This window comes from Malania oleifera, chromosome 10, assembly GCF_029873635.1.
Source record: "Malania oleifera isolate guangnan ecotype guangnan chromosome 10, ASM2987363v1, whole genome shotgun sequence".
NCBI classification, from domain to species: Eukaryota; Viridiplantae; Streptophyta; class Magnoliopsida; order Santalales; family Ximeniaceae; genus Malania; species Malania oleifera.
The window spans coordinates 42,401,037-42,473,125 of NC_080426.1; the positions used below are offsets into that span (position 1 = coordinate 42,401,037).

A 72,089-nucleotide genomic window follows, 5' to 3' on the forward strand; every position below is an offset into this window, starting at 1 on the left:
TTCCATATCAAGACTAGATAATGATGGTTATGGTTTGTATTTTAAACATAAAGGTTTCCATTTTTTGAAAAATGGCTTATGTGTTGGTTCTGGTGTTTTATCTGAGGGGTTATATAAATTTTATCTTAATTAAAAAAAATTTAACACTCCTTACCTTGCATCATAATGTTGGAACTAAACGTAGCAGAGTTAATGAAAACTTCTCTTTCTTGTGGCATAAAAGACTGGGTCATATAACCTGAGAGAGAATGAAGAGATTAGTAAAAGATGGGATTCTTACAAACATTGGTTTTACTGATTTTGATGTATGTGTTGATTGCATTAAAGGAAAGCAAATCAAACATACAAAGAAAGAGACCATGTGTAATGACCCGAAATTTAAATAATTAGAAAATATAATGAATAAAATGGATTAAAGGAAAATAAAGAGAAGAAAGGAAGAATTTTTAAGAAAATAACAGGCCTCGTCGACAAATGTCCTGTATTCGTCGACGAGTGTCCTTCTAAGCTTGTCGACGAAGTCTACTTCTCGTCAATAAAGAAATCCCGAAAGAGAATTTTGAAAACCATGAATTTCATCGACGAAGGTATCTTCTCGTCCACGACGACTCTACAGTGCCTCGTCAACGAACCCACGTGTCTCATCGATGAAGCCCTGCTTATAAATTGAAATTCTTTCATTTTTCAGCGTGAAACTCGAGAAAATTTATGTGTTGAGAATTGAGATCATGCTATCTGGTATATTATGTAAATTTCATTATATGTTTTAAGAACCTTGATGGACCAGTGGATGTTCGGTACCGTAACTACAGACGAGAATTAGTGTAAACACACTATTATGAGAGTGTTGGTGGATGAAAAGTTGATTTGGCCAGAGAAGGGTCGTGTACCCTCCTAGAGTCCGGACCAGGAAGCCGTAGGCAAATCGGACTTATAGATGAGTTATTTTGATTTAGTCTTAGTAGACCAACCAAGACTAAATCCAGTCTTCGGACCGCACAACCCGTCATAGGGGTTAAACATGTCGTTAGTCCAAAATGAGAGGTTCTTTTATACATATTTGTAAATTTATGTAATTTGGCTATTATTGAGCTAGAGTTATTTACTAAAGGAAAATAAGTATTTTTTTTTTACTATATAGGTGTGAGTTACATTTTACAAATGCCATTTTTATTTAAAGTTAAATTAATGGATGTATTTTACTTACATAAAAACTCATTTTAACCACACACTAATAATAATCTATTCCGTCTTACTAAGAAGTGTCTTACCCCAACAAATATTTTCACATTTCAAGACATACAGGAAATCAAGCCTAGCGAGCTTTAGGACGGGGTGTTAGTTATTATAGTTTAGTGTAAGTACTGTGTGATACTAAGTTATTTATATATGTTTTCTTTTCCTGGAGATGTAATAAGATTATCTGGATGTACCCATGCAAACGATGTAATTGTGATGGACCCCACTGGGTTTGGGTCGTTACAATTATGGTATCAGAGACAGTTTTATATTTTTGGGGTGTGACATTATCTCTCTCTCTCTCTCTCTCTTGCATTTTAATACTTGTTTAAGTTATTGTTATTGCTAATTTTAGTTTTGTTTTATTTAAAGTCTTTGTTGGAATTTAAATATTTGTTGGGTCATTTTTATTATTAAAGTTAGTTTGTTTTTCTTTGTTGGAATTTAAATATTTGTTGAGTTACTTTTATTATTAAAGTCATTTTTTTTAATTTTTTTTATTTTTTATTTAAAGCCATTAAATCTAACTTGAGTTATATTTATTGAGGAGCTTAACTTGTTTTTATTTAAAGTTAGTGTTGGAATTAAATGTTGGTTTAAGTTAATTAGTTTGTTTAGTCTATTTCATTGTTGAAGAATTCCTTATTATTTATTTACATTTTGTTCCTCATTTTAATATTTAGATGAGTTGATTATTGAATTGGATACTTTTGTTTACGTTAGTGTTAAGTTTATTTATGCTTAAGACATTGCTAGATTAAGTTTATTTTTAGTTGAGTCAGTGTTAAGTTTAGTGTATTTTCGTTTGCTTCATTTTAATTCCATCACAAATTCACCAAAAACCCCAGAAATTGAATCTAAAATGTGTTTAGTAAACATGTTTTCTCATTTTCTTCTTTCTATTTTACGCAAGTTTGAAACTGATCTGCATTCTCTGAGGAGACGATCTGGCCTTTTGGGCTAATTATTACACGATAGAACTCCTACACTTGGGATAGCCTTTGCGCTGTTCATTTTTAGAGTGAGTCAAGTGAGGCAACTTGCATGATAGGAATTGAAATATTTCGTAATAGATCACATGGAGTGTTAAGGTTGTCTTAGAAGGGATATATCAATAAAGTTCTAGAAAGATTTCATATGACTGAATGTGCAACCACTCCTGCGCTTATTTGTAAGGGGACAAGTTCAGTGAAAAGGATTGTTCACATAATGCATTAGAAAAGAAAATAATGGAAAATATTTCTTATGCATCTGTTGTTGGAAGCTTGATGTATGCTCAAACCTGTACAAAACCGGACATTAGTTTTGCAGTTGGAATGCTCGAGAGATACCAAAGTAATCCTGGGATGGAGCATTGGAAAGCTACAAAGAAGGTTTTAAGATACTTGAAAGGAACATGACACTATAGGCTCACGTATTGAAAATCTGATCAGTTGGAGGTGATTGGTTACTCCGACTCAAATTTTGCTGGTTGTGTTGATAGTCGAAAGTCACCTTTACGTTACTTGTTCCTATTAGCTGGAGGAGCAATATCGTGGAAAAGCGTCAAACAGACTATAATAGCAGCTTCTACCAAGGAAGCTGAATTTGTGGCATGCTTTGAGGCCACAGATCGTGGTTTATGGTTGGGTAATTTTATCTTGGGATTTGGAATTGTCAACAGTATTACCAGGCCGTTGTGATCGTTAGGGATTTATACTAAAAGACATGCTTTATGTAATTGGTTTTAGTATTTATTAATAGCTTCAATTATTCCCATTTTAATGAGAATTTTTGTGAGCAATGTTTGCCTGACATTATTTATTTAATGATTTTACATGTGTGTCTTTTATTCTATATAATAGGCGATCTAGTGTGTAGAGTACGACTTATACACAGAATATTATATCATCATTTCTTATAGAATATAAGTTTATTGTTCACAGTCTTAAATGAAATTGGACACACCATTGGTAGGACTGTAGCACAAGGTTTTAATAGGTATGTCTTGACTATTATGAATAGTACAGTTCCAACTCCTTGTACTAATACACTTTGTGTGTATTGAACGTGACCGTCTTGGGGTAATTGTTTTTATACAGACTATATAAAACAACTAATACCTTATGGTTATTATGAATGCTTATGCTTTTAATCCTGTTATGATTATTGGACAATTGCATATAGTGTTTATTACTTTGATTCATAGAAGAGTGAGATTCTTTATGGGTCACTAAACTCAGTGAGTTGGGTGATGACATTATGTGTATGTTGAACATTAATTATTGATGGAATCCATGTCCCGGTATTAGGATTGATGATACCCCTTGAGGAAGCTTAAAAGTTTTGATTATGTCAAACCCTGCAGGTGGATTTTGAATCTAGGACATTAAGTTAAGTGGAAGGTCTCAGAGAATTAATATGTCAATTAATTAAATTGTCAGTAATTTAATTTAATAGATGGGTATCTGTAATCTTTATGTGGGGAGATAAATAAACATTTAATAATAGGAACTTGAAATTTAATTTCGAATATGACAGAAATGCAATTATAATTCTTTAGTTGTATGAATTATAATTAACGTAATTAAGGATGAATTTGGGTCGAATTAGGAATTCTTATATACGTGGGAAGCCCTAGTCATATTTGTCCAAAGGTCCTTGCTGTAGCCTATATACACGCACTCCATTCAGCAGCTAGGGTTAGACGAGCAAACTTTCACAGAGGTAGATGTTTTCGTGAGAGAAGAAAACCCTAACAGCTGCTTACGAGCCCACTCTCTCAGGAGCAAGGCATGTTCAAGGAATACAATAGAAGATTCCTAGTCGTCTTCAAGAGCTCGTTTTCGTACTTGCAAATTTAGGATCAAACCAGACAGATCTCGCAGGTATAATCCTAATCACGTAATTAGGGTTTGCATGATCCGATTAATTTTTTTTTGTTATCCGTATGCACTACAGTAGGATCATAGGGCTATTCCAAAAGTCCCTTCAATGATAACTCTGCAACAGTTTTTTTCTCCAAAAAAGACAAATATTCTAATGGTGTTAAGCATATGGAGCTCAAATATTTGGTCGTTAAGGAGGAAGTTCGGAAACAAACAGTGGTTAAAGAACATATTAGGACTGAGCTCATGATAGCAAATCCTTTAACTAAGAAATTGGCACCAAAGGCATTTAAGGAACATGCTGATCACATGGGTCTTTGCTGTAATGCCTGATATATGATAGTGAATCTTTATGTTTTGTTCTATAGCATGTATAATGATATCACTAATGGTGTTCTTGAACATTATTCTTGTTTACCATCAATTACGTAATTATGGAGATGAATTATTGTTAACAGGAATGGTCTTTGACAAAGACATTACAAGGACATTATGGTTACTTCCTATTATGGGTTATAATTAAGTAATTTGCTAACATTGTAGTACATGGAAGGGAAGATATCGCCTTATTGATATTTACCGCCATGACTCATGTTGGTAAGTTATTTAATTGTGATATTATTGTAATCTCACTAAAGTATGAATAAGCTAATGTTATGCGCATAATATGGTTATCTTGTTAATCTAAATAAATGTCATTCATATGGACAAAGTGGGAAAATGTAGAATTATGACCCACATGAAATGGAAGGCCAATGGACATTTTGGATTAGTGGATTAAGGTGGCTTTTGACTTTCAAAATGCTGTGAGAGTTAATAGGGAAGTGGAAGAGTTTTTTCCGATTAATGCCTACTTTTATGGGAAGTGAGATATATATAGGATTGGATATTGTCCTCTTGCCACCAATCTTTCTCTTGTCAATTTACCCATATGATCTGGTGAAGAATAGAGATAGAAAGAAGACTAGGCGAGAGAAACGATTCTTCCAAGTCTTCTTCAAAGATTAGTTTACATCATGGCTGATTTAAGTATGTTTGCTTTTGGATTCTTTAGTTTTTAGTATAAAGGAAATATATGTGAAGATCATGATAATCAAACATCCTATAATTTCAGCAAAATAATAGAACAAATTCTTACATCAACTAGGCTTGTAACCATACGATATTTTGAAGAGCAAAAAGTATAATTGACCAACATGTCATGAAATGGTCTATTTGGATGAGGAATTTTGTTTGTACAAAGAAAAGAAAAGAAAAGAAAAATAAAAAGGAAACTCATTATATACTGTATTTTCATTTTATATTAAATACTATTAAAAATGAAAGTTGGTTTTAAAAATGATTAAAAATCAAATATTAATAATATAAAGAATCAATTTTTTGTTCATGAATATAATGTACATTTTATTTCTTTGCTCACTTTTGAAAAATACGGATACAATAATATCTATTTTTAAATATTTTTTGAGCTATGAACCAATATAATTTGGAAAATGAAAAGCTGCTAGCTTGGTAGTTAGCTAGGAATAAAGATAGAAAATGACAACAAATCTAGATTAGGTTAGATCCATTGAGTATCTTATCTTTTCCTCAATCTTATCTTCACACTGTAAAGAACATAATTACGAACAAGAATGACATCCCCCTATACACTTCTAATTAAAAGCCCAGCGTGGATTCTTGCACTTTTGTGCGTGTCAATATATATATATATATATATATATATATATATATATACACTTGTCCCCAAGCAGCTGCCAATATCCCATCATGCAGCAATTGCAATTGCCATTAAGTCATCTCAATTTTAACTTGAGCCATGACAAGTTCATCTCCATTCAAAGATGGAGAAGGTAAGCTATCTTAGTTTCAGCCCGCTCATGCCTTTCTGCTTGAATTCCCACTGGCAAAGCACTAGATCATTTTTTTGAAACTTAAGTTATGTTCAGTTCTTGAAATACTTATCCAATGGAATAGGATTAAATATAATGAAAATGCTTGTGAAAAAGATTATATGGGAATGTAATAATTTGTAAAAAAGTCACTCATGTAAAAGTATATGTTCTTCCATATAATATGAAACAAGAAGGGAAAAGACAATTTCTTGATAGAAAAAAAGATTATATTGCCACTTTCTTCTTTGATACTAACACAATCTTTTGTATGGAAACATTTAGATTTTTCTAATGCAACTACTCTCTATTTAGGGTTAAAGATTTGACAAGCTGAATTAAGCATACACTTCTGTCCGTTTGGATCAAGGATATTGTTAGGAAAAAAAAAAGTAAAATAAGGAGAAAACTCATTTTCCCTTATATTTTCCTTCTCTATTAAATATTATCACATATGAAAGTTTGTTTTACTATAATTAAAAATGAATAAAAACTAAATATTAATGATATGTAAAATCAAAATTTTGTTTATAGATTTGATATAATTTTTATTTTTTTCACACTTTCTTAAACATGAAAATATAGTTTCCTTGATATTATCATTTCCTTTCCCCAATATTTTTTTAGATCCAAATGTAGCCTTAATCTCCAGTCTTTTAGTTCTATTTCACAAGCATTGTTCTAAAATTACTTTAGCCTCACCACTTGAACCAGAGCATGTATGGTTCAAAGCTTCACTGCCAGCATCCACCAAGAAATGAAAAAGTTTTAAGCAAACAGCCCCCAATGATGTTCTTTTTTATCATGATTCAGCATTTAACAGTCTCCTCCAAATATGGGTACAAGTGAGTCGAGTCGAGTTCAAGCTACTTGAATATTTTAATGAGTCGAATTTGAGTTTAGTAATAGTGCTCGAGTCGAGTTTCAAGCTTAATGTAGCTCTTTAATTTTATTATTTTTATATTATATGTATATTATATATATATACATATATATATATATATATATATAATTTTAATTTATAATTGAGTCGAGCTTAATCAAGTCAAGGTTAAGTTTTATGAACTTATAGCCAAGTCAAGTTTGAATTTTATAGTTATGAGATCGATTAAATTCGAGTCGAGTTTCAAGCTTAACATTTCCGATCCAAATCAAATTCAAGTATTTTATTATGTCAACTCGACTCGACTTGACTTAAATACACCCCTACCTCCAAAACCAAGTGGCATGTTATAACAGGCAAAACCTACATTCAAGCCAAAATTAATTAATGTAAGAACACTTTCCACTGGAGATTTGTAAAGAAGTTTAAAAACTTAAATCCAATTGAAGCTGAACACAATCTGAAGTTGTTTGTAAAACAGCAAAATCAGACCGACGCAAATTGTTTCATCAGCACTGTTGATGAAAGAAATAAGTACGCCGCAAGAGTGTGAAATTCGAAATCCAGCTTCAGGGTACTCAAAATACATCATCTGAAGATATCAGAGGAGAGACTAGTGGCAAGCATTGAAGCATGTAATCTGTACGTACTGGAATATATCAAATGGTGAAATGACCATGGAAAATACATCCTGAAACATTTCATGAGCAACTAGTACATTATTACACGAATAAGTTTTAGTATTAGATGAAAAAAGATAACAATCCTTCAATCCTGGCATTTTCCAACAAAATAGTTGGGAAGTTATAGAAAATTATTACATGGAAAAAAATGTCCGGTCCCGCAAATGGGATATGAGAAATGAGAATTGAAACAAACAAATGTAACAGTGGTACTTGCAGCATTGCAGGATGTCTACCGAGTAAAGGCAAATTATGTAAGTTGCACAAGAACTGGAATTCAATCATGGAGGCAACACAATTTGCTGATTCAATATCAGGTCTGAAATTGTCTTTCCATGTCTGTCAATCCTCCGAGAACAGTTGACACCACCATCTAAAATGTTCCGCACCACAACATTTAAAGAATGGATTCCCTTAACTTCATAAATCTCCACCTTAACATGTTCACAGACCCATCTATCTCTCTTGTCAATGGCATCTGAGTTCGGAAATGAAGAGGGGATCAAAAGACTGGAGACTACTTGCTTTACCCAATGGGGCGTTATGACCTTCTTCAGCCTCATAATATCAGGAGGGAAATGTGGGATTATGGAAAAATTCAAATCATTTCCTTTGTCTCCAGCCCTGCTATGTGCTACATTGTAGAGAGGAATCTTCTGTCCAACTGGGGCAGGACATGGATCGATTTCTGGAGATAAATCAGTAGAAATATTGTGACCACAATCTTGGGTGAGAGGGGAGAATGATCCATGCGAAAAATGGGTGTTCTTTAGATTTTCTTCAGGGACACTTTCTACATTATTTTTGTTCATGGCCTGAGTATTCTTTGCTCCAGACTGCCAGAAAACAAGTTCCCGTCTGACCTGAATGACCGAACAAGAATATTTGCTTAGTATTTCTTCCCTTGCATAAAAATGCAGGAACTATTGATCGAAAGACTATAAAAATTGGCAAAGAACTTGTCAAGTTTAAGCAATTAATTAGGAGAGGCAGAAGCTTGTGCTGGTTTAAATATCCCCAGTGCAAAAAATAAAATTAACCCAAGTAGGGACTTGAGATTAAAGAGCTACTATCTGGAACAGAAAATGAGTTCATATGAAAAACCTAGTTTCATGCATCCTGTTACCCCTACATGAACCTATTGAATTGTGTTAGCGTAATACATATTTTTGGTCCATTCTCTGAAAACCTAAGCCCATGGGCCAAGTGGTGGCTTAAAAGTGTATCAGAACTCTATTTATAAGGACAGGTATTCCAATCCGGGGAGGGGTGAGCTACCTTATGTTGTGTAGCCTAGTCCCAGTGTAGGCTGTTAAGGCTTGACATACATTGTTGGCCCACAACCTAAAAGTTTAAGCTTTTAGGTAAAAGTGATAATCTGACATGGTACCAGGGCCGGGTTACTAGGAGGTCCCAGGTTCTAGTCTCATTGCCCACGTATTTCGTTTGGTGTTTAAAAATTTACTCCCAATAATGAGTGTTATTTATCGTGTTTTTATCTTCCCAAGTGCTGTCGGACTGCATGTGCGGGGAGAGTGTTACGACTTGATATACAATGTCGGACCACAATGTAATAGTAATCTAACATAGGCCTCCAATGAAGAAGAAAAAAAAAAAAGGGTATTCAAACCTCATTGCCCCCATATGTTTGTGTTATCAACTGCTACCTGTCAATGGGGCTGCATGCTTTTGTTTTTGCATCTTGTTTTGGTTTTCATTTATTTTTTATTTTTGCCTTCTTGTTGTTGCTGGGGCTGAGGGGGAATAGGGAGGGTTAGATATAAATTGGTGGTCTGTTCCCTTGGCTAAACTAACTAGAAGCAACTGGAAAACAAGTTTTTTTCTTTGCCAAGCAGGGTGAATCTGGTATATCTTGATCATATAATTGCCAGGATGATCTTCCACAGCAAGTCAGGGGAATGATTCGATTGGATTTGTTGGGATTTCCTTCCTTGTGCTCGTGATGCTTTGTCTTGGTGTTTGTGAAGGTTGTAGTGGTTGGTTTATTTCTCGAGATCTTCCGGAGTTTTGTTTGTTTTACACTTATAGTTGTTTAGCTCTTATTTATTCGTTTGGTTGTTGGTCATTGGTTTATTGGTTTTGAATAAGTTGGTTAAGTCAGTTTTAGATTCTTAGGGTTTGATTTTGTTGTCCCCAAGTCTCAAGGTTGGAACCATGGTTTTTCTCCACCATAAGTGAGGGGTTTTCTAATAAAGATAGGAGGTGCCGCCCTCTTTTTCCAGAAAAAAAAAAAAAAACTGGAAAACAAGTTTATAAAAGATCAATTCCAGGAGCATCCATTACTTGATTTAAAAAATGTCAAGTGTGGAGAGAGAGAGAGAGAGCCTTACCATTTGCTTTTCAAGTATAATCTCTCTCTTGTGTCCAGTGCTGCATTTCAACAACAAACAGAAGTATAAATATAACAACAAAAAAGGGGGGGGGGGGGGGAGGGGGGAATCAGCTTTCAGGCAACTTGGTTCACAAATGGAATATGTAATTGAAGGCAGAAGAAAAATATCAAAACAAAAGGTTACACAACTAGGATTTGACAAGGGGAAATGCCAAGTTTAAAATGCTCAAGCCAGATCAGCGACTTAAATTTATTTATTCATGACAACAATTACAGCACAAAAGTGACTGCAGATGACAATATTGCAAAATACTCATCCATTCGACATATATCTGTGGGATTTAATCACAATTAGTTGCTGTTATCATCCCATAATTTCCCCCTCCCCCACCCCTCTGATTAAAATAAGGAAATTTAGTAGAAAAAAGGAAGAAAAAATTCATATTACACATGATAATGTGAAAATAAAATAAATAACAACAAATAGAGGAACGTCAACAACACCCAGAGTGCGAGCTTCAGTTGCAACATGACAAGCTCAATCCTCAATAGTGTTGTCTAGTTAAAGAGGCCTCAGATGCACAAGAGTATCACATGTTTAAAGCTATTCTCAATTGATTGCCATGTTAATGCATAATGTTAACGTTATCCATAGGACCATAGCCAAATATGTCATATTTATGACTAGAAAATTATTTAATAAATTGAGATGTTTAACAATTTATTTTATGGTATTTTGGTAAAGTGAAATTTTAGACAGAGAAAAGCAATTCTGGTTTTTTTTAGATGGAATCAAAATTTTACCTTTTGAAACAACTAAGATAGCATTTGGAATTAAATACATTAATTTTAAAAACAAAACATCAGAATAAAATTTATGGCTAACATTAACATGTTGGAAACCACATTGTCAACCTCACAAATCTATACTCGTCAATAGTTCTTGTGAATCAACTTTATGTCTAGATTCTTAAGGGAAAAGATAACATCCAAGGAGAAGATGGGTTCAGCCTAAGCCCCACAAAACCAATCCAAGTTAAACCTGAACCAAAATAATCATCACAAATTCACTGTGAACAGACAAAATTAAGATTGTCCAACTTACTGGTATGATTTTATAATCATTCCTGTTAGGCAAGCTCTGAATGAGAATCAATCATTCAAAAGCACATAGCAGCCCTAAAAAAGATTAAAACAAATGTAAGAGTTGATAGAAAAAATTAACCTAATACCACCACCACCAGCTGGTCCATTTGTGTATAAAGCTGTAAATTCTTTAACAAATTGAATAGCATGTTCCTTTTGCTCAAATAGTCCATCCATGCGTAACCTAATGTCTTCACCAGCCTTCCCCAATAGAATGCTGTCATCATTCCTGGCTGCCTTCAGGCTATCGAGTCCGATAGTATAAGAAATTATATTATTATTAACACCCGGAAACACTTCTTCCATCCATGATCTAACCTAGCAAATGTCAAGAAGATGTTACCTCTTAGACTATGAACTTAACTAATGGAAACATTCAAGTAATCTACTCAGGCAAAAAAATCAATAGAATGACTACCATTTTAGAGTTGGAATTGATATGAATTTAAATCATAAACAGACGCAAATTTTACCCAAAATAGCAGTACAACATGAAAGCATCAAGTACATTTACCAGAAATTCAGCAGCTTTAGCACGTTTTACACTACCATATCCTCCATAGGATATTTCTCCCCAACCTTTCCATCCACAATCCTGAAAACTAGAAGAAGAAGACCATCAGCAAAAATGGAGCCTGGTTAATGACAAACTCAAATGCATCATTGTTCAACCTAACCCTTAATTGGAATGATTCCAAAATCTGTACTGATAGTAGCTTGTGACTCCTACCCGTATGAGAATTTCTTTAAAATGAGGTTTTGCATGAATTTTTCACTTGCAAAAGTAACTTTGCATAATACTTAGAGCTTTCAGATAGAAATTCGAATAAAAGTCTTCTTACTTAAATTTATTGACTTTATTGTATGTTGGCAAAAAAGCTATTGACAAACAGATTATCTTCTTGATTCGTGCCCATATGACTCTTGTAGTAACTTTTATGCGTCAACAATGTGATTTTAGCAATTAACTTTGGTTAACCCCATCTATCTTGATTAGGCCTTAAAAAAGAAGTCATATACGTTTGTTTCTGGCTCCTCAAATGGCCAACTGCTCCCATTGGTTGAATTTTTATTTAATTACTGACAAGTTGAATTAAGTTTGACCTTGTAAACTCCTTGACCAAGCATATTCCACAAATTGCTTTAGTTAGTTTCCATAATATACTCTTTGATTATCTTCATGTTAATTTGAGTAATATTCTTGACCAATCACAAGAGATGCTACAATTCATAAAATTTGGAATTTAAATTCATTCGCTTAATTTGAAATCCCATCTGTTTCCGAAGATACTCTAAATCAAACTTGCAAACCCAATGCTTACAATATTTAAGTGCTTCTATATTTTAAAGGGATATTGATTAGACTGAAGCAAGACAAGTTGAAGATTAGACTTGGCAAAATTGTGGAGCCTTGTCTGTTCAACAGAAGAAGTATCTGTTGGAGTTTCAATGGCTAAATTGGAGAGTTATTTTAAAAGATAGACATACGAAAAGGAAGAAGGCTGTGCACCATAACTTCAGTCTCTTCAGTTTTGAGCTTGCTCAGTTATAGATGTAAGAAAAGGAAGGAGGCTGTGCACCATAACTTCCATCTCTCCAGTTTTGAGCTCGCTATTACTTACCCAGTTCAGCTGTTATTGAATTTTGCTCAAACACCTTCTTGAAGTCTCTACTGGAGGATAAAATATGCAATATAATATATATTAGATTTTATTTTGGATTATATTTTTGGAATATTTAGAGAATATTTCTAGAATATTTAGAATTTCGCTTTTGGAAGCAGTATTCTTGCAAATCTTTATGTGATTTTTTGACTAGATCTAATTCATCTTTTCCTCTCTATATATCCATTTGGAAGGCCAAAGTCCCCTTTAAAATCAAGGCTTTTATCTGGTTGGCTGCTCTTAATAGGGTTAATAACTTAATACCAATAACTTGTTACAGATCAGGAGACCTTTGAAGGCTCTACCTCCAGACGTCTGTGTTCTCTGTGTTAATTGTTCAGAATCTGCATTGCATCTTTTTATACATTGTGATTATGCTTGGGGGATATGGAATAAGTTCTTTGGTTTTTAAGGTGAATGGTAGGTGAGTTCAGAGGCAGTGGAAGACATTTTGGCCGTTCCTTTTGATGGTTTTGTCAGAAAAAAGGAAAAGACAGTGCTCTGGAAATGTGCCTTTTTGCAGTATCTTGGGGGTTGAGGATGGAGCGTAATGCGCCTAACTTTTAGGGAAGAAGTCATTGCATTTGCTGGTTTGGAAAAGATACATTATTTGGCTTCTCTTTGGTGTGTGTGGCAGGGGAATTTTAAAGGGGTGAGCTTTTTTTATATTCAGTGCAATTAGCGCTATGTGCTGAATTGTTAGCTTGTGCTGGTTTTACTTGCTTTTTTTAGCTTTCCGGTTTTCTTCCATGTTTTTTTATCTGGAGTTTTCCAGACTTCACTAAAGAAATGTCTTATTCTCCTGACTATATATTCTTAATCTATTAACAAATTCTTCTTTTACTATCAACAAATCAATGATCTTAGCTGGAGCCACAAGTCATAAAATTCCAAGACATACCTACTTGTAATGAATTTTAAGTTGAGTGAAATTATAAATTGATTATGTGTGCCTGGAAGCAAGGTGATCCCTTGGCAAGGTAGTTCATATTGTGTTCTTGTATCATCTCTCCCTAATATTTCTTCTGTCTCATTCTCCCCCCTTCCCCCCGGGGGTCCTTCACATATTCCTCTCACATATCCTGAATCTGTCATAGTTCCGCTTTCTCTCATTCTACATCAATATTTCTGTTATAATTAAAAAATTCCTTCTCAATTCCTGGGTGAAAGAACATGTGCGGACTGATAGTCCTTATATGGCCCTAGGTTGAAGTACTTTGTGTTGGGAAATGTTTCCACATTAGTTCATAAAGAACTTGTTTTGTAAAAGTGGGTTGATCTTCACTGTGAAGAAGGATGGGGTTAGTGAAAATATCAAGGGGATCTTGAGGACTGGATGTAGGCACTAGGTCTGGGCCAAATGACTATGATTGTGTCTCTGACTCTCTCTTTCCCTTATTCCTTAATTTCTAGAATTGTCTACTTTGTGCATGATTGATTTTTTGAGTTGGTGTAAATTAGTTGGTCTTAACTTCCGAATTAACATAGGACATCAATCCAAACCCCCCCCCCCCCCCCCCAATGCTCACGCTTAGAACTCTAGCTTCGAATAAACAAGCACCAAAATGATAATTGCTGACGAGAAACTCCAACAAAAAATATAAATATATTAATTTTGAGAATTAATCTCCATACAGTGGAGAGAGACAGCTGAAATTAAAAAACTTCTCTGTAAAATAAATTATCATAAGGAGCACAAATCCATCATGAATATTGGCATCATAAATGTTTTGGACACAAGAATGAAGGACAACCACTTCAACAAAAAATGAGTTACTGGACCCAAGTAATATTCCCCTAAATTTTGCATCAGTCACCACTTTAATGTCCCAAAGACTGGCGACATCTCAGGTAACAACAAACCTGATGGGTATCAGAGACACTGTTGTCCAGGGAAAAGTGGTCACTTTAAACAAACAGTGGGAGGAAGTTCTGCTTCCACTGCATCCCAAAAAGGACAAATAAAAACATATTAGTCAGTTATGTTCATAGGCATCTCCCCAAGCATTCACTCATGAGCTAATTTTATCTGCAATTGAGATCAGAATTGAGTAGGCATTGCATACTAGAACAAGATACCATTTATGGACACAAGTATTCTCATTGAATAAATCATTCAAATTATTCAGTAACAACTCATGTATCATTGGGAAGACTTTAATCCCCCAAAAAGTAGACACTTCAATGAAATTGTAAATAGCAGGAAAATGAAAGTTCCCTTGTGAGGGAGAATTCATAAACAATCATCTATACTAAACTTCACCAATTACATCCTTCGCTTTGAGAAATAAATAATAATCAAGACTAGCAAGTAGCTTACAAGAATCAATCACATTTACCAGAATGAATCTAATCTAAAATTCTAATATGGCAAACTAAAACATCATTAAGCCTATATACTTCTTTCAAATAAAGGGGAAAAAACAAACTTTTCTCCCATTTAGCTGTTAGAACATCATGCATCCTAGACAACTGAACAGAATTTTAATTTTGCCACTCAAAATTCCTCCCTATTGATCATAAGTTACAACTTCTATTATCTTCATGTTCATAACAAAACTATCTGGTAGTCCTGTCAATGAATGGTGTGATATCCTCATCAGATTTAGCAGCGTACACCTAGAAGCCCATTATTTGATTTTAACACCTTGAAAATTGTCATAATAAAATTATTTGCAGCAGAGGAAACATTAAAAATCCTAAGGGATGACATGTGAGCATTGTTCTATAAATACCTACTCATGTATGCGTACACACACATACACACGCACAAACTAGAAACCAAAAAAAATAAATCACTTAACATAAACTTCTGAGGATCATAAGCACCGGATCTGCCAACTTGAAATCACGTGCGAAAAAAAAAAAATGATGTATGCAGACATAAATTCTTCACCTCTGACTCATGTTGTATATTTGTATATCAACATTGTGCATACAAGAAGTCACCTTAGGTATCAACTGCAGAAGTTTGTCAGGTGCTGCAACTGCTAATGTTTTTGCTCCAGTGCAAAGAACTTTACAACTTGATAATGACTGAAATGAAACATCCCGAACATCTATCACCTGCTCTTAAGAAAGATTGTCCCAACTAAGTTTCTCAATTTCTTTTTCTTTTTAAATCCTTTTTCACGTATATTTCATTCATTCTATCATAAATATTAGTTTATGAATATGCAGGAATTACCACATCGGGGGTGACATAAGCACCTGGATCCCCAATCTCATATAGAAGTTGTTCTGCACAAGTTCTGAAATTTAGAATCCCACCACTACCATCTGCCTTTGCCACACATACTTTTCCATCAAAACTTACTTCAGCATAAGGGAGGGACAAGTCAAGGAGCTGAAACAAAGACATGTCTCTGTATTTATCTCCTACAGCAGTGAATATATATCACATTATCAACATATTCATAGGTAAAATATTGTATATTATATCAAGCTAAATCTGGAACTGCAGTTATATCCCTGTGGCCAGCAGCTGTTCTACTTTAAATTCTAGCTAAACTGTAAGATAGAACAAGCACCTGGATGCATGAAATACCCCCCTGTGAGTTGACAACCACACTCTAGAAGGTGACCAGCCAGAGAGCCTTGAGCTAGTTGATTTGATTCATCCCAATTCCAACCTAGTTCATAAACCTAATCACACAATTTGATCATTAACATGCATTAGGAAGTTAAGACTGCAATGGGGTTAGCGAACAGGGTGAACAGAATCTATTTTATGGTGCAACATATGGTCTGCAATATTATCTCATTCAAGAAGCATTCAGTCATTCAACCAGTACTGAAGTACATGCTTATCCAAGAATTATCAAAGTCACAAATCACACTTGAGTTGCAAAGTTATTCTAACCAGAAAATGAATAAAATGTGCCTGCTTAATTGTGAAGTATAGTGTATTCACCATAGCTTTTTACTTATGTCTAACATCGATCAAAATCAAACATTCTCTGCCAATTCTTAACGAATAAATGACTACCATATCTCATTGAGAAATAAAGTAGATAACCTGTGTATCTTTAAAAATAAAATTTGCAGCACAGTACATGTAGTAAAACAACACAGCAGGTCTAACAAGGAAAATTTACATATTAGACATAAAATTAAAGAGAAGCGTCAATGTATTTTAGAAACATAGGTAAGATGCATTGATCTGACAGATGGGAACAGAAGTCCCTACCATTGGAGCTAAAAATAAGGCAGCATCTGCAACTCGTGATGTTATTATGACATTTGGCTTATACTTCTCCAGAGAGTCAACGATAGGAGCTGCTCCCAGGTATGTGCTAATACCCTATACAGGTAAGACAGAAAAATAAGGTCCTGCTCTTTGAGCGAAACAGAGAGGGTGAAAAGAAACAGCAAGCAACTGCTCTTGATAAAATTCTGCACAAGCAGATGCCCAAACATAAATAAATAAACAGTACGTAAAAGAAGGGGAAAGAAGGGGAGAAAAAAAAAAAAAACAATTACAACCCTTAGTGTAGGTTCCTGAATAAGCCTGAGCATATATAAATTATTAATTTTCAATGTTCAAACAATAAAACATGCAATGGCCAACAACAACAACAACCAAGCCCCTTAAGTCGCAGTTGGCGGGGTCAGCTAAATGAATGCTTTTCCGCCAGTGCGCACAATCTTGGGCAACATCCTCCAACAAATGGAGGGCGGTTTAAAAATTTTTACTTTCTCATTCCAAGTTATTTTAGGTCTATCCCTCCACCTTGCACTCACACTATCTAGCTCACTCCTCATCATGCATTATCTGACCTACACTGCACATGCCATCTGAATCCTCCTTCCCCTATCTTATATTCTACGAATTTCATGCCCAACTTATCAAAAATGTGTTCATACCTTATTTTATATTCTTAGAATCATGCCACTAATCTACCTTAGCAATCTCATTTCAGCAATTTTTTACTTTTTGGATATTTTTTTTCTTAGTTCCCAACATTTTTGTTCATATAGCATAGCTGATCCTATAGCCGTCCTATAGAACTTTCCTTTTAACAAGGGGTTTCTACAATCACACAGCATACCCAAAGTTCTTCCCCATTTTACTCAACATGCTTTAACCCTATTGTATTACATTTTCTCAAATTTCTCCTTCAGCTTACATAATACATCCAAGGTGTCAAAATCTAGTATTGCCATTAATTTCTTGACCATCAATTTTAATCACTTCTCCAATATTCCTATCATGACTAAAATTTCATTTCATACATTCTATCTTACTTCTACTTGTCTTAAAACCTCCAGATTCTAAGGCTTCTATATATAATTCCAATTTAGATTCTACTCTATCTCCAGTCTTATCGATCAAGACAATAGCAGTATCATCCGCAAACTCATACAGCATGGGAACCTCATTTGGATGCTCCTAGTATGCTCATCCAGCACTAATGCAAAAGAATAAAGGGCATGTAATGGCCAAAAAAAAAAACAATTAAAAAAAATAATAAAGAACGAAACAAACAAAGCATGAAAGTATATACATTACAGGAGGAACTTTGATACTAATAAAATGAACATCAAGAGCACCAGACTCTTACACCTTCCATGACAGATGATTTCTCAGGCAAGGATTCTGACCCTGAATGTGTTACCAAAACTAATGTTATGGTGCTGTAAGCTTTTAAAAAATTCTAAGAACAAAACGCATTGGATGTTATTATCCCTGTAAATATACAACAAATTCAAGTATCCTACAACCTCACTTGAAACAATGACTATATCTAAGAATACCTGACATTCTGAAAGCAACCTCGTGGGCCACGGCAACAGTTATATTAAGCCCCAAGCTGTTACCTATTTCCAGAACTTTATCCTGAGCACCATGTGGATCCACTTCCCAGAAAAAGCAGAAGGCATTAACAAAAGTATTGATAAGCATAAACCATCAATTAAAGAATATAAATTAGTTCAAAGTGGTAAAGCACAAGCAAAGCTTAGCAGAATGCACAATGCTTCATTATAGCTTCTTACTTGCACCCATATTGGTAATTATGCAAGTTCCTCTCTTCACAGCAAGAGGCAGGAGCACAAGCATCCAATCTGAAACTGCATAATCATTGAGAAACAGCTGAGAACAATAACAAAAAAGAATTTCATTAAATTAAATCACATTATTGGTTATCTCAAGCAAATAACAAAACTGGTCGGAAAAAATGTAGAGAAGAAAGAAAAGGATCCTGGACAGATATATTAAAATGCCCAACTAGAAATTCAATAGAAGATGGAAGCAATTAGCCACTTGCTTGATCTAATTGAAATATCATCTTGGATGATGAAAAAATTCAATGCATGTGGCCAGTGGATGAGCTTAACTAGAACTTTGTCTTCAGTAGTTGCATTCCAATCACACCTTTAAAATTTGCTTTAGTAGGATCATCATGCCAAAAAGAAGGGGTTTACTTCCAAGTTCCAAGTTTTGTAGTTCACAAGAAGAATATGAAGAGTGATTTGGACATGATTCAATTGGGTCACCTTCAAACATATGTCGACAGAAACTAATTTTGGATGATCCTAAACTTAGAGTCCATTCAGTATATCTACTACCAGAACAGAAGATGTGGAAGAAAGGCCATCCAAAATCAGCATTCTGAAAACAATTACAGAAGGAAAAAAAGAAAAGGAAAAAAAAAAAAATACAGGAAACCAAAAACTTGAAATAAAAATAGAATTATAGAGACACACTTCGAGAATCATAACCATCACCACCGGCCAGCATTTCTTGGTAACGATCGGCAAGAGTGCGTTCTGCTAAGCATTCAAGTACAAGATAATTAATCTCTTTGAGCCGTTGCAACAGCTTGAGAGCAGCCAATGGTCTGTCACCTCCAAAGCCTGCTCCACAACCAATGTAAACCTTTTCTCTTCTCCTTTGCGGATTTTCCCTCTGTGGTATAACATAGGTATATTGAGCTATCACATTGGTGTTCTTTAACATTACAATAAAGAGATGCAAATGAAAACTAAGCTAACCAGCTTAATCACGCAATTCTGAAACTCAGTTCTACCCTGGTTCTCCATTGACAATTGACATACAAAAAGCAAGGGGACCCTGTAGGCAGCTCAAAAATCGATAATAAGTATTGAAAGTAATGATATTAATGAGTGTTTATTGATAGCATCCAATTCTACTATTAGAGAGAGAGAGAGAGAAAGAGAGAGAGATGCAAGCTATGAGTTAATTCATTAGAACAAGAAAAGCATAAAAAATTTAGGCCCCATTTACTTCTCTGAAACCATGCTCTCACATAAGAGTATTGTAGTCAAGATCGTAATGTTGGTACGCTATATTATTGAAGTATTGACATAACTACGAATGGTATTTTATCGAAGATTTTCATCGGTGACGTGAGTAAAAATGGTAAGCACAGCCAACTACTATCATAGGCATCTGAGACCCAAAAAAAAAAAGACACTTTTGAATCCAAAAGGGGGAAAAATAAAAAGAAAGAAACAGGAGGAGACACTTCCCAACATTCTGCAGAAGCATTGAATATCATCAACAAAAACCTGTTTGGTCTGTTTAGGAACTTGAATTCAGAGTTGTATTTGTATTTGGAGTCCTAATATGAACATATAGTATGCTTTAACTTTTAGATTTTGAATTTGAATCTCAATCAAATACACTATGTATTTCAAAACTCTAAACACATGGATGTGAAATCCCCCGCGAAGCCATGAATCCGAAACCAAATCCTTTGTAACCTACCCCCCCAAAAATACAATCCTACCCCAAAAGCATAGTTGGGCTATATACGTGTTGATTCAAGTGGAGCCAACACAATGGGAAACTCGAACTCAACTTGACGCAGACTTTAAGCTCAAAACTTGACTTGAACACAATCAATCTCAAAATTATTGAATTTGAACATGACTTTGAACTCAAGCTCAACTTGTTTAAACTCAATTTGAATATCAAATAATATTAATTACATGTATAAAATGTATACAATTATCTAATATTAAATATATGCATAAAATATGTACAAAAAATCTTTTAGGCTTGACTAGGCTTGTAAATAGTATTACAAAACTCAAACTCGACTTTTTAAGCTACTCAAGTAGCTCGAGCTCAAGCTTGAACTCAAGTAAGATCGAGTAAGTCAAATTACTGAAGCAAATCAAGCTTGAGTAGCTTGCAAACCACAGTTACTCACTTATAACCCTAAGCTGGATCAGTCAATTGACCATAGCTCAAGCTCCATTCTTCTTCTTCAAAGGCTAGTTATCTTACTAGCTCACTCCTGATCCTCTTTGACCCAAAGGTTTGTCATCTCACCCGTTTGAACAAATCCATGATCTTTGATTCTCCTTGTCCAAGTGTCCGATGGCATGATGTAGTACATCAAGGCTTCTATCGAAGGCATGAACTGCACTATTCTACTAATAAAATGATTATTTTATCAATATTTGGTCTTATCAATGGATTGCATTTGTGTCTTTGCCCACATTTAGCAACTATTTGTTGCTATGAAACTATTTGTGAATTTTTTTTATTAAGAATAAACCAATCACATTTGAACAATTTGGTAATATTCACAATGTTCTAAGTAGGACTAAATATGTTCATCAAGCTTATTTAAGAGCATTGAATTGTTTCCTCAAAAGATAATTTTTTTAAGGAGATGTAAATACACGAATTACAGTTTGTCCAGGAATATGAAATTAACAACATCAAACTTATATGTGCGCAATTATGAATTTATTATTAATTATCATATATCTGTACTAGGAGGTCAAAATTGGTCCCACACACCTAAGATTGGCCACAAAGACACATGGTGAGGTCTCCACCAATATCGATCCTCAAATGTTCGAGAGAGTTGGCTTAGTGAGCTCGAATTAGGGTTCCCTAAGGGGAATCCTAATTCCTCATCCACTTCATAGGTTGCTCAAACATCTGCCACATGTCATTTGTGAGATGCGTTCCCTTTTCTTTTCTCTCACCCAAACTCTGTATCATGACTGGCCAAAAAATTTACCACCCTCTCATTGGTTAAGATGTGACATGGCGTTCTCTTATTGAAGGATGACATCTCACACCTATTCACCTTTCCTTTATAAATTCCCCGTCAGTACATTCTTAATCTATCAATGAATTTCTTTTGTTATCAAAAATAAAAGAATCAATTATAAATAACCCCAATCATTCTTCTATGAGCATCTTTTTGGACACCTCTCCCCCCAACCCCACCCCTGCACTCAACCTTTGGATTCCCACTAGCTCAAGGAATCCCTCTAGCCATCAAAATCCCATCACCTGCCACTTTTCACACTTGAGCTTAGTGGAGAATTGCCTAACTCTCCTTGCTGGCCCTCTCTAGAACATCCATTACTTGTGTATAACACAAACTCTTCTAATCTTATATAATCCAAAAGATAAAGTAATATTATTGAACAAACATTTGCACGTAAATCCAAAAACAAAATCATTAAAACAACACTGGCAGTCTGCTCTCTCTGTATAAACTTTTGTCAATGACAGTCTGATTCTACCTACAATTAAACACAATGCAAAATCTGTGAAATTCTATTATGGCTAGGCTCATTTTTAATATTTCTGGAATTCAATCAAAAAATGTAAATTTAGGCAGTATGCAAGTCATTCTACTATGACTACTTATCAATTTCTCCATATGGTAAACCATGGCCTACATCCAGCAGGTGAATCCACAAAACATGCACTTCCTATGAACATCAAACTATTCGTTTTCTCTTCTTATATATTTTTACAATGCTCAGCCTGTAAATGTAATGAGCTGAAGTATCAGTTTTATTGCATATAATTTTACTTAAAACAGTACTTTACCAGTCATTATCTAATGCAGAAAAATCATGTTCTACACCAATGAATTGAGTTTTAATTAGTGTATAAACTGTAAGCTATTTGAAGTATGAACAGATAATTAATTGAAAATATGGTGCATTATGGTCATGGTTGAAAAATAAAAGAGAACTTCCTCCTGCATTGTAAGAAGAAAAGTGTGTAGACCCTAAATATCAGTCATCACTTAGTATGATGAATACACTGCCATTTCTACTAATTTGTTAAATAGCATGTCTATACGAACTGCTTTGAAGGTAATCTGGTAGTTCAGGTTCAGCTGACTTTGGGCCTAGAGGTCACTTTAGAGAATCTGGTAATTTTCTGTTGTGGCTTTTTTTATTTTTTCATGTTAGGGCATTGCTGTTCCTGTTTGTTTTGTGTTTGGCGGTGGTCTCTATTGAATTCTCAAAGCCTTGTTGGGAAAGGCCACTCATATACTCTTGGCTGTAGTTGCTGGAGGTTTGGGTTCACTGGGCAACATTTGGAGAGTATCCTCCCATAGAGTGCTGCTCTGGTGGGTTTTATTAGTTGCCTTCATTTGATTTTTGTAGTTAATCCCTTTCTTGTTGTGGTCTTCCGATACATATAATGGGTTTTGGGACTCTTCTAGTCTTCTTGGTGTGACTTTTTCAGCTGTTTATCTTTGGTTTTACTTTATTAATCCAAGCTTATTAGAGGTTCCCATAATATGCATAACATGGGATTAGATATTGTATACAGGTTACAAACTTAATTATCCCAAAGTAAATCCAATAGTGTCATTACAAGCAGAACGCCAGCCAAGCACTTGTTTGTACACTTCATGGCCTTAACTATGTGCTTCACTGCTTGTAGTTCTGTCAAATAATTTAATTTTTCCTATTTTTGTTGGATAATTTAATTTTTCCTATATTTGTTCTTCTAGTCTGAATTGATAATACAGTTTAGCAGCAGAGCTAACTTCAAATAGCATAGTTTAGTTTTTTATTTTTTTTATTTTTAAAAAAAGATGTATTAGATAGAGAGAAGAGAAGGTACAAGTACAGGGACAAGGAACAGAGAAAACAAAAAACACACCAAGGAAAAAAAAATAAAAAAGAAAGAAAACAAAAACAAAAGACCACAAAATAAAACTAGACAATATTAACCAAGGAAACCCCCTTTTCAAACTTTTTCCATTGTAATTTACCGAGCTCTTCAATTTCACTAATTCCCTTGGACTCTTCATCTTTTGACGTTTACCGCCATCCATCCACACTTCATTTCCTGCAAAATCACTCATCTATAAATTAATTTTAACCAAAAAATCTTGAACTTCTAACTCCTTAGGAATCTCCTACAGGTGTATGCAGAATCCATCCTTACATTGTAAATTATTAACCAACCCATCAGTATCAAAAATAGAGACTCCCTCCTACCCTTCGGAAGGGTGTGGATGAACATAAGATAAAACCCCTAGTTCATCACCAGAATTAGAAACGTACCTATATTGTTCTTGAATCTCATCCAACAACAACCCACCATTTCAGTCAAGCTCACTAATATCATCACTATCTATATCCGAAAGGTTCACCCCCCCCCCCCCCCCAAAAAAAAATTTCTTTACTTCCTTTTCCTTTACTAGCCCCATCACTAGATACAACCTTCTTCTTAGCATGTAGGTCTTCCACAATACTTAACTCTCCTTTTGAATCTCTCCTTAATAACTTTGGCAGACACAGAATTTTGTCTCATCTCAGCACCCATACGAGCCACCTTCCGACGAGCTTAAACCTTATACCTTAAATCTATCAGAATTATTTTTTCATATCAAATAGCATAGTTTACTGCTTGTAGTTCGGTGACTTCTGTCAGATAATTTAATTTACTATTTCTTCAGGTCTGAATCAGTTATACGGGTTTAGCAGCAGGGTTAAAACAATTGTTACTTGACATGTAATGATATTTTTCAAATTTTTTGGTACAAACATGTGGTGTTTTTTTATTTTCTTTTTTCTCCCTTGATTGGTAAAAATTAAGTATAGATTTTCTTCTAATAAGCATGCCCACATCTTACAATTATTGGACATGAATCTGTCTCTAAGCTAACAGGAATTGTATATGGTATATATTGGTATTTCTGATTATAGGCTTTCAAGAGATCTTTATGAATATCAGTTGGTGATTAGGAGGAACATAATAGATCATGGCTGATCAAATATACACGAAAATGCAAGAGATATTTGCCGTGTTTATTCCAATAATTACAGCAGTGGTACTAATTAATAACGCTAATAATAATTTTTTTTAATAAACAAAGAATTGTATTAAAAGATAGAAGAATGTACATCATAAAATCAGAAAGAGAAAGGAAAAAAAAAAAGACAGGGGAGTAAGAAATCCTCCCTTTACATCAATAGAAACTAGTTGTTAGGATTGCTGGTGTGGAACCGTCGGCAGCCGCACCAGCCCAGCAGCCAACTTGGACGTTGAAGACCGGCGGCCACCTACTCTGCAGACATTGCTGAAACAGCAGCCACCTTCTTTGATTTTTTACTCCCCCCTTCTGTATATATATAGGTGCAGTATGTGGTGTTAAGTGTGGAAGTGTGTGAGTGTAGTGGAGTTGTGCAGCAGTGTAGCTGTGAGAGGCAGAGGTAAGCTGTGAGCTGCGTGAGTATTGTGTGTATTGCAGTGTGCTGAGAGTGCAGAGAGACGTGCAGAGAGATGCTGTGAGTTGTGTTGTGTGCAGAGTGCAGAGAGCAGAGAGCAGAGAGTTGTGGTGAGAGAGAGTTGAGCAGTGGCTCCTCCTTGTATTATTTCTCCCAATATAGTGCAGTGGTGTGTGCTCCCGTGGACGTAGGTCAGATTCGACCGAACCACGTAAATCCGGTGTTCCGGTGTGGATGTGCTTTAAATTTTTCTTCGTGTGTGATTGTTGCTCCAAGGATTATTCCCCAACAATTGGTATCAGAGCTTTGGTTGGAGTAGAATCGCCAGATCGGAGAAAATTCCCGGATTTTGAGCCTCTGTCCAGTAGCTCAAAATTTCATTTTGAGGCTACCATCGAACTCCTCTCGCCGAGACGAAGCCAACGGCTGTAATCGGAACTGAAACGGAGCTCGGACACCGTTGCACGCGCTAGCACGCTCCAACCATGTAAAGGATGCGTTGCCACGCGCCCTCACGCGCCGGCGGAGGAACGGCAGGTTCCCGCACCCGCCCCCACGCGTCTTCCTCGCTCGGACAGACTCAACCTGACCCGATCTGAATACAAACTCACAACAGGCTGACTCGTGACCCGGTCCGCTAGAACCGGATCCCACCCGCAGCAGAGACCCGCCACATCAGCCGCGCTGTGCGAGTCAGTGCCACGTCAGTAGGACCAGACGACACGTTAGCATCCGAGAAGACCGCCACATCAGCCGGGTCCCACGCCACGTTAGCGCCACGTCAGCAATGGGCCCTACATGCCACGTCAGTAGACGGCGTCGCTAACGCCGTCAGGTAATATTCCGTCCGTGAGAGGAATATTCCGTTAAGTTGACCATATTTGACCAAAAGTTTAACCAAAAGTTTGACCAGGCTTTTCGAAGCCATTTCGAGTCCATTTTTCAAGCGACTTAAGCCATTTCTAGGGTGTTCGGCCGTTCCGGATCCAACCGTGCTGTCCGATTAAGCCAATTCCATCTCTAGATCAGCGAATCGAGATGTCGAACGAAAAAAGCTCTCACATCGAGATGTTTGACGCCATGAACTTCGGTTTCTGGAAAATGCAGATCGAGAACTTCTTGTTTGGTAAGGAGTTGCACTTACCACTAATGGAGAAACCAGAATCCATAAAGGAGAGCGAGTGGGAGTTGCTTGACTGAAAAGCCCTCGGAGCCGTGAGGATGACGTTGGCAAAGTCTGTTGCCTTCAACATCAAGCACTTGACAACCACCAAGTCCCTTATGGATGCGCTATCTAACATGTATGAGCAGCCATCAGCCGCAAATAAGGTACATCTAATGAAGAGATTGTTTACAATGAGCATGTCTGCAGGTGAGAGTTTCAGCAGGCATTTGAATAATTTCAACGAGTTGTTGGATCAACTCGCCTCGGTCAGGATTACCTTTGACAGTGAGATCCGTGCCCTATTAATTCTCAGTCAGCTGCCTGAGAGTTGGAAAGGTATTGTCACTGCGATCAGTAGCTCTGTAGGAAAATCGAAGCTGAAATACGACGAGGTTATCAGCATGATTTTGACAGAGGAGATCAGAATGCAGTCGAACAATAACTCCACTTCAAGTTCAGCTTTGAATGTGAAAAGCCGAGGAAAGGGAAGTGGGCATGGACGATCTAACAACCGTGGCAGATCCAGGACCAGGCGGTCCAAATCTGAGGGCAAAGATAGAAGCAAATATTGCTTCCGAGAATGATGAGATGTTGATCTGCTCTTTGGAGAGCAATCAGGAGTCTTGGGTCTTAGACTCCGGAGCCTCATATCATGCCACATGCTGCAAAGATTGCCTAGAGGAGTACACACCAGGTGATTTCGATAAGGTGTACCTTGGCAACGATCAACCTTACGACGTAATCGGCAAGAGAGTTGTGAAGATCAAAATGAACGGGTCAGTATGGAAGCTGAAGGATGTCAGATATATTCCAGACCTGAGAAAGAATTTGATCTTAGTTGGTCAGCTGGCAGATGAGGGATACACAACGAAATTCATTGGCAATGAATGGAAAGTCTCAAAGGGTGTACTAACGACTGCGCGAGGTAAGAAAAGCGGGACACTTTTTCTAACCTCCAATGCCTCCATGTCTATTTCAGTTGCTGCAGGAAATGTCAACAGCAACATCTAGCACCAACGACTTGGTCACATGAGCGAAAAGGAACTCAGAGTGATGCATTTAAAGGGAAAATTGAGTGGTCTACAGTCAGTGCAGATTGACATGTGTGAGGATTGTATAGTTAGGAAACAGAAGAGGGTCAATTTCCAGATAAACACCCGTGCCCCAAAGAAGTGTGTCGGGACACAACAACAGAACGCCGAGAATCCTCAAGCGGAGGAACCAGTGGAGCAGATCGTCGCACCACCATCTCCTACTCCAGCACCGGAGCTTAGGAGATCTACTCGGCCTCATATACCAGACGGAAGGTATATAGATTGCTTACTTCCTACAGATGGAGGAGAGCCCGAATGCGGTGATGAAGCATGTCAGGCAGGAGATGCGAGCAAGAGGGAGCTTGCAATGAAGGACGAGATGAAGTCCCTCACCTCCAACAGAACGTGGAAGTTACCCAAAGGCCTTCACAACAAGTGGGTGTACAGAATTGAAGAGGAGCATGACGGCTCCAGAAGGAACAAGCCTCAGTTGGTAGTCAAAGGCTTTGAGCAGAAGAAAGGGATTGACTACACCGGCATTTTTCCACCAGTTGTGAAGATGACAGCCATCAGATTAGTCCGCAGAAATCTAGCAGACAGGAAGGTGGTGACTAGAGAGAAATTGAAGTTGTGCTCAACTTCAGTTGGTCTTCATGCTTGAAGACAGACATGAGCACATCATTTGTCTATACACTGGTTGAGATGCTGCCTCCGTCTCCAAGTGGGAGATTGTTAGGATTGCTGGTGTGGAACCGTCGGTAGCCGCACCAGCCCAACCGCCAACTTGGACGTTGAAGACTGGCGGCCACCTACTTTGCAGACATTGCTGAAACAGCAGCCACCTTCTTTGATTTTTTACTCCCCCCTTCTGTATATATATAGGTGTAGTGGGGTTGTGCAGCAGTGTAGCTGTGAGAGGCAGAGGTAAGCTATGAGCTGCGTGAGTACTGTATGTATTGCAGTGTGCTGAGAGTGCAAAGAGAAGTGCAGAGAGATGCTGTGAGTTGTGTTGTGTGCAGAGAGCAGAGAGTTGTGGTGAGAGAGAGTTGAGCAGTGGCTCCTCGTTGTATTATTTCTCCCAGTATAGTGCAGTGGTGTGTGTTCCCGTGGACGTAGATCAAATTCGACCGAACCACGTAAATCCAGTGTTCCAGTGTGGATGTGCTTTGAATTTTTCTTCGTGTGTGATTGTTGCTCCAAGGATTATTCCCCAACACTAGTTACAAAGAATACAATCTAAACAGAGAACCAAATTCAATGCAACAGGACCAAACCAATCCCGCTGCAAGTATTCCAGAGAAACATGACGAAAAAAAACCATCCGTTGACACCCAAAGCGATGCAAGATATAGCACTCTACTCCAAAGCAAATTGTCAGTAGTAGCCACACCTTTGAATATTCTAGCGTTCCTTTCCAACCAAACATACCAAATAATAGCCATAATGGTGCAACGCCATAGAGAGTTTTCCTATCCTTTCTTTGCCAAAACCCCTAAAAGTTATGGTATAAAAAGCCTTAAAAGTGTATGGACAAACCCAATTTTCACCAAATATATCCACCCAATAACTTATTCCAAATAGCCAACGTGAAAGGACAATGAAGAAAGAGATGTGCACAAGTCTCTTTAGAAGGACACAAATCTCAGGGGATAGTGCCTTATTAGGTCTTCTCTTCTGAAGCAAATCATAGGTATTAATTCTTTCAAGTATCGCAGTCCAAATGAAAGCTTTTATTTTTGAAGGAGCTTTAGCTTTCCAAATCAAAGGACACAAAGCAAAAGGATACACGGCAGAATCACAAGTCAAGTAGGTCCAAAAAGATTTACAAGAGAACTCCCTAGAAGGATATGAACTCCAAACCCTATTATTACCCCCCAAAGGATCATGAATAGAATCAAGCAACCCAGTCAAAAGAACCATCCCATTAATCTCTCTCTCATTTAAATCTCTCCCCGAATGGAAGTTCCAAGAAGCCCATCTTCTTGCATAAGAAGAAAAGCAAAAATCAGGGTGTCATGAAGATTTGATAAATAAAAAAGACAAGGGAAAGAACTAGCCAAAGGCATCTCCCCCAATGATCCTCCCAAAAGTGAATACACTCCTCATTACCCACTGTATAGTACACTTTAGGAAGGAAATAATCATAAATCTGAGAAAAAAAATTCCAAGGACTCGAATTAGTAGTGTAAATTCCCACTTTAGCATCCCTCCCATTTTGTAACATTCCAAATTTACTGCAAATTACCTCATGCCAAAGAGAATTAGCTTCTAAAGGAAAACGCCACAACCATTTCCCAACCAAAGAGATGTTTTTGGACACTAAGTTATCAAGACCCAAGCCTCCCTCCCTTTTAGGCCAGCAAATAGTCTTCCAAACTACAACATGATCTCTACTACCCTCTCCCCCACTAGACCATAAGAAATCCCTCATTAATTTCTCAAGCCTCCTTGTCAGTCTCACAGGGATTCTGAAAAGAGAAAGGAAATACAAAGGGGTAGAAGATAGACAAGCATGGATAATGGTAATATGAATAGAATTAATAATAATGTTACCATACTGCACAATAGAAAGATAAATTCATTAACACTTCCGGCTGGTCCACTAAATAAAGTACACCTCAACCTCAAGGCATAGAAAAAGAAGCCAGCAACCAGCAGATTTTTCTGCTGGCAGCATTGCAGCCACATTGAGTCCAAGTTGTCCAGTTTTAGTACATGTCATCCTGCACTGCAGTACATGCCACCCTGCATTGAATACATATATATGCTGCAGATGCAATACATGTCATATATATGCTGCAGTTGTAATACATGCAAGCCTGCATTGAATTCAGCCTACTTTTTCTGCGCTAAGCAAACATTGCTGCTGCAGAGTCATGGCTGCTGGCATCTTTTCTCTCAGTCCAGTTTGACCTAGGAAAAAAAAAAAAAAACAACCTCAGTAGATATGAACAGTATGCAACAATGGAGTTCAAAAGGTGCATTTGCTTTGCCCCACTACTCCTACCCCTTTAGCGGACATGGTTCCTTTACCACAAGGTTTTAGGGCCCATTAATTGCATTGTTGATGGCCTGTTTCTGTACCACACTGGATTGGAACTTGAAAGTGGGGACTGAAGATATTTAGAAATGGCTGCCTGTTGCCAACATGTTAACACCCAGAAACTGCACTGCATTCCATGGATCAACTAATGTGCTAATGTTGCCCAGGCATGTCTCTTGTACGGTTGTGCCCAGGGTGCCTGTATCAACATGACAATACCCATATATTTATAGGTAGATGATTATTGATAAATTATAAATATAAGTCGCTTTCAGCCTTAGCCATAGCCATGTTACCCCATACCCTAAATTTAGGGGCATCAACAAAGTTATACACCTAGAGGTATACATCCACATCTAAGCCCTGTACCTATAACCTAACTCGATAGATCATACATGAATAAAAATTTTGCGATCTTTTCATCGAACAATATTGCACTCTCTGTTCTATTCTTTGGATTTGGAATATCAAAGATTGACAAAGGGTTACAGGTAGTTCCAGTCCATATGTATGCGCAGTCGATTGTTGTTAGATTACCGCTTTACCTAAAAGCTTAAGTTATTAGGTTGTGGCAATGTATTTCAAGCCTTAACACTTCCCTGCACGTGCAGCCCAACAGCACGTGGGAAGATAAACACACAATAAATAACACCCATTACACAATAAATGCAGGCAACAAGTCTAGAATCCAGGACCTCACGGTAACCTGGCTCTGATACCATGTTAGATTACCAATTTACCTAAAAGCTTAAGATATTAGGTTGTGAGCCAACAATGTACATCAAGCCTTTAAAATTGTAATCAACCTCATTTTGGGAAATGCTACAGCCTATGAAATCTGAGCTTAGGCTAGCTAAAATTATGGCATTTAATTCATATACTTGTAATTGATTATTTTAATGTTTGCCTGCTAAGCAAGTATCAGAATATAAATTGCGTAGGGTTATTCCCTTTGCCTTTGACTAATCCTTTTGAGTTTCAAAATTTTAGAATTTTGTAAAGTTATTACCTAATTTTGGGTACCTAAAAAGTGTCACCTCATTTTAGAATGCTAGTCTTATTAGTGGCCCGATTGTGCTTTTCCCTGTCATAACCGAACTTATAGCAATGACTGCAGTGTTATTAGAAATCCTCTTTCTTGAACCAATGTTAATAAAAACCCTTTTTTTGAACTATGTAAGACAGCTGTAAGATGTCTTTTGGCAAAATAAAGTGTTAACTCCTCAAGGCTGAATCAGGATCTAAATTAATGAACTGGATAAGACAAGACTCAAGTTTGGAGTTGAGCATTATGCACAAAAATCAAAATCCTCTTACAGGTCGCAGACACGCACCAAAAAAAAAAAAAAGGAAAGTCACAATAATAATTGTTAAAACATAATTGCATAAAAAAATCACAAAACTTGCATCAAACAGCAGAGAATCGTGGGGGAGGATGGATCAAAAAAATTGCAGGCAAGAAGGTACTTGAATCCATGATGTTGAGGAACAAAACCCCAATGCTCAACGAGAACCAAGTCATGAGGACTGACGAGGCAGAATGTGAAGAGTCAAACACCAAAGTTGGACTTGTGCACCAGCACAAGTGCAAGTGATGCAATCATCTAGGCTTAGTGGATACCCCACTAAGCTTGGATCCTAACAAAATTAATGGTGGCTTTGATCTGTTTATTTCTGCTGATTCAAACATCCAAGAAGAGGAATGACTTGGACGTGGGCAACCTTCTGCATCTTGACGTCTCAAAGAGACAAACTGAAGGATGCCGTCAAGCTTGAACTCAAAGATAAGACTTCAAAATGATGGCAAATGAGACAAAGCATGGAGATGACACTGCTGGAACAAGAAAATAAGGAAGGAATATGAAGCAGAGTGATCAACAGAGATGAGGCTGAGGGCTGAGGATACATCAATTCATGTTTAAGGTCTTAATGAAATCAATGAATTAAGTTAGGGAAAGATATCAAACAGAATAAGAGACATTCAGACCTCGTATAGATCTATTCCCAAATAATCTAGAATCTGACTCGTTAACTTAACAGTTCATTAATTCAGATTTAACCTCTGTTTAGCGGTGAATAAGTGCAAACAAAGGCACTCTAAATCTATTAACCTTATTTACAGCTTTCTAATAAAAAAGCTGTAAATCTGTCTATCTCATGGATTGACCCCTTGAATTGGCATGTAGTTGTCAGCAACTGAATCTTTCTTTTTATTATTTTCTAGTGATTCAGAATTTGTCATTTTGCCTCACTTGTTACTGCCATCATATTCTCTTTGTTCAATTATGGGTCAACACCCTGATAAAATCCTGGTCATTTGATGCTTGGCTGCTGGCTTCCTTTCTTTTACTAGCTGCTGCTTCTTGCTTGGACAATAAGGATCATATGCATTTCTTTCTAGAACATGCAATAATGTTTGCGTTAAACCATGAGTTTTTTTGTTGTACTTTGTTTGATTGGATGAAGGATACGGATCCTTTCTATTATTTTTTTAAGAAAGAAAAAGTAGAGATTTCATTAATAGGAGAAGAATTTACAAAGAGGAGAACAAGACATCTCTTGTCAAAATTTTAGAACAAACCAGAAGGAAAAAACTAAAACAACAAAGAAAGAAAAGGAAAAATCAATTAAAAAGATTCTTCCAACCTCACTGAACGCCATAAAGCTAACCACTCCCTTATAAAATCCAAACCCGACGCACAGCAAAGAGGCCAAGTAGTAAATCTTTTCCCAAACCAGCTGCCAATTCAACTTTTTCCCCCAAAAGATCCATGCATTACACTCCGACCATATCCCCAACAACACTACAAAAATACCAAATTTCCATAGTACAGCCCTATCCTTCCTTCTTCCAAAACCCTCAAATGAAGCAGCCAATAGATCACCAATGCCGGACACACCCAACTGTCTCCCAAAACACCAAATAACTTCAGATCCCTCCAAGAAAAATCACAGTGGGAAAAAAATTAGATGCTGTTTCAATATTCAAATAGCAAAGAGCACAAACATTTGAGATAGTCTTAAAAGGTATCCTGATCTGCATGGATGCTTTCTATTAAACTATGAGTATCTTTGTTTCATGATTTTATTCTCTCACCATTTGTTTTTTATCCCTTTCCTCGGACCCCGCATACACAGGAGCTTTGTGCACCGAGCTGCCCTTTACTTTTTTTAGGTAAATGCAAAAGCAACTTCATATGCAGATAAAGAAATACAAAATTGGACGATATTGTGGTTTTTCTTGGGAAAGATAAGGCTACTAGCAAGAGAGATGGAACTTTAGAAGAAGCAACCAAAACAATGACAAAATAGGGAGAAAATGACTTGGAATCAATTCAAAGTGTTCTACCAACAGCATAACCTGCAACATCTTTTACTCACCAACCGTAGTAAAAGAAGTGAAAGAAAGAGTCACGAGTTGAGGGAGCATTTGGTATCATGTCAAAAATTATGAAAATGAAAACCAAAAGCAAGAAATAAAAACTAAAAACCTAAATACTAGCAAGCTGGTTAATATTTCTAAAACTAAAACAAATCAATAACTTGATTGAACAGCAACTCATTTTTGTCTTTGAATCAAATAACGATTAAAAAATATAATTAATATAATAAAATACAAAAAACAAATTTAAAAAATATAATAATAAAAATAGAAATTATTATAATTATTATATTTAGTTATTATATTTTAAACACATTGTTTAGTGCTAGAAGAACAATCTCACTGTACATAACAATTTAAAAATTGTAAAAATATTTTCATGGTTTATATTTTTCACGTTTTTAAAAATTGTATAGAATATATATATTTTAAATTGTTCACGTGGTCATTTTATTTTTATTTTTATAAAAATAAAATAATGGTCTTCAATTTTCCGAGAACAACTAAAAACAATAACAACAACAAACCAAGCCTTAAGTCCCACTAAGTGAGGTCGGCTATATGAATTCTTTTCGGTCAATTTATGTGATCATGGGAAATTTCCTTTGACAAATTCAGGACCATTAAATTCTTACTATCTCATTGTTATTTTATGACTACCCATACCACTTCTACTACCCTCACAATAACTAATTTATTCTTCTTCACCGACACACTATTTGGCTTACGTTAAAAGTGTCCAAACAACTCGAGTCATCCCTTCCTTATCTTATCTTCTACAGAAGTTATGCCTAACTTACCGCAAATATGTTCATTCCTTAATTTATCTTTTAATATTATACCACTCATCCATCTTAGCATTCTCATCTCAGCAACTTTCGCTTTTTGATATGTTGTTTCCTATTCGCCCAATATTCTAATCCATATAGTATAGCTGGTCTTACGGTCGTCCTATACAACTTCCCTTTTAATTTTAGGGGTATTCTACAATTGCACAACACACACGAAATACTTCTCCATTTTACCCAACCTTCTTTAACTCTATGCAATACATTTTTTCAATTTCTCCTTCAGCTTGCATAATAAATCCAAGGTTTCGAAACCTACTAGTGCTATTAATTTCTTCATGATCGATTTTAACTTTGTCTCCAATATTCCTCCTACTATGACTGAAATTACATTTAGTATATTTTGCCTAATTTCTACTTATCCTAAAATCTCTAGATTCTAAAACTTCTCTCCATAATCCTAGCTTAGATTCTACTTCATCGCTACTTCCATCAATCAAGACAATATCATTTGCAAACAACATACATCATGAAACCACATTTTAGATACTCCTAGTAAGTTCATCTATCACTAAAGCAAAAAAATAAGAGATCAAAGAAAATCTTTGATGTACACCTATTGTGATTGGAAATTCCCCAGTCTCTCCACCTATAGTCCTAACACTAGCCGATACTTCATCGTACATATCCTTAATGACATCAATATACTTACTAAAAATTCTTTTCTTTTTTTTTCTAAACCCACCATATAAGTATAGAACTTCCCTAGGTACCCTATCATTTGCTTTCTCTAAGTCAATAAATACCCTATGCAAGTCCTTCTTCATTTCCCTAAAATTTTTCATTAATCTTCTTAAAAGATATATAACTTCTGTAGTAGATCTCTTAAGCATAAAACCAAATTGTTTTTCTAAGACCTTCATTTCTAAACTTAATTTTTGTTCAACAACCTTCTCCCACAATTTCATTATATGGCTCACAAGTTTAATTCCACAATAATTTTGAATATCTCCTTTATTTTTGTATATAAGTATTAAAGTGTCTTGCCTCCATTGATCTGGAATTTTCTTAGTTTTTATAATTGTGTTAAACAAATTAATTAATATTTTTCTTCATTTTATAGATAAGAAAACCAAAAAAAAAGAAGACACCAAACAGACCCTGAAGTTGCTAGTGATTTGGCTACTTACTCAAGGTGTTTATCAATGTGAAGAAGAAAATGGAGAGATGTACACTGTCGTTTCAAAGGTGGATGATCTCACTCTCAGAAATTTTAAATCGATTCAAATATAAATGAATGGTGATCCTGGAGAATTCAATCTATCAATCAGTCCCCCAAGTGACAAGAAGGTTGATTGATTATCTCTTCTTATTGTCAAAGTCGTGATGAGAAATAATTATTGTTACTTGCATTGATTTCTTTGTTTAATTTAGTAAAACCATTTTATATTTAATTTTCTAATGAGTTACGCTATAAGCCTATACCTGTTATGTTGTTTAAATGAATATGCATAAATCTCTCTCTTTCTCAATTTAATTTGATATCTTGATTCTTAATAGTTTTATTCTTTATAATTTGAGGCAAATTTTTAAGATTCCAAATTTAAATTCAAATTCAAATGCCAAGGTTCTCAAGGTATCCAAGCAATGCACTTTTAAATGCATGCATATCAAACTCTTAGCCTTTAAATATTACCCAAACAAAAAATTTGTAAATTCAAGTACTTCAAATTCAAGAATTTGAATACATGTAGTTGAAAAACACATCTTAAAAACAAATTCACGCCCCCAATCTGTATGCTTCCTACAAGGTTAGCAGCAATGGAAGTTCCCAAGTGCCAGTTTCAGGAATCACTTCTCTCGAACACCAAACAAGCTTTACAGTACACTTCTTTCTGAATAGAAAAAAAAAATGCAGAACAAAAAGAAACTACATGCTTCCGTAGATGACTGAACAATTAAAGCAGCATAAAATTAATCAAATCATTCAATTTCGAGATTGATGAAATGGAAGATAAGTCCTCAAAAATGGAAACAAGAAGATTCGAACTTACCTGGAAGAGAGACCTTGTTTTCAGGAAGTTCGTGTATTGAAGTCTCTGACCCGCAATGAAGCAGTGGCGCAAATGGGCGAGCTACTGCTAGGCAACGGGCACGGTGGTGGGACCGTGTGAGCATGTTATGAAATGACCATATTAGCCTTCCCCGAAGTGTCGTGCTCCTTGAACGGCATATCACGCCCTTTAAGGGCTACTTGAGGGGTAGATAGGACTTTGCAATTGAGAGTGTTCAAAGAAATTTTATTACTTTTATTTTTTAAAACAAATGTTTATTTTATAAATGTTATAAAATATGCAAAAAAAATAAAATAGAAATGATACAAAAATTTTATGTGGTTCAACTATATCTACTTCATAGGCGGATGTGATCAAAAATTTCACTATCTCAGATGGAATTACAAGATAATTTTAAATCGATCTTGTACAAAATATCTCTCTCCTCTTTATTCCTTGTACAAAATATCTCTCTTTTTTTATTTCTCTTTTACTCTTATCTTATGTATATACTTCTTTTAAGCATGCAATGTATCTGCAAGCATACAATGTGTGTCTTCAAATAAGAAGGGGAAGGTGCCCTTTTATAGGACAACAAGAATAACTAAGTATTTATTGGGTTGAAAAACGAAGGGGTGGAAGATGGGGTGAGGTTCATATTTTTCATAATAATAAAAAAAATCAACATAACAATTCAATAAGTAAAAATAATAGGTAATATAAGATCTCCAAATTTCAATATGTTATACTAGCTACAGATATGTAGGATGTAACGTCCTCCAAATTCTCATCATTTTTTTTTTTAAATATATAATAACAAATTACTCAAATATTTGAATATAATGAGCACTCCTACGCAGCGGAAAACATAAATCATATAGCCCCATATATATATATAAAATACCAGAATTTAGTATTCTCAATCATATCTACATAATACATCACTCTCTCCGGTGTCAACTACCCCAAAATACAAAACCCTATACAAAAACTTACCCTATAACCAGAGTGATCAAGTAAATCCCCTATCCGTGAACCTGATCTGCTCGCCTAGGTGGCTCACTTGTAAAATGTTAAAGTAATAGGGTGAGTCAACGCTCAATAAGTGGAATTATGCTATTACTAGTGTGTGGCGACCGAGTCATAAAATTATAACATTAGAATATATAAAACTACATGATTTGGAAAATCTGCAAAACACATGTATAGTAGCTTAAAACATTTGCATCATCTGAACATTTATTATTCATATTGTTATATCATACTACATACAACAAAAACGGTAAAACTGTATGCATATAAATAACTGTGCTCTTTCCCTGGGACTGTGTATGTCATGATTTAACCCCTCATGACAGGATTGTGCGGCCCGTAGGCGGGACTTAACCTGGTCGGCCCTCCAGGTAAGTCACTATACTCTACACTACTCCAACCCAGCCAAACTGCATACACTCCTAAGTTCAGAACTGGCTGCTACCTCGTCAAACCGCCCCCCTGCACCTAGCGAACTGGGGAGCTGCATACTCTCCAAGCACGGTCGATGGTACCCACATACTATCTGAGATATGTGGTTGCACTCTATCTGTATCTAGCAACGTTACCGTGCTCTGTATTTTATATCTGTACTGTATCTGTCTGTAATCTTTCCACAGGCATCTGATACTATATATATACATACTATACTCTTTATACTGTTTTCATTATATTTCCAAAATAACCATAACACTATATTGTTGTACTCTAAATACTGTCATATCTGTAGCATCTTGATGCTATAACTATGTAATCTGTCTGTACTTTCTTTCTATATAACCTGTCTGTACTTCCTTTCTGTATAATATCTGGTATACATGCATACGTATATAAAATTTTTGATAACGTAAGTAAATCTCCTAGCATAGCATATTTCTCTTAGCTTATCTCTAAAAAGCCCCTACTGTACTCTAGCCCGATACCCACAGGATTCTCCACTCAACACCCTGAAAACTACATCCCTCAGAACAAACCATCAGTATTTCTTCGTGTATTGTATTTCTTATAATCGAGGGAAAGACAAATATAGAATAAAATGTCTTACCCTGAGATTGGGACGAAATCCAAACCAATTTCTCCAATGATCAGCTCCGGCAGACTTGCAGAGAACTTCGCCAGGAGCGTCATGGTAGACTCAGATCGTCGATCCGATGTAAAACGGACCCGAAATCGATGAGAGAAGGAGAGAGGGACGTAGAGAGAGAGAGAGGAGAGGGTTTCTGCGCGAGTTTTGCGTGAAAAATCCAGGTTTTCACTATTTATAGAGTCGGATTCGCCAACGAACTTCCTCCCTTGTTGACGAATTTCAAACTCCCAAAAACCCTTCTCGGTATCTTCTCGTCGACGAGACCTACTTATGAGCTCGTTGATGAACTCCTTGTGTTCGTCGATGAGGCCTTGTGTAAAACTTCTAGATTATTACGTCCAAAGTGTAATGTCGTCGACGAAACCTACTGCCTCCTTCTGTTTCTGTTTCCATTTCCCCCTCTCATTATTATTTAAATATCATTATTTTTCGGGTCGTTACATAGGATGTTTGTGATGTTGCTTTTATTTGGCAACGACATTTTACACCACAATCTCTCTCTATAATCAGATCACCTCCACATTCATTGCTCACCTTATTAAGTCTCATGACAGCTTTGGTGGAAAGTGGGACGTGTGCTCCAGTGGTGACAATACCTTCATATGTACAAAAGTCTTACGATAAATGCTATGTTTATCTTTCTTTTTTTTATCAGTTAATGGTAAATAGTATTGATCAAAATGGATATATACAATATACCCTAGATGCAGGTAAGGGAAAACCAAGCTTCCAATTAGAAGATCAAATCAAAATAAGATAATGGTTAGATACAGATCAACATGGGTATACCTAGGGGTCAAGAGGTCAAATGAAACAGAACAATCAAAAGCAAAAACAAGCAATTCAAAACTTAATCAAATAAGTACAGTCCAAATTTATCATAAACGACTTTATAAGTGTGACTCTGAATCACCTTAAATAGCCTCTCTAGTTCAATTGATTTGCCTTCAAACCTCATTTTGTTCCTGAAATGCCAGAGGAAGTGCATACTAACAGTCAAGCAAATCTTCTTTCTAATAGATTTAATTCATGTGCCCTTTGCCTCCTTATGCACCACTTTAGAGCAGTTTTTAGGGATGACAAAACTCTAGTGAACCCCATCCAGAGTCACTCTAGTGAACCCCATCTTGGTCCACACAAGATTAGCATCACATAGATTACACGATCCACACAGGATTAACATCTACAAAGAAATTTATCGTGGCCCACATAGGCACCACCAACCACCAGTACCAATCCTCATGACCTACCCGTAGTATATCAGTAGAACAACCTCCTCAAGCCTGCCAATGCTCTACCCCAATATATAATGACAATATACGAACTCCTCAGGCCTGAGAACGTATATCGTGATTACATCTAAGCAATATAATGAACTCCTCAGGCCTGTCAACGTTATATTGTGATACACACGAATAACCACACAAAATGACCCATATATACACATCGCATTATTTGTCACGCAACAATCTCAAGCAACTAGTATTCACAAACAATCATTATTCACCAATAAATTGTACTCATAGCTAACCAATATTCACAATCCAACAGTATATTTCATCCTTTGGTACTCACAACAGCCAATTAAAATTATGAAAGTTGTATTCCTACCACACAATTTCTTTTTCCATATATATATATATATAGCCAAAGTCAATATTTTTCCAATTGCCTAACTGTTTAGATAAATCATACCTAAATATATATATATATATATATATATATATATATATTGTATACTCAAATTAACCTGTTTAAAATTTAATAAAAACCTACTATAATTAATTCCCCATACCTGATTTCCTAAATCACACCCACGGAAACCCCAAAACGACGCCTGCGACACTCACCCGAACCCTAATTTCAAAACCCGAGTTTATCAACTCAAATCTCAATAAAATGCTATTTTATCATTCCCTAGGCCCTATATACTCCATATTAATAATAAAACTTAAAAAACCCTACTTACCCTAATTTTGGGATGGTGCCCCGGAACCTCAAACTGAAAATCTGCTCCGCATAGATTGTAGAGAATCTTCTCAGGAACCCCATGGTGATTCCTGATTGTTGAAATGAGGCTTAGTGGAGCTGGAATCGAAGGTGGAAGATAAGGGGGCCGTAGGGTTTGAGAGAGGAGGGAGGGAGAACTTTAATTTTTGATTTAACACAAATGCTCTCGGAATCCTTTTATACTTTCAACATTGCAACCAAAACCGTCAACATTTTTCTTGAACTCTCAGAAAATCGTCGCCGATTTTCCCTTTAACTGACCAGAATTTACCATTTACCTTTTACCCGACCGTGGTTAAAACCCAAAATCATCGCCGATTTTTTGCCTCCTTCAGAAAACCGTCGACGATTTTCTCCCTACTTTGTCAAAAATCTATTTTTTCCCATTTTATTTTATTATTTTATTTTTCGAGTCTCTACAATTATCGGTGCAGTGGGATAGGACATTAGATGCGGGACTGCCCAGCGACATTGAATTATGCACCTCCACAACATCAGTATAGGAGAGGTACTTAGGCACCCTGAGGTGGTCACCAGAGGGGCACTGCCCAAGCGGGGGTGTATTCGATGACTCCGGGTGACGCCAAGCACATAGGAGATGTAGTTATAGGTAATATTTATGTGCTTTCAAATAAAGCTATTGTGCTCTTTGATTTAGCTGCAACACACTCTTTCGTGTCTTATGGGTTTACTAAATTATGAGGTAGAAAAGCAACCATTAGATGTCGTGATTGGCGTGGCCACGCCGATAGGGTTAGTGGTAGTGTGTAATAAGATGATTAGAGACTACCTAGTAGAGATTCAGGGGAGAAAGCTGCCTTCTAGTCTAATCGTCTTTGATATGTAAGGGTTCGACATTATTTTGGGGATGGATTGACTAGCATCCAACTACGAAAGCATTGAATGTCGTAGAAGGGAGGTAGTGTTCAAACCTCCAGGGTGTTGACTTTTTGAGTCCTATATCGTTTTTGATAATGACAAATACAAGGTAGTTAATGTTTGCCGAATTTGTGTGCAGGATCACATTGGCGAAATCGTATGGCGGCACACAATGGCTTAAAGAAAAAGAAGACCCAAAGTGTCAAATTTCTTTGTAATTCATATTCAATTGATTGGTTTTGTAATAATTAATTATCGATCTGTAATAATCTGTATATCATGTATGTAGGAACTTATAAGCTCAAGACCATAGAGTGACCTTAGGTCGACCGATGCCATGTTTTTAGGCGTACTTTCAAAGACCTTAAAATGACCCTAGGTCCTTGCACTTACACGTAAGATTATCCCCAAAATCACATATAATATCAAGGGTATCAATTAAATTAAAATAGGACTTAAAGGGCAAAAAGAGTAGGGTTTCGGGCGACCGAACCTTGGTGTTCAAAACACCTCAGTCGACCGAACCATTGAATAGTCAAATAGTTGACCTGACTTCGGGTGACCGAACCAAAAAGGACTTCACCGTCCTTAGTCAACTGAACGTATACCCTAACCTTTTCCACCAACTTGGGCGCTCGAATTTTACGTTCAAAATAACCCTGAGCGACCGAATGTTCAAGTTCGGCATACAAAACTTGAGACCAGGCGACCAAACCTCGGATAGAATGGAAAATCGCCTTAGTCAGCAAACCGAACCCTTATTCATGCACCTGAAGTTCAAATTTGACTTTTTCTGTTGTGTCTATTCGGGCGATTGAACCTTGGCTCGGTCGACCGAAATTCTCGGATTGGCTTAAATTTTATCGCAATTAATTGAGGTTAAACAAGGTTAATTTTCTTAAACCCATTTAAAACAATTTTAATAATTCTCTATGTATCCCCAACGGTTATAATTTAGGTCTCCTCTATATACTGGGGTTCATTTGATCAGATTAGTAAGGGATTAGCATTTTTATTAAGTGAAAATCCTCTAAAAATTTTCAAAGCCTATTTTTCATACAAAGCCTATACTCTCTCACACACTCATTCTTTTACTAAACCAAACCTTGTGAGAGTTATTTGAGTGGTTATACATTATCCTCATTTGCTAGGAAACTCTCATTGTATTGTGTTTTTTATTTTCGAATTGAGAGTTGAGCATAAGATTTTTCCCTCGACTTTATTTGATAAATCAGTGTGTGGGAAAATCTAGTGGCTAGTGAGTCTTTGCATTATCATTGTAAGACTCATTGAGCTTGTATTTTTGAGTGTGCAAAAATATTTTGTAATGACCCGAAAATTTTTAACTATTTAAAATAATAAGAAAGATAATAAAAGGAAAAGGGGGAAAAGAAGAAAGGGAAAAGAAATTTTAAAAGGGTAACAAGCAGGCACTCGTCGACGAACTGGATTTTCTAGTCAACGAGCAATCTTCTGAGCCTCGTCACCGAGTATGCATGTCTCATCGATGAGGGTTTACCGAGAGAGGTTCTCATATAACTGAATTTTGTCAACGAGCTCCCGATTTCGTCTACGAGCGGTGTTCTTGGGCTCGTCAACAAGTCCAAATGCCTCATCGACGAGGCCACGTAGAAAGTTGCTTATAAATAGGAAAAAATCAGAATTTTAGCAGAGGATTTCATTTTTTTTCTTCAGTTTCTCTCTCTAAAAATGGCCCCTTTGCCTTCTCTCTTCGAATCCGGCCCGGATTTAGCCCGGCTCAACGATTGGAAGCTACCACGAGACTCGTGGGAAGATTCCTTACAACATAGCGAAGCAGAATTTCGATTTGAGAAGTTTGGGAAATATCCCAAAATCGGGATAAGTGAGTCATTTTAAAATTTTTTTAATAAATATAGTTATTTGGAGCCTAGGAAGTATTAAATGGGTATTTTTCTTATATTTGAAAAAGTTGGGATTTTTTTGAATACAGGGTCTTGTTTTATTCATTTTAGGCAGAAATCCTAAGGAATGGGTAAGGGGAAATATTTTATAACAGCATTTTTATTAATTTTAAATCGGCTAATTTTTGGGTATAAATTCTACATATTTAGGTATAATTTTCTGAACCGTGCAAGTATTGAAAATACTGCTTTTGAATATATAATATGTTGGGAAAAATTGTGTGGCATGAAAATAGCTTTGAGAATTAAATGGTTGCGAGTACTGTGGGATGATGAATTAATGTGATTGTGAATACTATTTGGGCTGCGATTTATGTTTGGTTGGAAATACTGGTTGGTGGAGGATACTGTTTGATTATGTATACTGTGGTAGATGTGTGGATGTGTTGAGTGGTTGGATTTGCTTTTGATTTGTGTAGTGGTTCATGTAAATTGTGATATAGCGTTGGTAGTGGTATGAGGAGGTCGTTATATCATACTTGATATAATCGTCATATAACATTAGCAGTGGTATAAAGAGGTCGGTATATAAGCGTTTATATTGGAGGGTAAACATTAGCAGTGGTATGAGGAGTTTGTTTACCTATTTACCATGAACAGGGTGGTTTGTGTTGTGATTTATGTGGTCGATTAGTTCTGTGGGACCAGTCCTGTGTGGACATGTATGTTATATATTGTATGTATGATAGTCCTGTGTGAACGTTGCATTTGGTGTGGATATGGACCCTGTGTGGGTGAGAATCGATTGATTGTGATATGTGTATATGCGTGGAACTCTACGAAATAATTGACATTAGTTGCTTCTAACTTTAATTATTTAAGTATTTTTGGTAAAGTAGAATACTCCACCCGAGGGCTTGCTGAGGAAGGCGAGCACTCTGGTAATTATTTGTGGATACTAGGGTAGAGGGAAGCCACTTCAATGGGCGGGTGACCTTCCCTATTCTTAGAGACTTTACCTAGATACATAACCCGAAGGCTTACTGAGAAAGGTGAGTGCCCTGGTGTTAGCACTAGAGCAAAGGGAATCAACTTGTATAGGTGGGTAGACTTCCTCATTCTCAGGATTTATTAGTAAAAATAATTATGTACGTGTGTATGTGATTGGATGACGGAGAAGTTGAAAATGGTGTGATTATGAATGCGTTTTCTTGGTTGTTATAGATAGTGGAATATACAATTGTATATATATTTTGTAATTATATATTAAACACTTCAATCACATACTGTTGTAACTTATTTCTTCCTTAGTAAGAGGTGTCTCACCCCAATGATTTATCCATCTTTTCAGGTCTTCCAGTTGATCGAGCTTAGATAGCTCCAGGGCAGGATTATTTTTTGTGAGTAGATATCAAAATGGATATGTATTTAGTTTTATGTTTAATATATTTTTATTACTGGTTGTGTAATATGAAGAATGAGATTGAATTTTATGGGTCTGCATATGTAATTATAGAACTCTGGTATTTTGTTTGAGGTTATTTAATTAATTCTATTGTGTGATTGGTATCAGAGACGCATTTTGGTCTCATAACACTCCGGGCCCCGCGTGGCGGGTTCAGGGCGCTACATATTTTCACAAGCTTTGTTTTTTAATATCTCTTTCTGCTTGAATATTGAGAAAAAAATTTTGAGATATTCTGAATACTCTTGGTAGAAATCTTTGAAACCCTAAACTATGATTGAAATTTACATTTATTCATAGTTTCAAAGATTAGCTTGCTGATACACTCTTGTGCTTGATTAGATATAGTCATTACTTTGAGTGTTGATTGCACGCATATAGCACTGAGCTTATAGTTCTTACATTATTGGTGTGCGTTGATTAATACTGGTACAAACCTATGTGGTTAAGGAGCATATATTTTCGACACATCTTATATTTGATTATCTGTTGTATACCCAACGTGTGTTTGGAAGAGGAAGATTAACCCTGTGAAAAGTCCCGGATTGGCTTTGTAACGACCTTGCTATTTAACTTGAGGGTTTTTTTTTTTTTTATATTTATAATGCTTTGATACCAAATTGAAGTAAACCCAATCATCAACCTAGCAGCGAGGAGTGGAAATCAAATAAACATAACCATATATAATTATATACAATACCAGAGTGTTAAAAGGTTCCTCAAAATATACATATATGACTACTTCCCAAAAATACCCTCAACTGGGCTAAGGCTATACAAAAATACTCCCAAAAATACTCACTCTATTATCAGGGCAATACTGAGGCCCTTCTATCTGCGAGCCTGATCTGCTCGCCTACTTGGATCACCTGAAAAATGTTAAAGTAATGGGATGAGTCAACGCTTAGTAAGACGAAATATGCTATTACTATTGTGTGGCAAATGAGTTACAATACTATGAAAATCTGTTACTATATAATCATGTATCACTGAATCTGTAAATACAATACCAGTAATATAACCATCACCTTTTCCCTGTTGTTTAACATATATGTACTTTAGGTTTCTACTCCAAATACTTGTAATATGTATATATATATTTTCTGTCTCTGTAAATCCGTATATACATAATAATAACTGAAAACATCTTTGTGGATAACTGTGTGTCATGATTTAACCCCTCATAATAGGGTTGTGCGACCCGTAGGTGGGATTTACCCTGGCTAGCTGACCAAGATAAACCATTATACTCCATTGGTCTGATTAGCCCTCATCAACCCATATCTAATGGGGAGCCTATCCACTCGTGGGCTCTATACGATTGACCTTTATACCACGTATTATCTGAATAGGTGGTTGCACTCTATACTGCATATAGCTACGGTACCGTGTTCTGTAATCTGTAACGGTCCATTAGAGTCTGATACTATATAATACATTTCTATATACAACTATCTGTTTTACCATGATTCTGTAATAACTGTATAAACCATGACGCTGTGATAAACTGTATCAACTGTATTTTCTAAAATAAACTATAAAACTTTATGTCATGGTACTGTAAACTGTATCTGTATCAACTGTATAATCATGGTATTCTATAATTACTATAAAATATTTCCTCTGTTTGTATATTCTGTAAAACATAGCTCTGAAAAATACTGTAAAGCATGTCTCTGTACTATATTTATATTCTCAACCTACACAGTAATTTAAAACATATTAATCATACTTGATAAACTGTATTAATTCCTGCTGTGAATAATAATCTGGTATAAATATATATACTATACTGAAAATCATACTAAATTTGCCTAGCATAGCATATGTCCCTTACCTCACTATTAAAAAGTCCTTATCATATACAAGTTCTACCCTTGCATGGCTTCCTACACAACACCCTGAAAACAACATTCGCCATAACAGAATATCAATATTTCTTTACTTGCATCATTTCCTACAACTTCTAGAAGGCTAAAAATTGGCTAAAAGGCCTTACCCTAATTCTAGGGAGAAATTCGACTTGATCCCACAGATGATCCGCCACAGCAGACTTGAAGAGAACTCCGCCAGTAGCGTCGTGGTGGCCTCAGATCGTTGATCTAGTGACTGACGGGGTCAAAATCGAAGAGAGAAGGGGGAGGGCCGTAGAGGAGAGAGAAGAGAGGGTTCGGTGAGTTTTCTGCCCAAGAAAACTAAGTTCAGCACTATTTATACTACAGGATTCGTCGACGAGCCACGTCACCTCATCGACGAGTCCTGTAGAAAGTTCGTCAACTAATCTGCACCCTTGTCGATGAATTTCAAACATCCCAAAAATCCTCTTTTGATATCTTCTCGTCGACGAGATCATGAAAAACCCTTATCGATGAAACCCCTGTGTTCGTTGGCGAGGCTTGGGAAATTTCTTGGAATTATCACCTCCAAAATGCAATGTCATCTACAAACACGACAAATTCAGCTACCTCCTTATGTTATTGTTTCTATTTTCCTCCCTCTTTATTATTTAAATATCATTATTCTTCGGGTCATTACAGGCTTTGACTCAATTAGGAAAGCTATGTGCACAATCATGGTAAGGTGTTGTATTAGGTGTCGCTCCACCCATTAAGTAAGCTATAGTGGAAACCCTCTTGCTTGTGAGCTCGAGGCGAGGATGTAGGCAGTATTGGCCGAACCCCGATAACATATTGTGTGTGCACTTTACATTTCAGCACTTTATATTTACTACACATGTATGTTATTCTCAATTGTCTGTGAATGCTGCACATGATTTAATTTCTACACATTATATTTATTTACGCATTTGGAATTGCATAGATAGATCCTAGGTTGTGTATATACTGTTGCTGGATAGTTTAACCTAGGAGATAAATTTTTAAATTTCCAATTCACCCCCTTCTTGGTGATACACCAAAGTCAACACAAGGGAACATGAATTTAAATATGTCGGGTCCTGTGTACGCTCTATACCACAGATCCTTTCAGCGATTCAGGCGAAGAGGTTGCTTCGAGAAGACTACCAGAGGTATCTTGCTTTTTTGAAAGAAGCACCGAAGGAGGAACTGAAGTTGGAGGATATTTTAGTGATGAGGGAATTCTCAGATGTATTTTCAGAGAAGTTACAAGGATTGCCACCAGATTGTGAAGTATAATTTACCATTGAATTGACTCCAAGGACGGTGCCAATTTCCAAGGTTCCATACCGAATGGCTCCGGCTAAACTAAAGGAACTAAAGGAGCAGCTATAGGAACTTCTTGACAAGGGGTTCATGAGATCGAGAGTGTCAACTTGGGGAGCCTCGCTGTTGTTTGTAAATAAGAAGGATTGGTCGATGAGGATGTGCATCAACTACAGGGAGATTAATAAGGTGATAGTGAAAAATAAGTACTCGTTACCTCGTATTGACGATCTATTTGACCAGTTGAAAGGCACTCAGGTTTTCTTTAAGATCGATCTACGATCCGGGTATCATCAGTTGAAGGTGAAATCAGAGGGTGTATCGAAGATAGCTTTCTGAACTTGGTATGGCCATTACGAATTTCTAGTTATGTCGTTCGGTTTGATGAATGCGCCTACAACATTCATGGATCTTATGAGCAGGGTATTCTATGAGTACTTAGATCAGTTTGTGGTGGTGTTCATCGATGACTTCCTGGTTTTTCGAGGAGTCTTGCAGAGCACGAAGCTCATTTGAGGCTGGTTCTTCAAGTACTTAGAGAGAAGAGATTACTTGCTAAATTTAAGAAATGCGAGTTCTAGCTAGAACAAGTTACATTTCTGGTGTCAAGAGATGGAATCTCCATGGAACTAAGTAAAGTGGAGGCGGTAGTGTATTGGGCGAGACTGAAGAACATGCACGAGATTAGAAGTTTCTTAGGTTTGGCAAGGTATTATCACTGATTCGTCGAGGGTTTTCCTAGGCTGTCAGGTCCTTTGATGCAGTTTACAAGAAAGCACAGTAGGTTTGAGTGGACTAGTGAGTGCAAGTAGAGTTTCTAGGAATTGAAGAAGTGACTAGTCACAACCCTAGTGTTTACCATTCCATCATAGGATGGGGGTTTTGTAATTTATAGTGATGCATCTCTGAAAGGACTTGCGTGTGTTTTGATGCAACTAGCAGATAAAGTAATTTACATAGTCTATTTTAGGGATTGGCGACTTACCCAGGCGTTTATTATTGAATTCACCCAACCCGATAGTACCCATTTTGGGAACGCTTAAAGCGATTTGTGTATCTACTCCAATGATACTATTATTCCGTACCATTATGGAAAAAAAGTGATTGTGTATGCTTCTCGCCAACTCAAAAAGTACAAGAAAAACTATCCTATGCATGACTTAGAGCTGACAACAGTGGTATTTGCACTAAAGATTTGGCGGCACTATCTATATGGTGAAAAGTGCGAGATCTTTACTGATCATAGGAGTCTCAAATACTTCTTCACCCATAAGGAGTTGAATATGAGGCAACGAAGGTGGCTGGAATTGATAAAGGACTACAACTGTACTATTAGTTACTACCCTAGGAAAGCTAACGTGGTAGCTGATACTTTGAGTTGAAAGTCAGTGCCTGCATCAGTCTCAGCAACTGGGGTTCAGCACCAGATCAAAATGAACCTGGAAAGGTTGGGTGTAAAGTTAGTAGAAGGGAATCACCAGGCGTACATTGCTGGCCTAGTAGTACAACCAACCATATGAGATAGGATCATATCAGCTCAGATGAAAGATGTAAAGCTGGCAGAGATTGTGAGTGGAATACAGGATGGGTTGAATGCAGATTTCAATGTTGTAGATGATGGATGTTAAGGTTTCACACCAGGATATGTGTGCTCGATGACACAAAGATTAAAAAGGCAATTCTGGAGAAAACTCATCACTCTTTCTATACTGTTCATCCTGGAAGCACGAAGATATATAGAGATCTGCGAGAATCATTCTGGTGGAGTGACATGAAGAGGGAAATTGCAAAATTCGTGGAGTATTTTCTAACATGTCAACAGGTGAAAGCAGAGCACCAGAGGCCAGCGAGACCACTTCAACCACTTGACATCCCAAAGTGGAAGTGGGAGCATATCGCGATGGACTTCATATCAGGGTTGCCTTCGGTGGTGCATGGTCAGAATGCTATATGGGTTATTGTAGATTGGCTGACGAAGACTGCGTACTTCGTTCTGATCAGAGTCATTTACTCCATGGATAGGCTGGCAGACCTTTATGTACATGAGATAGTACAGCTTCATGGCGTCCCAGTTTTTATTGTTTCATATCGAGATCCACGATTCACCTCTCGATTCTGGAAAAGTTTGCAGGATGCCTTGGGATCTCAACTCGCTTTCAGTAAAGCATTTCACCTGCAAATGGATGGACAATACGAGAGGACCATTCAGATTTTATAGGATATGTTGCGGGCATGCGTACTGGATTTTGGTGGTAGTTGGATTCGGTATCTACTGCTCATAAAGTTTGCATATAATAACAATTATCAGGATAGTATTGAGATAGCACCATATGAAGCTTTGTATGGTTGCCAGTGCCGATCTCCATTGTACTAAGATGAGGTGGGTGAGCGGTAGGTTTTGGGGCTGGAATTAGTATAGTAGACCTATGCAAAGGTCGGTGCAAAGGTCGAGATTATCAGGGAGTGGATAAAAGCAGTTCAGAGTCAGTAGAAGAGTTATGCAGATACTCACTGACGAGAACTAGAGTTCAAGATCGGAGATATGGTATTCTTGAGGGTTGCTCTGATGAAGGGAATGATGAGGTTCGGGAAGAAAGGCAAACTGAGCCTTCGGTACATTGGGTCGTTTAAGATCCTAGAGAGGATTGGTTATGTTACCTATCGAGTGGTGTTACCCCCAGCATTGTCTAGAGTTCATAATATCCTTCGCACATGATCAGTTATGAACCCTTAGAGATTAGGGATGTTTTGGCTTATGAGGAGGTACCAGTTCAAATTCTGGATCGGAAAATATAGGAACTGCGTACTAAGGAGATACCATTAGTGAAGGTGTTGTGGCATAATCATACGGTCGAGGAGGCTTCATGGGAGCTAGAGACATAAATATGCCAGAAGTACCCACAACTTTTCAGAAAGGATCAGTATTAGACATACCAGTACAATTGCACAGGTAGGTGTTAGTTTTATTTGCAAGTCAGGTAAGGTAAGTGTGTTTAGCTTGTTAGTTGTTTATAAGTTTGTGTATGGATGGTCTCAGGGAGAGTTTTTTTTGGTATTGTAAACTCCAGAGACAATATATGTAACCACGGTATTCCTCCACCATAAGAGAGGGTATTTAATAAACTTGGGACGGGGCCGTTATATGGGTGGCTACCGATTATTTGATAGAGATGAATTGTGAGTTTAGGAAGTGAACAGTACCAGTTAGCAAATTTCAAGGACCAAATTCTTGTAAGGGGGGAGATTGTAGAAACCCGAACCTAGAAAAATAAAGGAAATAAATAAGAAAAGAAGAGGGGAAAAATAAAAAGAGGCAAACAACATGATTCATCGATGAAGCCCCTGATTTCGTTGACGAAGGTTCTTCTGTGATTTGTCAACGAAGTTTAGAGCGTCGTCGACAAAGAAATCTCGAGCGATCGTAAAATATCATATTTAAGGTTCATCAACAAAACCCTTCCTTCGTCGACGAACGATCTTTTGTGATTTGTTGCGAAGGCGCCAATTCGTCGACGAAGGTGACTGGGTTAACGAATTATAAAAGGATTTTTGGGTTGCTTAATCATTAAGAAACTTTTTTTTCTTTCTCTCTCTCTCTATCTAGCCGGTGCCTCACTCTCTCTCTCTCTCTTTAATTTCTTCGTCGTTTGTCGCCCAAATCGATGATCGAAAGTTACCACGAGGATCAAGTGAAATTTCTTTGCAAGTCTAGTAGAGTAGATTCTTGAACAGAGTCTTTCCAGGCACCACCCCAAAACTAGGGTAAGTAGGTATTATGAAGTTTTAATGTTATTTCGAAGTGTAGGGGGGCCTAGGGAGCGTTTAATGAAAAGTACTCTGTGGGTTGCTATTATTAATTTGGGGAAAATGTATTTCAAGGTTTTGAGCTTTGAACGTCATAGGGCATGGATTAAAGGTGTCTGAAGGCTTTTCTGTAAGTTAGGTAAGGGGATTAAGTAAAGTCAGAAGCTTTATTAAAGTCGAACCTAATAAAATGCTATGTATGTTTATTTATGTTTTCAGCTGTTATTTCAAACCCCAACTGTTCAAAATGGTCTTTGCAAACCTAGGATATATGATATGATATTTTTAGTAAAAATGAATGGTGGGAAGTATAGTTGACGCTTTAAATAGGATATATTGTATACGGTAAATTGTGTGGTAGGTGAATATTATTTTGAGGGTCATTGTGTAACCGAGTTTAAGAATGCTTGTGAAATACTGGAAATACTTGTGAAATACTGAAATATTTGTGAAATACTGGAACTATTTGTGAAACGCAGGAAGTTTTATATGATGGCCGCGAGGGCTGAGTTTTATATGTATGAAGTCGCGAGGGCCAAGTTATATAACATGACATATTTTATATGAAATGAGTTTGAAATACAGTTTTTATTACTTAAATTGCATGATATGCTTTAAAAACCCTGAGGACCAATTATGTTATGAGCACAGTACCATTGCAAGAGATTCAGTATTAGACCATGTGTGCCCAAACTGTTCACGAGGAGGTGTAGGATGGTCTCAGCCAATTAGCCTCAGTAGAGGGGGGACCTTCCCTAGAAGACCGGACTTTCAGGATGTGGTAGGGCAATCGGATTCTCTCAAGCAAGTTACGGATGCATGCATAGTCATAGTAGATGTAGACGTATGTTTTGACTTAATCTGGGTTTATATCCCCCAGGGCTAAGTCCAACCTTTAGGCTGCACAATCCGTACCATGGGAGAAGTAAATGGTGTTTAGTCCCAGGGAGTGTCTTTTATGCATATCTGTAGATTTATGTAAATGATACTATTTATTTACTGAACTGTTTATACTATGGAAATGAGATGAGTATTTTCAACAATTTAAAGTGAGTACAATATATAAATTCTATTTTCAGTTAAATGAAGGATGGATGTTTTCTGTAAACACTTAATGCATACTAACCACACACTGATGTTAACTTAATCTTCCTTACTGAGTGGTGTCTCACCCCAATATACAAATTATCTTTTCAGGACCATCTCGAGGTTGAGGTTAGCGAACTCTGGGTCGGGTTGATAGCCAGTTAGATTTTTTGTGAGTGTAAGTAGAACTTTATTGTAATTAAGTTGGGTTTGAAGCCCTGAGGATATGATATGGATGTATAAACAGAGTTAGTTATGGTATTGTACTATGGTTTGTATTATGAGTTCAGAGAGATGTTGATGTAAATTAGTAGCATAGAACTCTGGTAATGAAGTACGGAGACTATTTTATTTATTTCTACTACAATTATATAATGATTATGGTATTAGGTACACAAACATCACTAAAGTAGCACCCCGGGCCCACGTGGAGGGTCGGGGCGTTACATAAAGAGAGAAAGAGAAATCGTGAGAGGGAATGAAAACAAAGAATAATAAGAATAAATTTTGGAGAGAGAAAGGGGATAGTTGGATAGAGAGAAACTAATAATAAAGAGGAGGAAGAATGAAAGAAATACAGAAGAAAAAAGAGAAATTGGAATAAAGAGAGAATGAGGAGAGATGGAGAACAAATGTAAAGAGCGTAAAGAAAGAGAATGTAGAAGGAGATAGGGAATAAGGAGAGAGAGAGAAAAAAAAAAGAGGGTAGAAGAGAGAGAAGAAATAGGGTGAGAAAGGAAAATGCCAAAATATATATCTAAAATAATGATTGGAGCTCCAACGACTTTTAGTAGCGACCTACGGTAATCGGTGAGGCTGTTAGTGAGAGCAATAGTAGTGGCTAAGCGATCAACCACAAAACATGATAGCGATGGAGGTCGAGGGTGGCTTGGCCACTTGTTCACTTGCTAGTGCATGCGAAGGAGAAAGAGGAGGGGGACGTCCTGACTAGTGACATATAGTGCATGCCATGTGTCGTCACATGATTTGGTGTTTTTTTTTTAATAATAATTCCTCCCTAAATTCAGTTAACCCGATTGGGTTGACTCGATTTGACCGAGTTGACCCAATTTGACATGGGTTGACCCTGTTTGGTTTAGGTTAACCAAGCTTGACGAGGTTGAGCAAGTTTGGCCTGGGTTGATCCAGCTTGGTTGGATTGACCCAATTTGATTGGGTTGGTTTACTTTAAATAAATAAATAAATTTAATTAAAAATGCATAAAATTTTATTAAATATTTTTAAAAGGGATAAATAATAAAAAAATTTAGAGAAATTTTTTGGGAGTCTTGAGACTTAAAAAATTAAAAGAAATAAAAAAATCAAAGAAATAATTAAAAGTTTGAAAATGGATGAAAATTGAGGAAAATCCATTAAAATTTATAAAAATTAAAATGAAAAGGCAAAAATACAAAAAAAAAAAAAAAAGGTGCTTTTTAAATTCAAGAAAATAAAAAAATTATAAAATTGAAAATCATAAAAAAATTATTAAAAAATGGATAAAAAAATTTGTGCAAATTACAATTTAGTTTTAGCATTACAAAACATTAGTAGATAAGTAACTTGACAAAATAATTTTAATCTTTCTTTTTGTAAAATTTTTTCCAGAATTTCCTAATTATCTCCTTAAAAATATAAACTTTAAGACTATATGTAACACCCCAGAAAATAATATACATGGAAATGTAAAATAAAAAATAAAAAATAATTAATTAATTAAAAATTAAAATTAAAATTTAATTAATTGATTAATTAAATAATATAATATAATATATTAGTACATATATATATAAAGTAACTTCCTGAGGAAGTAATCAAATTATAATTAGGAATCCCCCTTTACATCTCTGCGCACACGCCCCTACATGTCTTTTAGGAAATTCTGGGAAACATTCCTAGCAGGCTAAAGGGGCTGAGACGGTAGTATAGTTTTTTGTATGTGGTGAGTGTAATTTGAATTGATTTTTGTATAAGTATAGTACGTTAGTTTGTAATAAGGATTTTGGAACCTTTTTGTATATAAAGCTAGTATAAAATACTGGTAATGGATTTTTGGAGATTGTATCTTTTATTTCCACTGCATTTTATATGATGAGTTTGGTATCAGATACACAAACGTCACTAAAGTAGCATATCGGGCCCCACATGGTGGGTTGGGGCATTACAGGTGGTATTAGAGCCTAGGTTTGCAAGGTTCTGCAGACTTTGATTGTTGATAATTACCAGAGTATAGGTTGAGAAAAGTTAAGGATAGAAATGGGTAGGTTTGGTCGGGTTTTGGTCTGGAAGCTTGGAAGCAAAGATCCTTGATGGTTTTCTGTCTTTTTACTGGAATGACGATTTCAGGATAATCATGGTAAATCCATCGATGGTTTCATTATTGGGTTGAGAGACTAGAGCTCAGAAATTTAGGTTGGGACGTTATGGTGGTCGAGTACGTGTGTGGAGTCAGTGTTATGTTGGAGACATCAGTATTGTTAGTTTTGTGATAGGACTAGGGGAATGAATCTTTAAACCAAAAATTCATACGTATTAGTAGTTTTTTTTCATTTCCTACTTGCTTCAATTATAATAAATAAGGAGTTTCCAAGTCGATTTCTATCCTATCTTCGGGATGGATTCTAGAGGAAATGACATTGTAGCTGGAGGGAATAATCACGTGGATATTTCTAGTGAGGATGATGTCGAGGTTTCAATAGTGCCGCGAAGTATAGCACGATAAGCTATGAAGGGAACCAGAAGGACTCTAGAGTGTAGGATCAGCCACCGGTTGGTCGGGGTTGCACTATTCAACAGTTGACCTAGATGAATCTCCCGATTTTTGTAGGAGAAGCGAACCCGGTCACTGCTAAAGATTAGGTTTAGGAAATAGAGGAACTTCTAGGTGTGGTAGAGTGCATATAGGAGCAAAAGGTGCAGTTTGCCACCTTTAAATTGGTAGGGGAAGCGAATAGGTGGTGGAGATCGGCAAATATGGTTGAGGAACAGCGTCGAGGGCATACATCTATCACCTGGAGTCGTTTAGGGAGGTCTTCTTCGACGGATACTTCCCCACTGCCACCTGAGAGGTAAAGGCTCAAGAGTTCCTGCATTTGACATAGTAACCCATGACTGTACAACAATATGCGGCCATGTTCGTGGAGCTATCTCGTTTCGCTTCTCATATGGTTCCAGATGAGCCGAGGAAAGTTTGGATGTTCGAGAGAGGTCTGAGGCAGGAAATGTAAGAACTCGAACCGTAATATATGAATTTAAATAATTAAAAGAAGGGTAAAATTGGAATTTAAGCAGGTTTCGTTGACGAAGCCAGAGTTTGTCAACAAAGGCTTTGTAGTTTTCGGCGACGAATTTTAGGTGCTTGTCAATGAGGAGAAGCCGAGAGGTTTCGAGAAATTAGGAATCTCAGGTTCGTCGACAAGGTCACCGCTTCGTCGACAAGGTGTCTACATGGGCTTGTCAACGAGGACGCCATTCGTTGACGAGGATGGCTGAGTTAAAGGTACTATTAATAGATATTTTCATTACTTCTCAGCTAAGAAAACTCAATTTCTTTCTCTATCTCTCTAGAAACTCATTGTACACTCTCTCTCTAGATCTCTTCGCTGCACGTCGCTGGAATTGACGATCCGACGTTATCACGAGGATCAAGGGAGGATTCTCTACAAGTTCTACGGATTGGATTTTCGTTTTGGGCATTCTCGGGTTTTGGCTCAAAATCGAGGTAAGGCTCGATTTTCAATTATGATCCAGTAGTTGTCTAGAGAATAGGCTTGTGAGCATATTCTATATTATAGTATGTAGGTTTTGGAAATCGATTTTCTTTTTAGGGGCCTTGGAGTTCAGGATTTGTCATTTGGGGAAAGGTAAGGGGATTCAGTTTATGTCGGTTATTTTTGAAATTGGACTCAGTAAAACTGTGGTTCGTGATCCTGTGTGTGTTGAGATTATTCATTTGGGGGGGTCTGATGGGTAAAATTATGGGTTTTTCATGCTACAGTTTTGGGAAAAAGGGGGTATTGGGTTACATCCCTGGTTTTGTTGGAAAATCATATGTATATGGTGATTTATATTGTGTAATGGGGATGGTCGTGCCTTGACTTTATTTAAACTGCATATGTTTGGAAAATCATGATTTTTGGATTACCAAATGGGTGTGGTTTGTCTGGTTATGTGAGCATGCATGGTTGTGCTTTGCTGGAATGCAATCGGAACTGGGTTCCAAGTTGTTCCAGGTACTGAGAGTGTCCGACTCTATATCCGAGGACGTGAGCCTTACCAGCTAATCACTGAAGGGTGTGGATCCACCAGTTTGTACCGATACAATGCCATGGGAGCCTGGGGTTCGCCATGTGCTGGGGATACCAAGTATCGTGGGCCGGCTATGGGTCGAAGGGTGTGACGACACTAGGTTGATCATGTGTGTGTGTGTGCATGTTTGCACTATTTTGAAACTAGTACTGGAACTGCATTTAACTTTGTATGTTTTGCTGTCATGTTAACACTTAAATGCCATACACCGATATAACCTGTATCTACCTTATTGAGAGGTGTCTCACCCCTGCTGTACGTATATATTTTTCAGGTTCGTCGAGTAACCAAAACTAGCATCCTGGTGTGGGAGCGTAGTGGTCGGTGTACTGCAAGAGGTACTTAGGTAAATACTAGGACTGTACTGGGTGATTTTTTGGTGGTTTTGGCGGACACCTAGGGTTGTGTGGTATTTTGCGGAGTTTGACTCCTTTGTGTAGACTTTGGTATGTTACTGTGTATGAATAGAAAGACTTATTTTTCGTTGTGTATATAGTTGTATATGAATGTGTATAGGGTGTTTGGGAATCCCACGAGGTCGGACCCTCATTCATCGTACTGCATCCTTGGTGATTTGTATAATACATGGACTGGTTAGATTACTATTTCACCCCTGGGTCCCATTTCCAGGTTCAGGGCGTGACAGCTTGGTATCAGAGTTAACCAGGTTGTTAGGTCTTGTAGACTTGGTTAGGCATAGTTGTGTGTACATACAAGAGCATAGGAGGTTGGATGTGGGTAGAGTTGGTTGAGGTATGTTTTCTTGCTAGACTGGGATTCGTCGACGGTGTTCTGTGTTTTTCCTAGAATGACGATTCCAGTAAAATCACGGCAAACCATTGGTGACTTTTGTGTCAGTGCGATAGGACAGATCTGGACCTGATAGGTAGTAGTTAACATGATTGTGGTTAGATAATTGTGTTAACTATGCATGTTGTAGGAGTCTTGATAGAACTCTACTATGTTTTCATAATGGAGCCCAAGGATAATGACCTATGAAGTGGCTCTGAGGAGACGGCGAGTGATGAGTCTCCTATTGTGCCTCGAGGACTAACGAGACAGGTCTTGCGTGAGATCGGACAGAGTGTGAGGAGACGCGAACGTTCTCCTATGCCTGCGGGGTGTACTATTGAGAGGTTCACACGCATGCATCCTCTAACGTTCTCAAGGGGACATGACCCGACTATAGAAGAGGAACAGGGGCTTGGGTTATCGATAGAATATCGAGCATTAGAGTTCTCAGATGAGCCAAGTGGGTGATCATTGTACCAGGTGCCGCAGATGGCATAGCGGTGAGTGCCAACCGTTTGGGGGTAACTGCTACAACTGTGGCCAGTCAGGTCACATAGCTCAGGATTGTCACGCACCGAAGAGGGGTACGCCTTCTTCAAGTCAGAATCGAGGGGGTAATCAAGTATTCTGGGGAACCCACCAAACAAACACCGCTCCAGCAAGGATGTACTCGCTTACTCCAACGAGTGCTGAGCATACGGGGAATGTGGTGATAGGTACTATGATGTTGCTTTTAAATAGAGTTGTGGTTTTATTAGATTTGGGTGCGACCCACTCCTTTATATTTGTTTATTTTGTAAAACTGTGTGGGGTGGAGATCCAAGTCATGGAAGGGGAATTGTTTGTAGCCACACCATTTGGGGGTAAATCATTATTTAGGAGGATGTTGGAGGATTGCCTAGTGGTAATCCAGGGGAAGCTGCTACCAGCGAACCTTATAGTATGCTGTGAACGATTATAATCGGAATGGATTAGTTATTTTCCAGTTATGCTGTGAACGACTATCGTAGGAAGGTGGTAGTGTTCAGACCTCCAGGGGAGCAGGAGTACGAGTTTGTGGGATCGTGTGTGCATTTGACGCCACAGGTTCTATCGGCATTGTAGGCGAGGAGATTACTCTTGGATGGATGTCAGGGCTACTTGGCTTGTGTGAGGGAACCACCATGGGATAAGTTGAGGCTCGAGGATATTCGGGTGGTCAGCGAGTTCCCGGATGTGTTTCCAGATGATTTACCCAGTTTACCTCTAGATCGTGAGGTGGAGTTCGCGATAGAGTTGCTACCTGGTAAGACACCGATCTCTAAAGCTCCGTATAGAATGGCCCCAGTAGAACTTCGGGAGTTGAAGGATCAGTTACCGGAATTACTGGACAGGGGTTTTATTTGACCTAGTGTTTTGCCCTGGGGAGCTCCAGTATTGTTTGCGAAGAAGAAGGACGGGTCGATGCGTATGTGTATTAATTACCATGAGATTAACAAGATAATTGTGAAGAATCGCTACCTGTTGCCTCGTATTGATGATCTCTTTGACTAGCTACAAGGTATGTAGGTCTTTTCGAAGATTGACCTATAGTCAGGATATCATTAGGTGAGGGTCAGATCTAAGTATGTAGCAAAGACAGCTTTCCGTACCAGATACGGCCACTACGAGTTTCTAGTCATGCTCTTGGGTTGATGAATGCTCCAGTAGTGTTCATGGATCTTATGAACAGGGTTTTTCATGAGTACCTGGACCGATTTGTGGTGGTGTTTATTGATGATATTCTGGTATACTTGAGGAGTACGGAAGAGCATGAGATCTGAGGTTAGTATTATAGATTTTGCGAAAGAAGAAGTTGTATGCTAAACTAAAGAAGTGTGAATTCTGGTTGAATCATGTAGCATTCTTAGGTCATGTAGTAACTGGTGATGGTATATCAGTTGATCCTAGCAACTGACTCAACGGGGTAACACAACTAACTCAATGGCGGCCTCGATCCGCCGGTCTTTCTGGGTTTCCTAAAAATTGTAAAATTGTTTAAGTTTGAGGGGTGAGACACTTCTTAGTAAGGGAAAATAAATTAAATACAGTTGTATGACAACATGAATATTTAGTGTTATAACACATATACAATACATTTCATATGCTGGAAAACATTCATGATAACATATCTGAATAATCATAACTTTCATAATTTCTAATAATTTATACTGATCATGAAATGTCTGATATAACTGATAATACTGCAATTTACCCAGGATGTATACCTAACTAATGTCATGTATTACCCCCCATGATGGGTTGTGCAGCCCGAAGGCGAAACGCGACAATGGCTGGCTGACCACTACTGAGTGAAAAATGTTTGTAAGTATGATGGGCTCGCCACACCCTAGTTTGGACTGTCAGGTGGATGTCTACAACTCTACATTGAAAGCAACATCGACTATCCATCTCCCACCACCTTGTGGGGAAGTTAGCACAAGCCTAAACATAGTAATCTGATCTGTATAGCAACGGTACTGTGCTTCTGTAACTGAACTAAACTATCATCTGGGTTCTGATAACATATAATACATGATAATATACTTGGCTAACATAAATAGATTGATAGCATTTTCTAAAATAATATACATACATATGGCCTTGCGCTAGTTTCTTTCATATCTGCGGCCTTGCGCCAGCTATCAATCATAGCCTTGTACCGAATATTTCAAACATATCATTCTGAATAAATAATTCATTTATCATGTATTTAGAAACCATAATGTACTGCATTATTGCATAATTTCTGAAAACATACTTCATTCATAAAATTTGTCATATCATAGTACTTCCCACGTAAAATAATATTCATGTCACACATTGTTGTATAAAACCATACATTATATTCTAAAATCATAATTTTTGGCATTTCATACATATATATACATTTCAACATAATAGCAGTATTTTCTTAAATATGCTTTTTCTCCATAATATACAAATATAATATATGCTTTCCTGAAAATTAATTTGCTGATAAATAATAATAATAATTTGCATGGAAAATAACTACTTTAGTTTATTCCTTTACCTTATTTCTCAGAAGAAAGCCCCCTAAAATTCACTGGTCCTACACTCGCAGGGTTCCCTGTTCAACACCTCGAAAACGACAACTCTCATAACTAAACTTCAGTATTTTTTCGTGACTAACATTTCCTGTAATTATGGGAAAACCAAAATTTGCATAAAAAGTCTTACCTTAACCCAAGGATGAATCTCAACTCTGCCCCGCCAAAGATCCGCTCTGGCATAATTGAAGAGAACTTCCCTAGAAGCATCGTGGTGGCCTCAGATTGTTGATCTGGTGACTAACGGGACCGATATCGAAGAGAAAGAAAGGAGGAACCGTAAAGGAGAGAGAGAGAGAGAAAACTTTTGCTGAATTTTTTTGCGTAAAAATTTGAGGTTTAGGCTATTTATACTATGGGCTTCATCAATGAGCCACGTCACCTCGTCGATGAGGTCAAGAAGGCTTCTCGGTGATGAAATCTTCCCCTTGTCGATGAAATTCACATTTGCCAAAAAATCCTCTCGGTATTTTCTCGTCGACGAAGTTTGCTGTTGCTTTTTATTATTTCCATTTTACCTCTCTCTTAATTATTTAAATACCATTATTCTTGGGGTCATTACACCTATGTTTTGGGGAAATTCTTTATTTCCTAGGAAGTGATGTTATCACCATAATCTGGAAACAAATATGAGAATAAGATGTCATGTGCATTACATTGCCAAGTATTCCAAAGGGTCCTACGAACCAAATAACACCTAACAGAATCATCTTTAGTAACTTACCTAGAAGAAAAATCATAATGATACTTGGACCTTTAGCAATCTACTATCTAGAAGGAAAACCATACATGTTAGGAACTGGAGATTTATATTTTTGCTTTATTCTGTGCGAATCCTACTTGGCAATGGGACACTAATTTAATCGCTTAGGCATCGACTTGGTTGGGATTTGATTCGTATATAGCTTAATGTGAAATCTTATGTGGTGATTGCAGTTGATTTTGGCTTTTGAAGCCATCTTTAGAATCTAACTCCAACTCTGTAATGAAATTCTTCATTCTACCATTAGCAACTTTCTAGCACAAATGAATATCACATTTTCCTTCCTGGTCTATTTCACACAAGATTTATGCTGCCAGACAATGTTCAATCACTAATCATAGCTAACTAAACAACTTCATTAGTATTGTATTCTATACCAAAAACCAAGACCCGTGTTTATTGTATATTTTTCCAGTCATTGTAGTAGATCAGGGTTGGCTTAAGAGACCAATTTGGCGGGAAAATGATACTTTACCCTGATTTAAAAGTGTAAGCCTGTACATTAGTTTGACATCGAAAAGGAATTGAGTGATTGGAATTCCAGGGAATGTTTGAAAATTTGTATAATTTTTACTCAAACAAATCACAAGTTATGATGAGAGTTTGAAGTGCCTTTTATACATTTAATCTGAAAGGCTAATGATTACACATCCAGTTCTCTATTTAAATATGAAGCAAATTATTGGTGGTTATCTATTGATCATACATCTAGTTGATTATTTCCAAAAGGAAATAGTACTCATAGGTCTAAATGGAGCAAATATTTACTTTCCAACTAACAAACTCTCATATTTGGCATCTTGAGTGCTTGTGAAAAGATAGAATTTGGGCACATGTTTGGGGTTGTAACAACAATGAAAGAAATATACAAGTTAATGAATCTCCAAATATCTTTAACCATAGGTGATGAATTTTTAGATATTTTTCCCAAATGATTTATCGGGGTTACCTCCAAGAGGAGATTGAATTTAATATTGTTTTAGTGTTAGAAACAAAGCTTATGTCAACGGCTTCATAAAGAATGACGTTAACTAAACTAAGGCAACCTAGGGTGCACCTAGAAGATTTCCTCGATAAGGAATCTGTTCAACCTAGTATATCATTATAGGTTGCACCTGTGTTATTCACTAAGTGGGACCTTGAGGTTATGCATTAATCATTGGAAGTTGAATCACATTACATTAAGAATTGGTATCGACTTTCTAGAATTGGTGGATTATTTGATTAATTGGTAAAATTCTAAAATTTTTAAAGATTGATTCGCAATCTAATTTTCACAAATTAAGAATTGAGAATTACACATCCCAAAGACAGAACTGGGTACACAAAAAGCTCGCTATAAGCTTCTGGTGTTACCAATTGGAGTTACCAATGCACCTTACATTTTCATGGATATGATGAATCAAGTAATTCAACCATACTTGGATCAATTCATTATAATTTTTATGGAAGATATTTGGGGTATTCAAAGATTCAAGAAGAACATGAATAACATTTGTGGATAACTTCACAAACATTATGAGGGCATATATTATATGCTAAATAGGAAATGTTGATGTTAGATCTTTGGAAGGTTGGAGATGGGAATTGAAGTTGTTGAGTGTAAGTACTGAAGCAAGGTGTGTTAGAACAGGATGTATAATTCATCAATCTATGTTAGTTATCAGTTCTAATGGGCTTATTCAAAAGGTTAACTCAAAACTTATTGGGTTAATGATAGAGTTGACTTGGGGTTGTATTCAACAAATTTTGAGGACAAAATTTTTTATGAGGGGAGAATGTAACGCCCTAAAAAATAATATGCATTAAATGTAAAAAAAAAATTAATTAATTAATTAATTAATTTAAAAAATTAAAATTAAAATTTAATTAATTGATTAATTAAATAATATAATATAATATATTAATACATTAATATATATATAAAGTAACTTCATGAGGGTAACTTCCTCAGGAATCAAATTAGAATCAAGAACCCCCCCTTTACATCTCTGCACACACGCCCTTGTACATCTCTCACTCTCGTCTCTCCTTCGTTTTCTCTCCCACTCTCCTCAATTTCTTGTCCAACATTCGGTTAATCGGAAATCCGAAGATACCGTTGGGTTCCTACCTTCGCCACCGACATTCCTACTAGATTAGATTTGTCGTGGGAGTGGCGTATGCATATCTTCTGGGGTAAGACCAATTTTCACACTTACCTCAATTTTTCTTAAATCTTAAGCCCAATTAACGAACGAAATTGTCAAGAGATTCGTGGGGGAGATTCTCTATAATCTAGTTAGAGCGAGCTTTTGAGTTGAAGCTCCGGGGCACCAATCCTAAATCGGGGATAAGTTTAACAATTTAGGTTTTTATAGGTTATTTAGGGTATTTAGAACCTAGAGAAATTTTAGGAAAAGTTACTTTGGGAATTGTGATGAATAATGTGGTAAGTTTGAATTTTAGGGTTTCGGGGGTTTTGAACTTCGTGGGGCATAGGTTGGGGTTGTATCAGGCTTTTCAGGAAACAGGTAAGGGGAATTAAGTTAAGTCAGGATTTTATTAAACATAAATTTATTAAATTATTATATATTTATTTATTTCAAAAATTAAAGGTTATTTTGAAAACCAACCGTTTGAAATGGATTTTACAAACCTAGGATATTTGGTATGGTATTTTTGAATAAAATGAATGGTGGGAAGCTTGTTTATTTATATGGTTATGTTAAAATGTAAAAAATCTTGTGGCAGATGATTTAATTGGTATGGATTATTGTATATTTGGATTTGAGATTTTGAAACACTAAATTGTTTGTGAAATATTGAATTGTTTTAAAAATATTAGAAATGCTTGCGAAAATACTAGAACTGCTTATGAAATGCAAGAGTTTGAAATAACGGCTTGTGGTCGAGTATTGTTTGATTAGCCAAGGGCCAAGATTATTATTTGACGGCTGAGGAACGAGTTTTAATTAACAGTTATATGCCAGATTGTATTTGTGGCTGAGGGCCAAATTTTTGGAATAATAGGAAATATATGTGAATTGATATTTTAAATGGTGATTTCTATTATCTAAATTGCATGATATGCTTTAGGAACCCTGGGGACCAATGTATTGTGAGCACGGTACCATTGCTAGTTAGACCATATGCACCCACACTGTTTTGGATAGAAGTGTAGGGAGTCCCAGCCGACTGCCTGCGTGAGGTTGAAATAAGGGCGTCAGACCTGTAGTTTTGCTGTGGATGCCTGTAGACGTGCTTGCAGAGGATGTTATTTTTTATTTTTATTTTTTACTTTGTTTGGGCTGATCACCCAGGCTTAGTCCAGCTTTTGAGCCGCACAACCCGTGCCATGGGGGAAGTAAATGGCGTGTTTGTCACAGGGATTGTCGTATATGCATATTTGTTAATTTATGTGAATATGGATAATTAATAAGATAACTTCGAGGACTTGCTGAGAAAGGCGAGTGCCCTAATAGCAGTAATGGTATTAGAGTAGAGGGAAGCTACTTGTATAGGCACGTAATCTTCCCTATCCTCGACTACTTGTGTGTGTGAGTGTAAAATAAGAATGATTTCATAAATGTGTTTATCCACTTAGTGAACTGGTTATTTTCTGTATACTAAATGCATGCTGGTCACACACTGACATTAACTTATTCTTCCCTTACCGAGCTGTGCCTCACCCCTACTTTACAAACTATCTTCAGGAAATTCTGAGAAAAGTTCCTAGCAGGCTAGAGGGGCTAAGAAGGTAGTATAGTTTTTTGTATGTGGTGAGTGTAGTTTGAATTGGTTTTTGTATAAGTATAGTACGTTGGTTTGAAATAAGGATTTTGGAACCTTTTTGTATATAAAGGTAGTATAGAACTCTAGTAATGGATTTTTTAAGAGATTGTTTCTTTTATTTTCGCTGCATTTGATATGATGAGTTTGATATCAGGTACACACACGTCACTAAAGTAGCACCTTAGGCCCCACATGGCAAGTTAGGGTGTTACACTATAGGCATACATATAAGGTGTGCCTACAACTAATAGTAATATAATATATATATACATACATATGAGAGAGACTCGTGCTATGCACAAGATATGATTTTGTACATGTCAAAGATAAACTTATTAAATTATTTTTTTCGAAGTTGCAAAATTCTTATTTCATGTGTTAAATCACGAGATTTAAAAAAGAATGCTCAAGCAAACTATCAAAATTTTGACAATATTTCCAAAATTCAAACATTCCACATTTTTAACCTAAAAAATTCCAATAAAAATTTATGTATGTTTACAAACTTTAGTGCTCAAATTAAAATTTCAAACATAACTATCATATAGTCAATCTGCTCAAACTTATAACCACATGGATGTTGTTTTTTTCCTTAATTTTCAAGAGTACAATATCGTAACAATAAGAGTACACTGTTATCATCCACTCGACATTCAAAATAATAGATAAAAAATTCATCAACCATGGGTTCCATGATTGGCTTGCATTCTTTGAAACATTCTAGGAGAGAGGGAGAGACATTGTTTTGCGAAGAGAGATACTCAAAAAAAGATATACCTGGGCAGCTGGGTTAATTGAGAGAGGGATTTTTAGACTAGTAATTGAGAGAGGATTCGGTAAGCACAAGAGATATGAGAGATTTAGAAGTGGAGGAAGGAGATTTCAGGAACAAACAAGGTAACAATGGAATTCAATAACACGATTCCTTCATTAATTGTTTAAAAACAAGGTAACAATGGAATTCAAAATGTGAATTCTTCATTAATTATTAAAAAATATAATTTAATAATAATTGACTATTAGAGTTCAAAAACATTGAATCACACCCAATCAAAAAATAATTTTAAATTTAATATTTTTTTATAAATATTTTGAAAATCCTAGAACCAAAGATTGACATTTTTGAACCAATTAAAATTCAGGTTGTACAAGATGCATGTAAATTTTGCTATCTCCTCTTAATCTAGGTTGTGCAATGCATGTAAGTCACGTCTCCTTTCGATCATTCCAGGTAATGCAGTGCATGTAAGTCATGTATCCTCCAAGTCTATGGTGTGGAAGATGTGAGCAAGTCCTCTTCACATTTGCACAGTTTTATACACTCCAAGTACTAGTCCCTTCAACAATTTCCTTTTAACTGACTCGACAATTTAAGGGGTCTTGACAAATCCTCATATCAAATACTTTTCTCCTCAAATTGGTCTGAGATTGGTAAGGTCCCCATGGGCAGTTTTTCCTTTCCAAAGTTTTAACAATTTAGGGGTTTTGAAAAATCCTTACATTAAACACTTTTCTTCTCAAACTGATCCAAAATGGGTATGGTACCAATTGATAATTTTTCCTTTTCAGTGTCTTGACAAATCCCCACATCAAACACTTTTTTCCTTAAACTGGTCCTATATGGGTATTGTCCTCATGTACAGTTTTTTCTTTTCTAGTGTCTTGACAATTAAGGGATCTTGACAAATCCCCACATCAAACACACTTCTCGTTAAACTGATCCAAGATGAGTAGGGTCCTTATGGATAGTTTTTTCTTTCCAGTGTCTTGAAAATTAAGGGGTCTTGACAAATGGCCACGTCAAAAATTTTTCTCTTAAAACTAGTTTAAGATGGGCATAGACAATTTTTCCTTTTCAATGTATTGACAATTTAGGTGTCTTGACAAATCTCCAGGTCAAATACTTTTCTTCTCAAAATGGTTCAAGATGGGTGGATGGGTAGGGTCCCTATAGATAATTTTCCTTTCCAGTGTCTTGACAATTAAGGGATCTTGATAAATCCCCACATTAAACACTTATTTCCTAAAATTGGTCTGGGATGGATAAAGTCTCCAAAGAAAAATTTTCATTTCTAGTGTCTTGACAATTAAGGAGTCTCAACAAATCCACACGTCAAATACTTTTCTACTTAAATTGGTCTCAGATGGGTAGGGTTTTTATAGACATGTTTTCCTTTCTAGTGTCTTGATAATTAAGGGGTCATGACAAATCTCCACATTAAATACTTTCCTCCTTAAACTATCTGAGATGGGTAGTTGTAACACCCCGATCTCGAAACTGGGGTCCGAAGTGTTATTTAAAAAAATAAATCTCTGATACCAAATAATTATACAGCGGAAGACCTCAATATTTATATACTAGAGTACTAAAAACCTTTTATTACAAAAATATCTCCAATAATAAATTTAAATACATTCTTATAAATTCTAAGATAAACCATAAATAAGAAATTTAATTATTAATCTAAACTACTATTTCTAACCCCACCCATGCTTCCGCTGCGCTACTCTGATTCCTATCTCTCTCTACAGGACATTTGAAAAATATTTGATAATGATGGGGTGAGATGCTTCTCAGTAAGGATGGAATATATTATTATTAGTGTGTGGCAAATGAGTTTTAGTGTAGTCAAAATATAACAGTTAAATTATTCACCAATAACTGAACAAACACTTGCAGACAGTATTCACACATACATCATCATCCATAACACAGAAATCCGATACAAATATGTTGACCCTATAGGTCACATCCGATTTTGATAATGACAAATACCCTTGGTATTTAATGTCTGTCAAGTTTGTGTACAGATCTATAATAACAAGATCATTTAATGGCACGAGAAGACTTGAAGACTAAAGACCCTTAAGACTATTTTCTTGTTGTAATTTATATTATTTGGGTCTGAGATAGTAATATAGGGCAAAGGTCTGTAATAATATGCATTGCATGCATGTAGGAACTATAAACCTCAAGACCTTAGAGATCTTAGGGATGAAGGTCGACCGACACCAGGTTTTTTGGCGCATTTAAAAAAAGGCCTTAGAAAGACCCTAGGTCCCAACACTTAGTGCACAAAGTCCCCTGCATCACTTATCATAATCAGGGGAATCAAATTAAGGCTAAAATGAACTTAATGGGAAAAGTTGAGAGGGTTCGGGCGACCGAACTTATGCCGTGTAAAACATCTCGGGCGACCGAACTAGTCAACATGTTGACTTTGTGTTCGGGCACCCGACTTCATTTTGAGCGTATCATCCTCGGGCACCCGAACCTGTGTTAGGACACTTTTTAACTACTCGGGCGTCCAAAAGACACGTTCAAATTGGACTCGGGCGACCGAACTGGTCAGTTTGGTTAACCGAACTATTAATCGGGCACTCGAACTAACGAACAAATGCTACTAACTTTTGTTCAGCCGACCAACTCACTCTTCAAGCACCTGAACCACTAAAAATTGGATTTTTGACTAAGTCTGTTCGGGCACCCAAACCTCTGGTCGGGTGACCGAACCTCGCGGGTTAAAATATTTTTTACCGAATTTTTAAATGGGGTAAACTGGGTTAAATTTCTTAATGGCTTTTGAAACAATTTTAATTATACCCACTGTGTCCCCAACGGTCAAAAAATCCTCCTTGCCTATATATACCCATTCATTTGTCATAATTAGTAAGGATTAGCAAATTTGATTAGGACAAAACTCTCTCAAAATCGAAAACCCTATTTTAGCCTATACTACTCAAAAACACCCATACTTCATTTTCTTAGATATTTCAAGTGTTGTGAGTATTTCTAAAGTTCTTGTGTCTAATCTAGCCTGCTCATACTCTTATTAGATTATATTGGTTGTTTGATTTTATTGAGAGTAGAAGCATCAAGTTCTTCCACTGATTTAACTTGATAAATCTTGAGTGGGAAGACTTTGAAGGTTGTGGTTCTTGCATTGTCATTGCAAGTAACCTAAGGCTATACTTTTGTGTGCAAAAATCATTTTCAAAGCTTGTTTTCAAACAACTATTGTGCTTACTACATTGAAGAAAATATTTTTGAGTTTGTTTGAATATTATTGCTAATATCTTTGAAACCCTAATTTAAGATTGAGATATAGTTTATCTGGTCTTCAAAGAATAGTTTGTTTGATATACACTCTTGTGCTTGATTAGATAAAGTCATTATTCTGAGTGTTGATTGCACACATAAAGCGCCGAGCTTATAGTTCATACATCATTGAGGTGCATTGATTATATTGCATGTATTTGGGTACATATCTGCTTTACTTGAGAAGCGCAATTACTGTACTAGTTACTTTGTGAAAAATACTGTTATATTTCCAAGCGTGGCCTGAGAAGGTTTGATCTAGCCTAGAAGGATCGGGTTGGGGTCAGCCTTGTGAATTTGACCTAGGGTCTTCTCCGCCCTACAAGGAGAGTTTGTAAAGGTTGAGGTCAACCCTGTGCTACTTGACCTGGTTGTATTAGGTGCCGCTCCACTCGTTAAGTGAGCCATTAGTGGAATCCTTGGACTTGCGAGCTAGAGGCGGGGACGTAGGCACAGTTGGCCGAACTCTAATAATATATCGTGTGTCTGTTTATATTTTTCGCACTTTATATTTACCGCACATATATGTTATAGTGGGAATGATGCACATGATTTGAATTTCCGCATATTATATTTATCTACGCATTTGAGATTGTATAGAAAGACCCTAGGTTGTGATACTTCACCAACATCTAATTTAACTTAGGAATAAGTTTTAAAATTCCAATTCACCTCCCCCCCCCCCTTTTGGGAGTACACCAAAACTAACAAAATATATCACACGTATTACCATATTACATCCACCGTCACAGATCACACCACAACATATCCACAATCACGATGCATTCAACTTACATACACTATTATTTATAGCGAGAGTTTCCTGAGGATTGGGGAGTTTACACGCCCATACATGTAACGCCCCTTTGCTCTGATACCTTATGTAACTTTGCCCATTTAGCCTGGGTGCAGCTACAACTGTTACCTATCAGGGCACTGGCCTTATTTAGCAAGCCCTCGAGCGGGGGGTTTTACTTCGCCATAAACATTCATGCATTTAAATTCACATACATGTACTCACATATATTCAACATCAATCATACCACAAAATCTGCATACATATTTACCATATCACATCATAGTTACCATACATTCAATTCACATTCATGCACGCACATCCATAATTGAAAGCACATCTCTACATCACACTTTTACTTTCCGGCCTCCTCGTTGCTTACTGAGCATCCCACCCCATCATTCTCAGTACATGGCCCACACAAGGACTATTACTGCGCACTTCTCAGTACGTGGCCCACATAGGGACTTTCACTGCGTGCTTCTTAGTATGTGGCCCACACAAGGACTTTCATATCACACAACAGACATCCACAGTTACAACACACAATACCTTGTTTATTGAAAATTGGTAAAACGAAATCCTCATCCCACTACCAACGTTTTACCTCATTTATATAAATGACCATATAACGACCTCCTCATATCACTGCCAACATTATATCGTAATTTACATGAACAACAATACAATACCATAATATATCAGTTAAATACACTACAACAATCACATTCAATTTATTAGATATATAAAAACAAATTAATCTCATGCCACACGATTTGAGTATTAATCATACTTGAATAAACTACCTGTAGAAAATATAACATAATACCCAAAACCTTTTTTTTCATCCGTTTAATTCATTTAGAAAATCCTTTACAACATACACATTTATGTATATATAATAACATAATACTATCATTTTCATATGCCTGAATAATTCAGAAAAATCATATATCAAATCCCTGCAATTTATTTAAATTCCAAAATATTCCCAAATAATCTAATTTAATCAAATACTACAATTTAATAATCTAATATTACAATTTAATCGATTAATTTGGAAAATAACAATTATTATAAAATCCCTAGACTCACAAACACCAATTTAATGGACTAATAATAATAATAATAATAATAATAATAATAATAATAATAATAATAACAACAATAATAATAATAATAATAATAATAATAATAATAATCCAAAATCCAATTTTCATATGCCAAAATATTCAAAAAAAAGTATATATAATTCCTGCAATCTCATATTACAGTTTAATCAATTAAATTATAAAAATTTCGGACATAATTTATTTCCCTTAACTCACCCCAGGAGTGGTGCCTACGCCGCTCCTACAACAAATCCA

The 72,089-nt window shown here is 36.6% G+C and overlaps 1 protein-coding gene across 3 annotated transcripts; it reads right to left on the reverse strand.

Moving 5' to 3' along the window:
- Positions 1-7,585: 7,585 nt before the first annotated feature.
- On the reverse strand, positions 7,586-36,780 carry LOC131165917 (uncharacterized). Of its 3 annotated transcripts, none has more exons than XM_058124095.1 (14): positions 36,674-36,780; positions 19,724-19,802; positions 19,436-19,637; positions 18,725-18,799; positions 18,485-18,586; positions 18,292-18,332; positions 16,917-17,030; positions 16,258-16,372; positions 15,915-16,105; positions 15,677-15,763; positions 11,578-11,658; positions 11,143-11,381; positions 9,916-9,955; positions 7,586-8,427 (listed from the first exon to the last, which is right to left on the reverse strand). In XM_058124095.1, exons 2-14 carry the CDS (start codon positions 19,769-19,771, stop codon positions 7,846-7,848), a joined length of 1,917 nt encoding a protein of 638 aa, XP_057980078.1. In that variant the 5' UTR covers positions 19,772-19,802; positions 36,674-36,780; the 3' UTR covers positions 7,586-7,845. The 3 variants fall into 3 exon arrangements, with proteins under 3 accessions (XP_057980078.1, XP_057980077.1, XP_057980079.1); XM_058124094.1 differs by having other exon boundaries at positions 15,677-15,793; XM_058124096.1 differs by lacking the exon at positions 16,258-16,372 and having other exon boundaries at positions 15,677-15,793; positions 15,915-16,073.
- Positions 36,781-72,089: the final 35,309 nt, after the last annotated feature.

Coding starts and splice junctions, on each gene's coding strand:
- LOC131165917 (XM_058124094.1), bottom strand. CDS start 19,771: ATGGAGAACCAGGGTAGAACTGAGTTTCAGAATTGCGTGATTAAGCTG. Junction 18,587..18,724: donor AATTACCAATATGGGTGCAA/GTAAGAAGCTAT, acceptor TTTTCTGGGAAG/TGGATCCACATGGTGCTCAG. Junction 11,659..15,676: donor TTCTGCAGTTGATACCTAAG/GTGACTTCTTGT, acceptor TCTAGTTTTCAG/GATTGTGGATGGAAAGGTTG.